Genomic DNA, 65,522 nt, shown 5'->3' with positions numbered 1-65,522 from the left:
TATTATAATAATATTGTATCGATATAATTATATTTATTATATTGATAATAATATAAAAATTAATATAATTAAATATTAATATAATTTTATAATTCTAATATTATTATCTATAGTGTATTATACACGTTATGACTAACTATATAATGTATTCAATATAGTATATTTATTTAATATAATATAATATTAATTATATATTATATTGTAATTATATATATTATAATATAATATAATATAATATAGTCGTAATTTTTAACTATCTACAACAATTCAACCTCATAATTTATCAAACGCTATTACACTGATTTTGGAACCAACACAGCTACTATAATTATAGTTTACCAAACACTCAGCTGCTTTTTGTAACAGTTGCTTCTTCCTTCAGCACAAGTAAAAGTAATTTTTTCAAAATCTACAGCACTACCAAACTAAGCCAAAGTCCAGACCACATAGTCCTAAAGTGACACCCCGAATGAAAATATTGTACCTATCTAACCTGGCCCTAAAGGAAATAGAGTGAGCCTAATTTGACTCTAAAGCCTGAAAGGCTTGAGGCTGTGATTTTATAAGATATATTTTTTAAAAAAAATTTAAAAAAAGGTATTTGGGTTAGGCCAGGCGGGCCTGAATAAGCTTTCATTCTTGAAATCTCGACTCGACCACGGCCAATAGTAGGGGTCTCAAGACGGCCCATTTAGCCTAACTGAAACTTACAGCTCTATTATATATACATATACATTTATTGTTTTTGGGAAATAAGCCTTAGAACCTTACTTTTAGAACAACGATGTAAGGCACGCCATTAATACAACAATAACAAATATAAGCCTTAATCTCAAATTAATTAGGGTTGGCTATATGGATTTCTCGTTTCCAATCTACTCTATTAAACACGAGACCCTCATGAAGCCCTAGATCTTGAAAATCGTGCCTAACTACGTCAGCCCAAGTAATTCTTGGTCTACCTCTCAGTCTCCTAGTACTAGATATTTGGATTTTCTCCCAAGCACGAACATGTGCATCTAACGATCTACATTGTACATGCATATACCACCTCAGACGGTTTTTCCACACCTTATCTTCTATTTGAGCTACACCTACTTTACTATGAATAACTTCATTCTGTATACGATCCATCCTCGTATGGCCACTCATCCATCTGAACATACGCATCTCCGCCACACTCATCTTGTAGATTTGTTGTCTCTTGATGGCCCAACATTCACTATTAAGGCACGCCATTAATATATATATATATAGTAAGTTTGTGACTTATAAGTAGGATTCACATTTTATTAGCGATGTATTTAGTATTAGTGGTGCCTCTAAGTATTTTTTAAGAGATAATTAATTTTTTTTTTTTGTTTTTATCATAAGTGGATAATCAATGACGTTACTGCATACAATGAAATGACGTATTAAGAACAAAAAGGGCCAAAAAAAAAAAGAAAAAGAGAGGGAGAAGAAAAGGTTTTCCTTGGAGTTGGAGTACTTTTTTTGTTGTTTTTTTTTTCCTTCATTACTTAAGTCTCGTTCATTTCATCAATTTTAGTTTTTAATTTTAAGTTTTTATAGTTTAAAGCTCTCAGAAAGGGTCACATATAACTTTTTTACTATAATGAAAAACTTTTAAAAAATATCACATCTCAACTTGAATTGAAAACTCAAATCCGCGAAAACGCGGCCTTAATACTTTTATGATCTTCTATTTCACGTGGTAGGGAAACAACATTAGCTAATTATATACATGCATGCATCATGCATATGTGTGCTTGTGTAAAGAAAAGGCTGCTATAGTTTTTTGTTTCTTTTTTTTTTAAGAAATAAAGAAAACAAAACTTTTGTCAATTTGTTCAATGCATGATTATGAAACGTATTTATTTTTTGAGGATATCAATTAATTTTTTAGTTAACATGCTCACTTAATTGTGAATGTAATTCAAGATAAATTGAATAATTTATAAATACAGTCTATTTTCTGAATTGCAAGTTATACAAACGAATAAAAAGTAGATAAAACAATTTTGGATCGTGATGTACATTTTATCCATTAGTTTAATTAGTACAACATTTTGACATAAGTAATATTCACTTTGCTGCTCACACACACACACACGTAAGTGTGTGTGTGTGTGTGTATTGCAAATATGTGTCAAGTTAAGTTTAGAAAATGTCGCAAGTTTTGTGACTAATATCAACAACAACAAAAAAAGGTTTTGTGCAACGGTCATGACAATATGGACGTGTCAATATCATATTGTCGGCAATAATTACAGTATAACACTATAAATGCTTGTAAATAACGTAAAGAACAAAGTAGAAAGGACACCTTTGTGTGTGATTGCAGGCTGTGGGTCTCAAGTAAAAGACACCTTTTTTTTTTCTTTTTCAGGAACTGACACTTTGATTCTGAAAATCTTTGCATTCTGGTTCCATATATAAACACAATATTCAGTGTGAACAAACTAGAAGTAGGTAAACTAAAAGATGATAGATACGAATTATTCACCATTTGAGAAGAGAGAGGGTACGCAGTACTACTGTCCACTATTTTCATGTTTTTGTTTTCTAATAAGTTGTATTACTTCGTATATGTTTCGCGTGACTCTTGTATTTTGACTTTCTTTTTATTAAGATTTGTATTACATTATATCATGCTAATTATTTATCACTGTAGTGTATTCAGTATTGAACTTTTAAAAGATAAAATTTAAACATCATCGCACGACACTAGCTTTAACCTCGACTTCACCTTAGGATTGAGAAAGGGTTCGAGATCAGGGCTGTGGATCGAGACGGGGATTGTATTCGAGTCTGGATTGTAAGACTAGGTTTGGGAATGGGGATGGGGTATGCGACTGGAACCGTGTTCCACAATTAGAGTCGGGATCTAGGACCATAATTGGAATTAGGGGTGATAATTCGTGTTAATGGATCATGTTCGTGTCAAATTTGTTTATTAAACATGTCAAAAATGTCAACCCAAACACGACTTATTTATTAATTGTGTTAATCGTGTCAACTCGCTTAACCCAATTAAAATAATATATTGAATAAATAATTTATATAATTAGAGTTTATTTAACACGATTATGGCACGTTAACAGTTTTATTGGTCTATTTATCCTTTTTTTTATTTTAAGAAAACAAGTAAAATCTATTTAAAAATTCATGTTAATTGTATTTAATACACATATAAACTCTTATATTATGTCATATATAATTAATTTACAAATAACACATATTTAATCATGTTGATTTGGGTCACTTCGTATTAGAAGGTCAACCCTAATCCAACCCATTTATTAATTGTCTTCATCATGTCAATTCGATTATGACCAAAACCTATTTATAGTAAATTTAAACCCACTAACTTTTTGCTAGTTTCGAGTCATGTTGTAGTGTCATGACCAAAAGTGTCACCCCTAGTTGGAATGCAGGACTTGGGCTAGGGGCTGTCTAGGTCTAGGATTGGGGGTGGAGAGTTTAGGATAAAGGTCGGGGTTTAGTATATCAGAACTAGGTTTGTGGTTCAGGTGTCTACAACTTGGGACAGGGTTGAGATATGCACCTGAGTGGGGTTGGGTCAGAGACGATGTTAGGGTCAATGTTCGGGTCCAGGTACCAGGGTTGGTGTTCGAGATCAGCATCATGATCAAGGTTGGGACACCCAACCTCGACCCTCTTTTTTCTATCTTTTTTTTTGTTTTTTTGTTTTTTTGTTTTTTTGCAAATTTCAATGGTCGTTAAGGTTGAAATTTCTCATGTATTGAGTATGCCTAATTACTCTGCCATATTTGGGCACGAATTTGAGAAGCTTTTTCTCACAAAAATTTTCAACTTACTTTTGTTTGATAAAATGGTGTAACAACATTTTCAAATTTGCATCCATTTGTGCCTAGTACAATGGGGGGACATCCATTGTGGGAGAAAAATTCGAACACCACTTTAAGAGCTTGACATATCTTAATTGTCATATAAGATTGAAGGGAAAGGGATGTATAGTGGATTTTCACATATTCTGTAGTTGTAGGGTGAAAATGTCAAATCTTAATATCTAGGAAACAAACAATATTGTTTGGTGGAGACTTTAAAAACTAGGCCCATTGAAATTTTGACAACTTGGACATAAAGGTAGAATTTTGACACTTTTTATAAGTTTAAGTGGGTGAGACATATTTAAAAGTTTAGGGGTCACTTCACGTTTAAGGATGGCATTATATCCCCTAATCCGGTGGTGATGAGGAATCGTTAATGAGGTTGAGACAGTGGTGTACACAACTTGTCCCAGAGTTGGGATTGGGGCAAGAACCCTGTACCACCTCGATATACTTAAGTTAGAAAGTAATTCCATGTTAATTCATTTTTCAAATGTATTTAGTACTAACCTTAATCCTAATATTGTTCTCTACATATTTTGTTAGATTTTTTGTTTCAAAAGATTACTGATTTTATATTTGATTCAAGATAAGTTTTAATTTTTTAAAATTTTCATGGTGGGAATTAGGACATGCATGGAAAAAGCTCTTCCAACGGGGATTCCCCGACTCCATCTCCGCCCTCTTCTTAGGCAGGGATGGAGATGGTTTTGGGGGCAGGAAGTTATGGAAAAGCATACCCCAACCCTATCCTGCTGCCATTGAAGGGAAATTTGTAAGAACTCGTGCTTTAAACAACCCCATGAAATATAAGCTCAAAATGGGCAGCAGAAAAGAGAACTGATAAGTTAAAATTGGTATCATTAAGCCGAAGAGGCCTTTTCTATAGTATACGGGCCGAGCTCATTGACCAGATAGTCAAATGGCAGTTTTGGAAAGCAAAAGATGTCATATAGCATAACATTGGTTACGTTACTCAAAATACCTTCAGAAAGGTGCTCCAAAAACATTTTGCAATCCACTTAATCGACAGCAAATAGTAGTTTAAGCTATACGGTTATTGTAAAGCCAAAAAACTAGAGGGTAAAAGCTCTTCACGAAGAATAAGCTTTTTGATTCTGAAATAGTATCTTGTTACTAATATGAATGAGACGTATAGAAACGAGGGAAACGAAAAGGCTAAAAGAAATACTATGAACAACAAGAACATATTACGTTAATATCGTATGTTTATCCTGAGTGGAAAAATGTCAATCTTGTAGCTCGAGCAGTAAGAGACGGACATGCGTGATACTTGCACGCTACTGAGGTGCTACGACTTGTTTCGATTACTAGAACCTCCAGATGAAACGGTGTGACTTATAATACGAATTCAGTGATGAACTCGGAAAAGCCCTGCCTAGCTAGACATCATGACTTGCTCAATAGCTTGAAGTGCTTGGTTGGCGAAAAAACGGACATCAACATCCGGGTCCTCGCTGAGCTCAACCAAACATGGACGAATTGTCTTCTCTACCACCTGGATTTAAAAAATCCCCAGTTCAGAAAAAGGAAGCAAAACATAAAAATATGAGAACGAGGAAGCAATACCAGTTATTACAAATAAAAGTATTCAAGTAAATTGTTGACAAACAAGGTGAATAAGAAACCTCAAAAAACCCCGCAAGCAAAAAAAAAAAAAAAAAAAAAAAAAAAAAAGAAGAGAAAAGAAATCAGATACTTACAGATTGATCAACTATTGGGATAAGGGACTGCAGCACCTTTGCCACATTAAACTTGATGTTGGGTACTCTGAAGGGAAACTTCAGTCAAAATCACCACACTAGATCACATCTTTACTAATTAAAGGATATAGACAAAAGAATCGCAGATACCTGTCCTTTGATGCATTGATGACAACTGGAAGTAGTTTTGAACAAGTGATTTCTGAACCCACGACTGGTGCAAGTAAGGCAATTGCACGCAAGACGGTCATACGATACAGATAATGTGGGTTGTTGATCATCTCCAGAACCTGTCCACATGACATATCAATTTCACCTGCTTAGTTTCTAAATAAACAAAAGTTGATTTAACAACTGAACTAGAATTCTAGTAACCATGAAAAACAAAGTAAGCAGAAAGATAATCCTAGACAAAACCGGCGGTACATACAATTTGATTGCCAGCAAAAATGTTAACGTGATTTCAATTTTAAGTGTCACGCTTCAATCCCAAGTTTCATTCCATGCCACACAGAATAAATATATTACTCAAATTACTAGGAGATTAACAATTGCAGAGTCAAAATAATCAATAAACCTGGGGAACAATATTCTGCATTGCCCAGTCTGGACCAAATTCTTCCGCAAGGCGCTTCAAGTTGTTAGCAGCAGCTTCACGGATTGAGTGAACCTACAATAAACACCCGGGGTAGTGAAGGGGAAAAACTCAGAGTAGTCAATTATCTCAATAATTCACATTTTTTCCCCAGGATGCTAAGACGACAGCTTTCTATACTTTGGACGGACGGACTTGCTTAGAGCAATGAGATTTATCACGCAGCAGGAACAAAATTATTTCCAATATGACTTAAAAGTTACAACTAACCAAATCTTGTAACAGAACGTAAATGAAAAAAACTAACGTACACCTAGTTAACATGAAAACTAAGACAATAAAATATCAAGGATGGAACAAATGTACAAGCAGCAAAATTGTGATGAACATTGTGGTGCATAACTCATTATTGATATGCAAACCAGTATTACACAAACCTTATCTTGCAACCACTGCATGCACAAGGCACCAAGTTTGTCATCAAAAAACCCTACACCCAATTGGCTAGCCAGTAATGGTATATACTCTATAATTGCAAGCCGGACCCTCCAATGTCTATCCTCAGCAAGCTCTACAATTGCTGGTAATAAGGATTGAGAAAGCAGATCAATTCCAATAACCTGCACATCCACCAAGCAAAAAAGAAGGGGAGGGTGAATGTTAAGCTTTAAATAACGAGGTTGAGCACCGTGCCAAAAGAATGTTAAGCAAGACTAGAAATAGGATACATATTTTTCACAAGTAGACAGATTAAATACCAGGAACCAAACTCCTGGGCTTCAACATACCTGATTCACTTGATCAAGCTTGCTGATAATGTTCAGGCGCACATCAGGAAATTCATCCTTCAGAAGAGAGAGAAAAATTGGAAGGAGCTGTTCAATTGTCGCATCCTGCAATAACCACAGAATGAGATCTTAAAGCTCAATGCAGGGTAGGAAGATCAATTGCACATTTTGGAACACTTGTCGAAATCAGGAAAGTAGAATCTTTGACCTGGTTATTCAATCAAGCTGGTCAATTAGGGATAGATTAGGAAAGTAGTTTATTTTTCAAAATAAAGAGATTCCTTGAAATAAGGATCTCCTTCAATTAAGGGATTTCTATACCTAATTCGGTGGTATGCTTTCCCTATAAAGTCTTGTAAATATTGTATAGAATTATTAGAGCAATAAACAATTTTTCTGCCCTAGAAACCTACATGGTATCAGAGCCAGGTTATCTTCCTCTCCTTGATGGCTGAAACGGCCGTTACTGAGGAAAGGAGATCCTCGGCTTCGTCTAAGGCAGAGAGCTCTACTTTTGGTGCCATACAGAACCACCATGAATCACGGGGGAGATTCCTCTCACAATTCGTTCCAGTTAACCCCACACAAACTGAATGGGAAGTACCTGGAATGGGCGCAATCTATGAAGTTGGCTATAGACAGTAGGGGAAAGCTTGGCCATTTGACTGGAGATGTGGAAAAACCTAAGGCAGGAGACTCGAAACTGAACGCATGGACGTCTGAAAATTCCTCGGTCATCACTTGGCTGATTAATTCCATGGAGCCGATATCTCTTTCTTCCTACCGTTAAAGATGTTTGGGAGGCAGTTAGGGAGACTTATTCTGATGCTGAGAATTTCTCACAAATATTGAATTAAAATTTAAGTTGTGGAAGTCTAGACAAGGTGAACGTGAGGTTACTGCCTATTATAATGAAATGGTTTCCCTGTGGCAAGAACTAGATCAATGTTACAATGATGAGTGGAATTGTCTAACAGATAGTGTGAGATTTATGAAAAATGAAGAGAATGACCGAGTGTACCTTTTCTTAGTAGGTCTGAATCAGGATTTTGATGAGGTTAGGTCTCAGATTCCTGGAAAAAAAAAAAAACCACTACCTACTCTTCGGGAAGATTTTTCTGAAATTAGGAGAGAGGAGACTAGGAGGAAGGTTAGGCTGAAAATAGATTCAGATGTGAAACCTGCTAGTGCCAACTCTGCTTTTGTTTCCATGAGGAATGATTCTGAGAATGATAGGAAGAAAAAACCCTGGTGTGATTATTGCAAGAAACATTGGCATACACGTGAGACTTGTTGGAAAATCCATGGGAAGCCTCCAAATTGGAAGAAGAAGAATGCTACAGATAACTGTGCTTTCCAAGCGTCCAGTGAAGAACAAGGGCAGCAAAGTACTCCAGAAGCGCTTCCTTTCACAAAGGACAAGCTAGAGCATTTGTACAAACTCCTTCAATCTCCACAACTTCGAGTAAATCCACCAAATCCTTCTAGGTAACCCTGCCTATATTTTTTTCAGTGTAATCCTAGCCAAAACAGCGCCTGGATTATAGAGTCAGGAGCAATTGACCACATAACAGGTTGTTCCCAATTTTTTTCCACCTATACTCCCTGTGTAGGAAATAAAAAAATTAGAATAGCTGATAGCTCTCTCTCGGCAATTGCTGGGACATGAACTGTTGAGATAACCCCTTCTATAATCTTGCATGTTGTCCTCCATGTTCCTAACCTTTCTTGTAAACTTGTGTCTATTAGTAAAATAACTAATACTCTCAATTGTCGTGCTATTTTTGATTCCTCTGTGTGAGTTTCAGGAAATGGTCTCGGGGAGGACGATTGGTAATACTAGGGAAAGTGGAGGACTCTTTTTTCTTGAAGATGGAACCAACTCTGGACAACAAGTTCAGAATACTTGCTTGAACTCTATTTCTGTTTGTAATAATGTTATGCTTCGGCATTATAGACTAGGACATCTAAGTTGTTATTATTTAAAACACTTGCTGCCTGATTTATTTAGAAATAAAAGTTCATCTTCTTTTTAATGTGAAATTTGTGAATTAGCAAAACATCACCACTCTTTTTTTTCCTTCCAGACCATATCTATTTTCAAAACCATTTATGTTAATTCATAGTGATGTTTGGGGACTATCTAGAGTTTCAACAGCGTTTGGAAAAAAGTTGGTTTGTCAGTTTTATTGATGATCATACACGGCTTAGTTGGGTTTATTTATTAAAAGATAAATCTGAGGTGAAGGAGATTTTTCAAGTGTTTTATACAATGGTTGAGACACAATTTCAAGAAAAACTCAAAGTGTTTAGAAGTGATAATGGAAAGAGAATACTCTAATGAAGTCTTAGGGGATTATTTTTAAAAAAAAAGGGGATAGTACACATGTCCGGATACTCTCCAACAAAATGGGATAGCTGAACGGAAAAACAAACATATTTTAGAAGTCACTAGGGCGTTGTTATTGACTAATAATGTTCCTAAGTATCTTTAGGGAGAAGCACTTTTAACTGCAACATACCTTATAAATCGCGTGCCTAAAAAAACCTTGAACTTTATTTTTAGAACACCTATAAGTACTTTTAAAGATGTTTTTCCCACTTCAAAGTTGACATCTGACTTACCTTTGAAAGTATTTAGGTGTAGTGCATTTATTCATATACATGACCAGAACTGTGGGAAGTTAGATCCCCGAGCTAGGAAGTGTGTATTTGTAGGCTATGCTCCAACTCAAAAGGGGTACAAGTGTTACGAACCCAGTTCAAAAAAAGTGAAAAAATGTTAAATTAGATGTCACTTTTTTTTAGAATCAACCGTTTTTTGGTACTCATCTTCAGGGGGAGAGCATAAGTGAAGATTTTTCTGATTTTTTTGACACCTTTGATATTGTTCAACCTGTAACAAAAGGTCCTAGTTTCTTCATAAATACGGAACTGAGTGATTTAACTAATGAAGATTTGAATTCTAGAACTACAGAGCCATCTCATGATATTGGTAGACATGGAAATGGAGAATAAACAGGTACAAAAGAACTACTTGTTTACTCAAGAAGGAAACAGAATCAAGGAAATGAGACTGAAACCTCCCAACACTGTCAAGAGTCTACACCTCAGGCCATTCAGAACTCCATCGATGTTCCAGGTAATTCTCACATAGTTCCCACTCACATAAGTTTACCTAATCCTAAGCCTATTCAGTCCGAACCTAACATATATGAGCTTGATCTTCCAATTGCTCAACATAAAGGTGTTAGAAGTTGTGTAAAGTATCCCATGTCCAATTTTGTTACCTATAAAAATTTGTCACCAGTGTTTTCCGCGTTTATCTCACAATTTTCTAGTGTGGAGATTCCAAAGAATGTGCATGATGCTCTAAAGGTTCCTAAATGGAAGGCAGCTATCCTTGAGGAAATGAGGGCTCTTGAAAAAAATGGGACATGGGAATTGCCTAAGGAAAAGAAGGCAGTTGGCTACAAATGGGTGTTCACAACCAAATAAAGATCAAATGGATCCTTAGAAGATACAAGGCACGCCTAGTAGCTAAAGGGTTCACTCAAACGTATGGTATTGATTATCTTGAGACTTTTGCACATGTGGCAAAACTGAATACTATTAGAGTGCTCTTAACAGTTGTAGCTTATCTAAACTGGCCACCTCAACAACTAGACATGAAGAATGCATTTCTCAATGGTGACTTAGAAGAAGAAGTTTACATGGATCCACCTCCAAGCTTTGAGGAAAAATATGGATCAAAGGTATGTAAACTAAAAAAATCCTTATACGGCTTGAAACAATCACCACGAGCTTGGTTCAGAGGTTCACTCAGTTTGTGAAGAAGCAATTATATGCTCAGGGACAGGCAGACCACACCATGTTCACAAGGCATTCAACTGATGGGAAGATAGCTGTTCTTAGAGTGTATGTTGATGATATCATTCTCACTGGGGATGACACAATTGAAATGGAGCGGTTAAAGCAGTGTCTAGCATCCGAGCTCAAAATCAAAGACTTGAGTTCACTAAAGTACTTTCTTAGTATGGAGATAGCTCAATCAAGAAAAGGAATTGCAGTGTCGCAAAGGAAATATGTGATGGATTTGCTTAAAGAAACTGGAATGAGTGGATGTCGTCCTGCCGAAACGCCAATTAATCCAAATCATAAGTTTGGAAACAAAGAAGGGAATCCAGTAGACACAGCCCGATATCAGAAGCTAGTTGGAAAACTAATTTACTTGTCACATACACGACCATACGTGGCATTTGTCGTGAGCTTAGTAAGTCAATTCATGCATTCTCTTCATGAAGAACATTCTTCAGTCTACCGCATTCTTAGATACTTGAAGAACTCTTCAGGAAAGGTTTATTTTTTGGCAAGAGTGAACAGCGAGTACTGAAGCATACACAGATGCAGACTGGGCAGGATCAATTTCAAATAGGAGGTCCACATCAAGCTATTGTACGTTTGTATGGGGAAACTTAGTAACTTGGAGAAGTAAAAAACAAAATGTAGTGGCCCGTAGTAGTGCTGAAGTAGAGTATAGATCGATGGCACATGGAATTTGTGAAATGTTATGGCTCAAATGAATCTTGAACGAACTAAGAAGACTTGTGACCATGCCTATTAAGTTGTACTGCGATAACAAGGCAGCCATTAGCATTGCCCACAACCCAGTCTAACATGACAGCACAAAACATGTTGAGATTGACAGGCATTTCATAAAAGAGAATATTGAAGCTGGAGCTATTTGTATGCCATTTGTCCTAACATCACAACAAGTGGCCGATATTCTTACCAAGAGATTATTCAGACCTAGCTTTGAGGCAGTGTTTTAAAAAGCGCCTGAGGCGCACGCCTTGAGGCGCGCCTCGTGGCGAGGCGTTGGAAAAGCGCCTCAACTCCTACGCCTCAGCCACTTGAGGCGCACGCCTTTGAGCGGCACCTCATGTAGTTAGTGAGGCGTACGCCCTGCTTGTATAGGGTTGTCAATGGGTTTTTTAACCCTAACTGAATTAGGCCCGCCGGCCCTAAAAGCCCAAATAACAGAGACTGTGAAAACATAACCTCTCCCTCTGCGAAATCTTCTCATTCTTTCGCACCTCTTTCGCCGACCACCATGCCTCCTTCGCAGCTCCTTCATCGACCGCCGTGCGCCTCCTTCTTCGCCGACCGCCGTGCGCCTCTTTCTTCTTCTTTCCCGGTGCCTTGCCTCCTTCTCCGCAAGGTTCCTTCACCTCTGCTCCAACCAGCTGCGACCGCATGAGACTTTACAAGAGGCTTCTAATCTCTTCTCGATTTTTTTTTTTTTTTCATTTTGAAGGCTCACTCTAATATGTATATTAAAAATTTTTATTCTTGTAGTTTTTAGAGAGGGAAAAAATATTTTTTCTTATTATACATTTGATAAAAGACTACTAGTATTTATAGGTAAGCATGACAACACTCTTGCCATTGAATCCCATAATTCTAGTAATAGATAAATCCTAACTTAAGAGATAAATACTAGATAATATGGAGATTTAGGATATCTCCTTATCTCCTTATTTAAAAAACAAATAAGAAGTTATCCTAATTTAAATTCTCTAATTTGACACTCCCCCTCAAGCTGCTGCATAGATATCTATCATGCCCAGCTTAGTAATAAGAAATTCATAGTTGGTTCTGAACAACCCCTTAGTAAGAATATCAGCTATTTGTTGTGATGTTGGAACAAACGGCATACAAATAGCTCCTGCTTCTTTCTCTTTTATTAAGTGCCTGTCGATCTCAACGTGTTTTGTTCTATCATGCTGCACCGGGTTATGGGCAATACTAATCGTAGCCTTGTTGTCACAGTAGTTTCATAGGCATCTCCATTGGTCGATTTAATTCTTCAAGGATCCTTTTTAACCACAACATCTCACATACTCCGTGAGCCATTGCCCGGTACTCAGCCTCTGCGCTACTTCGTGCTACCACGTTCTGTTTCTTGCTTCTCCAAGTAACTAGATTTCCTCATACATAAGTACAGTACCCTGATGTAGATCTTCTGTCTGTAACTAAGCTTGCCCAATCTGCATCTGCGTATGCTTCAATCGTCCTCTGCTCATTCTTCTTGGAGAAAAGTCCTTTCCCTGGAGTACTTTTTAAATATCTCAGAATTCGGTATACTGCCTCAAGGTGTTCTTCATATGGTGAGTGCCAAGGTTTTAAAAGGCGGAATCGGGCCTCGAGGCATTTTGCCTATACGAGGCAAGGCGTAAACCTCAAGGCGCTTTTAGGCGTAAGCCTCAAAAACTGCCTATAAAAAAATTTAGAAAAAAAAAATAATAGTAACAAAAACTAAATCCATACTTAATAATCATTAAAATCAAGAAATTTAACCAAATATCCACATAAAGACTAAATAATTATCAAATCCTAATATCATAAGGATCATAATGCACTTCTAAAAGCCTAATCTCCCAAGTCATCAATCAATAATCATCATCACTACTAAGAGAAGCATCAGCCAATTTAAATCTCTCATTGTCCACGAATTCTTGACTGTTAGTGTCAAAATCACAGTCTATCCACTCTTCTTCTTCATCCTTTTACACGATCTCCTTGCCTCTATCACCTAATAATAAAAATTAAACTTAAGTTACTATCTCTTATATGATAATTAGAAAAAATAATAGAGAAGACAACTAATAATTCATACGGCATATCTTACCACTAACCTGTCCTCTTCTTTTAGAGCTTTTTTGAGCTCTAGTAGTAGTACTAGTACTTTCTCCATCCTCAAAAAGATCAATGTCAAGATTGTCAATTGCTTCCTCTATTTGAATTTCGCCTTCATTTTTATTTCCGGCTATCCATTCATCATCACATGGCAACTCATCAATAATTAAGGGATCCTCATCTTGCTGAAGTGCCTTTTTTTTCAAATGTCGATCTTTTAGCTTCTTGTTTAACATGATGTAGACCAAGGAATTTATCTTTTGTGCAGTCAAGCGATTTCTTCTCTTGGTATGAACTTGGTTGTGGGTACTCCAATTGCGTTCACATCCCGAAGATGAACAAGTGAGACTCAAAACTCTAACTACAAAGCTAGCCAACTCTGGGGTACCATCTCCAAATTGGGACCACCAATCATCTGAATTTAAAATTGAGATGAAAATAATTGGTCAAACAATCTAAATTGTTTTATTACTCAAAATTAATAAGATAGTTTCTACTTACTAGGATTGCGTTTCATGTATGATCCTTGAGCTCGACGAAGGCCAAAAAACCCATTCTTCTGTTGAAATTCATCTAGTTGGAGGTCGGCCTTCTCTATATCATTTGGGTCCTTAAACATCCTATTCATGCAATGGTACAAACCAAGCTTGATCTCAGGATGGTTTGAAGGATTATCAGAGTATCGAATCCTTGGATTCAAGTAGTATGCCGCGGCATGTAAATGTTGATGCAACTGAAAATCCCATTTTTCGTCAATGATCTCCCAAATCTCCTTGTAGTCTTTCTCTTTACCTCCCAAGTTTTTAGCAATTTCCTCTTTTGCCTTGTCCATAGCCCCATATATAAATCCCATGGCGGGCATCTTTTCAGAGTCGATTACTCTCAACACCTTCACCATGGGTTGTGTAGACTTAAAAACATACCCAACAGCAGCCCAAAACTGATTATCCTTCATGACTATCTTTTTAAATTCTTTCCCATCCGGTTTCTTTGCATATGAACTACTGTTTCATTCCTCCGATACAAACATAGATTGTAGAGGCTACATTAGTCTATAGATGCACTCCAAAGTCAAATAGACAGTAGCAAATTTTGTTGCAGCAGGTCGAACAAGATCCCTTTTGGTAAACTTTCTCATCAATGATAACACCCAAGGGTGATTGTACACATAATTGCTAATTTTTTTTGCTTTCAACAAAGCCCTTTTATGTTGTGACAATTCTCCTAGTTTCTCAATGATCAAATCAATGCAATGAGCAGCACAAAGAGTCCAAAATAAGTGTTTTCATTTCTCCATTAGTTTTGCTCCAGCAGCCTTATAAGCACTTGCATTGTCAGTCACAACTTGAACAACAAGATCTTCCCCAACTTCTTCAACAATCTCGTCAAGCATCTCAAACAATAGATTTGTATCTTTCTTTTTATCAGAGGCATCAACAGATCTCAAGAAAATAGTTCCATGAGGATTGTTGACTAAAAAGTTGATCAAACCTCTATTTCTAGCATCTAACCAGCCATAAGATAAAATAGAAACTCATGTTTGTTTCCAAGTCATTTTAACCTCCTCTACAAATTTTTCAATGGTAAGAACTTCTTCAAAATCCATGTTCTAAGCTCATGCATACTTGGGGGTACAAGACCTCTACCATAGTCGCCAATTGATCTACACATATTAAAATAGGAGGGGCTCCTAGCAATATGGAAAGCAAGTGCATTTTCATAAAAGAACCTACCAATGTCGAGACATACTCGAGAACGGGCGTCTTTTTCTTTTGATGTCGTTCTAAGGGAAGGTCTTTCCTTTGCTTCCTTATCATCCACATTGTTCAAAAACCTGTCCATGGGACCTCTAACTCCTCTATCACTAACCACTTGTGGCGATTGACAAGAGCCGACAAATCCATCACCATAATAAGACCCAACATCCACCATTTCTTCAAATTTCTGATGCGCTAACTGTTTTTCAACAGCCCACTTTAATTTCTTTCTTCATATCATCAGGAACCTTAGGACAAGGCTTTACATATGAGTGCAAGCAAGGTGTTCTTTCATCCTCTTAACACCTACTTTAATAATTTGATTGCAAAACACACATTGCAGGTAAACATAAGTCTTTTTTTTCATTTTCCGATGTAATTTCTTTTTCATATTTCAAAGCCAAATCCCGTCTCCTACTACGACTACCGTTAGCATTTTGTGGAGGTCTCATCCTAATTCCTAACTTAAACCAAAAAAAAAAAACCATAATTACAAGAGAAAAACAAACAATATAGCATATAGTTGTTTCTCTCATAAACACAGATAAGGAACATCAATGCATAAGAGTAAAAATCTTTTAACATATAGATAATCGAGTAAGCCTTCAAAATGAAAAAAAAAAAAAAAAAAAAAAAAAAGTTGAGTAGAAGGAACCTTGCGAAGAAGGAGGTGGCACAGCACTGGGAAAGAAGAAGAAGAAAGAGGCGCACGGCAGTCAGCGATGAAAAAGGAGGCGCACGATGGTCGGCAGTCGGCCGAAGAAGAAGAAGAAGAAGAATGAGCTGCGAAGAAGAACGAGTCTCTGGTATTTGGGAAGAGGCGCGAAAGAATGAGAAGATTTCTCAGAGGGAGAGGTTATGTTTTGAGTCTCTGGTATTTGGGCTTTTGGAGCCGACGGGCCCAATTCAATTAGGGTTAAAAAACCCACTAAAAATCCTATACAAGCAAGGCGTGCGCCTCACTAACCGCCTGAGGTGCTGCTCAAAGGCGTGCACCTCAAGTGGCTGAGGCGCACGCCTCAACTCCTACCCTCTGAGGCGTAGGAATGGAGGCGCTTTTCTAGCGCCTTGCCACGAGGCGCGCCTCTAGGCGTGCACCTCAGGCGCTTTTAAAAACTTGGTGAGTGCATAAACTGACTTACCATAATAACTGCGAATGCAATATCCGGTCGGGTGTGGGATAAATAAATTAATTTTCCTACCAACTTCTGGTACCGAGTTGTATCTACAGGATTTCCATCCTTAGTATCTCCTAGCTTCTGATTAGGATCCATTAGAGTATCAGCCGGTCTACACCCACTCATTCCGGTTTCTTTGAGAAGATCAAGAATATATTTTCTCTGTGAGACAATGTTAGGCCTCCACCCCTTAAGTTTGTATATGCTAGGAGAAGGAAGAAGGGTAGTCAGGATGTGGCAAGGATTAAGCAGGGGTAGTTTCAGGATTTAACTAGGATGGACTGGTGGGAAGTTGTTACGATTGGGGATCTGAGTATGTGAGGATCCCGAGAGTCTGTTATGGGGAAAACTGAGAATAAATAGAGGAGAGGATAAGAGAGTAAGATATCGAGAATTTGGTTGAGAGTCATTGAGTCTGTAGGAGGCTTGGGGGGTCCTCGAATTCCCTTCCATCTTTCATTCTGTAGTTCTTTCCAATATCAATAATAGGAACCAGACCCTTTTTTTGGTTAATTTTCCTTCATTCGGTTGTAAAACTCCTACTGAACCACGAGGATCCTAACAATTTGATATCAGAGCCCTACGATCCATGGCGAACTAGGCAGACCGAGTGGCCTCTATGGAGAGGAGGTTGAACAGCTTTCAAGATTCGTTGCAGGAGATTGGGGATAGCGTGGAGCTGATGCCGAGTTTGCAGGGGGAGGTTGAATCCCTGGGAACGCGAACGGGTGAGATGCAGGGGAATATGGCCACGATGGGAGCCCAGATCGAAGGGATCTAGGGGACGATCACGAGGTTGGAAGAGTTTCTGGTAAGGCAGGCGCGTGCTCCACCCCCACCGCCACACCGACCCGGGGAGGACCCATCCCCTCCAAGGCAAGCACGGGATGGCCACACTCCGCCGGGTCGGGAACTGGTGCGACCAGCACGGGGGAGGCTCAGTCCCCCGCGGAGGGAACCGGTCAGAGGCAGAGTCGGGCCTCCTCGTTACGGATCTCCGGTGAGACCTCGAGCACGGGGAGAACACAGGGGAAAGAAATTGGAATTACCGCTGTTTCAAGGAGAAGATCCTCATGGCTGGGTGTCTAGGGCCGAACATTATTTCACCATAAACGACGTAGACGAGGGCGACATGGTACTGGCGGCATCGGTTTGTATGGAGGGAAAAGCTTTGGGATGGTTCCAGTGGCTGGACGCATAGGAACCGTTCGCGGATTGGCGGGATTTGTGAGAGGCCCTCCTACACCGATTTAGCGGATCACGCGAAAAAGACCCGACGGAAAAGCTGATGGCGATCCGGCAAGGAGGACGAGTGGCAGAGTACCGGGAGGAGTTTGAGACTCTGGCGGCGACTTTGCAGGAAATCCCCGAGAAAGTATTTAGGAGTGCTTTCTTGAATGGTATGAGGGATGATATAAGGGCAGAAGTAAAAATGCACCGACCCAGGAATTTGGTAGAAGCCATGGACTTGGCTCAGCAAGTGGAGGACAGGCTGGAAGCAATGGATCGGATCCGGAGGGCTCAGGCGGGTCGGGGCACCCGTTCGGACTATGGAGGTAAGTCGGGTTATATTGGCTACCCTAATTATTCTGATTCCACCGAGAGCTCACTTCGATCCCAAACACCGTGTGAGACCTACCCAGCGCCGAAGGTCCGAGATCCTCCGATGGGGCCGACCAACCCGACGGCCAGCGGTAGCCCAGCTTTCCGGCGGCTTTCCTTCAAGGAGATCCAACAGAAACGAGCGCGGGGGTTGTGTTACAGGTGCGACGAAAAATTCAATCCAGGGCACCATTGCAAACTCCGACAATTACAGGTATTGCTTGCCGCCGAGGATGACTCGGGACGAAAGGGGGGTCACCTGGAGGAAGGGGAAGCAACGGTGGAAGATGAGGAGGTGGGAGAAGAGACCGCCGCCTTGTCGCTAAACACTATTCGGGGGTTCACGACTGCGAAGACTATGAAACTGCGAGGGACGATCAGCGGACTGGAAGTCGTCGTGCTAGTGGACAGCGGGGCGTCTCACAGTTTCATTTCGACCCGCCTGGTACATAACCTTGCTATTCCCACGAGTCATCAGTCAGGCACAAGATACAGGTGGGGAATGGGATAAGTTTCCAGCATATTGGAATTTGCCGTGGTGTACGAGTACTCATCCAGGGGCAGTGGGTCATCAAGGATTTTTTTCTGTTTGAACTGGGGAGTGCGGACCTAGTGTTAGGGGTGACATGGCTCAAGACGATGGGGGAAGTACGGGCCGACTGGGCGAAGTTCACTATGAAATTTCAGAGGAATGGGGAGTGGATCAGCTGGACAGGGGACCCTTCCTTAAGCTGCTCTCCGGTGAGTCTCCGTGCTATGGCTCGTTCGTGGAGCCCAGGGGAGATAGGAGTACTATTGGAGCTTTGTTCGGTGGAGGCTGGAACACCAGACTCGGTATCACTCCCCATGGACGCCAATTGCGAGAGACTCATCCATGAGTTCTCCGAGGTCTTTGACACACCTAGAGGTCTACCCCCTCGATCGGCAAGAGAGCACGGAATCATCCTGCAGGCCGGTGCTTCCCCTCCAAACGTAAGGCCATACAGGTACCCTCACATACAGAAGGCGGAAATCGAGAGGCAAGTCTCGGACATGCTAATATCAGGTATAATTAGACCTAACTGTAGTCCTTATTCCAGCCCAGTTCTGTTGGTTAAAAAGAAGGACGGCAGTTGGAGGTTCTGCGTGGACTACCGGGTGCTAAATCAGTTGACGGTGCCCGACAAATTTCCAATTCCGGTGATCGACAAACTTTTGGATGAGCTACAGGGAGCTAAGGTATTTTCCAAGCTGGACTTAACCACAGGTTACCACCAGATCAAAGTCAGGGAGAGGGATGTCCAGAAAACAGCATTCCGAACTCACGAGGGCCACTACGAATTTCTCGTCATGCCTTTTGGTTTGACCAACGCTCCCGCCACGTTCCAGTCTTTGATGAATTCGGTATTTAGGCCTTACCTTCGTAAATTCGTTTTGGTTTTTTTTTATGATATTCTCGTTTATAGCCAATCTTGGGAGGCCCACTATGACCATTTGCGACAAGTGCTGGCAGTGTTACAACAGGAGAAGTTGGTTGCCAATTATAAAAAGTGTACTTTTGGCCGGGAACAGGTAGAATACCTAGGCCATGTGATTTCCGCAAGAGGGGTTTCTGCTGATCCTTCCAAAGTCAAGGCAATGTTGACTTGGCCATCCCCGCGGAACATTCGCAAACTTCGTGGATTCCTGGGCCTTACCGGCTACTATAGACGATTTGTGCAGGGGTACGGGTCCATAGCACGACCTCTGACCGAATTACTCAAGAAGGGAACGTTCGGTTGGTCAGACTTAGCCGAAAGGGCTTTCCTCCACTTGAAGAAAGCAATGACAGAGCTGTCAGTGCTCGCCATGCCGGATTTCACTAAGTCATTTGTCCTTGAGACAGACGCGTCAGGTGGAGGCGTAGGGGCTGTTCTTATCCAGGACGGGAGACCAATTGCTTACTTTAGTAAGGCATTGTCGGCCAATTCTCGACTGACCTCGATATATGAGCGCGAACTTCTCGCCATAGTGCTCACTGTCCAGAAATGGTGCCACTACCTCATGGGAAAGCACTTTGTAGTTCAATCGGACCAGCAAAGTTTGCGGCACTTGTTGGATCAACGAGTCCTGCCACCAGAGCACCTCCGGCTAACAGTCAAGTTACTAGGATATGACTTCGAAGTACAATATAAACAAGGGGCTTCTAACAAGGTGGCAGACGCATTATCACGGAGGGGAAACGACCCTCCTCTTACTTTTTTTGCCTTATCTATCAATCATCAGCTGAACGCCAAGGGACTCTTAAGGGAGCAACGCGCCGACGCCAACTGCAAGGATACCATAGAGCGAGCCCTCCAAGGTCAACCACTCCCGGAAGGCTATTCCCTCCACCAGGACTTACTATTCTTTCGTGGCCGTGTTGTGTTACCACCCTCATCAAGTTAGGTCTCACGCATCCTGCACGATTATCATGACTCGGTGGTAGGCGGCCCCTCAGGATTTTTGCGTACCTACAAGCGGATTTCAGCGGCTTTCTTTTGGAATGGGATGAAGAAGACTATCAAGGATTATGTCTCTTGTTGCTCCACCTGCCAGCACGCCAAAACGGAGGCCTTATCACCCGCAGGTTTGCTGCAACCGCTGCCCATTCCACAGCAGATCTGGGAGGACATATCTATGGATTTCATTGGAGGCCTTCCCAAATCCAAAGGTATGGATACCATATTTGTGGTCGTTGATAGGTTATCCAAGTACGCTCACTTTTGTCCATTGGCGCACCCTTATTCCGCTACACAGGTTGCCACCTTGTTCCTCTGGGACATAGTCCGTCTACATGGATTTCCCCATTCCATTGTAAGTGATCGAGACTCTATTTTCATGAGTCTCTTTTGGAAGGAGTTGTTTAAATTGCAGGGGGCAAAGTTGCACCCAAGCACCGCGTACCACCCACAAACGGATGGCCAAACCGAAGTGACCAACTGTTGTTTGGAAACTTATCTTCGTTGTTTTGCGTGCGACAAACCACGACAGTGGCTCGCCTTCTTACCGTGGGCAGAGTATTGGTTCAATACAACGTATAACGCTTCCATTAAACGCTCCCCCTTTCAAGTGATCTACAGTGGTGACCCTCCTGCCTTATACCGCTTCATAGATGGCTCGACAGCAGTCCAAGCGGTTAAGGTGCAGCTCCAGCAGCGCAACCAGATGTTGGACGCACTCAAGCATCACCTCCTGCTGGCTCAGAACCGCATGAAGAAGTTTGCGGACAAACACCGTAGGGAGGCCCAATTTTCACCCGGAGACATGGTGCTCTTGAAACTCCGTCCTTACTTTATGGACCTTTTCCAATCCTCGAGCGTGTGGGACAGGTGGCTTACCGCCTTGACTTACCAGCGACAGACAAGATACATCCGATTATTCCACGTGTCCCAGCTGAAGGCTTTCCACGGTCTTCCTCACCAGGGGCAACCCCTTCCTGCACAGTTGACTGAAGACTTGGAGCTCGTCGTACAACCGGCTGCGGTTTTGGATTCTCGCACTGTCAGTATTGGTGGACATCAAGTACCCGAGGTGTTAGTCTAATGGGCAGGCTTACTAGTGTGGGATGCTACGTGGGAACCCCTAGCCACGATCACGGAGCAGTTCCCGACTTTCAACCTTGAGGACAAGGTGCTGCTTCAGGAGGAGGGTAATGTTAGGCCTCCACCCCTTAAGTTTGTATATGCTAGGAGAAGGAAGGATAGTCAGGACGTGGCAAGGATTGAGCTGGGGTAGTTTCGGGATTCAACTAGGATGGACTGGTGGGAAGTTGTTACGATTGGGGATCCGAGTATGTGAGGATCCCAAGAGTCTATTATGGGGAAAACTGAGAATAAATAGAGGAGAGGATGAGAGAGTAAGATATCGAGAATTTGGTTGAGAGTCATTGAGTCTGTAGGAGGCTTGGGGGGTCCTCGAATTCCCTTCCACTTTCATTCTGTAGTTCTTTTCAATATCAATAATAGGAACCAGACCCTTTTTCTGGTTAATTTTCCTTCATTCGGTTGTAAAACTCCTACTGAACCACGAGGATCCTAACAGACAACAATACCCTTTTTTGAACGAGCCACTTCCATTCCAAAGAAGTATCTTAGAGACCCCAAGTCTTTAATCTCGAACTCTGAAGCCAGTCTTTCCTTTAGCCGATTCATTTCAGTAGCATTATCCCCAGTAAGAATAATATCATCCACATATACTATCAAAACTGCAATCTTTCCATCATTGGAGTGCTTCATGAACATAGTGTGATCACTGTGAGCTTGAACATAGCCTTGATTCTTTATAGATCGAGTGAATCGTTCGAACCAAGCTCTTGGAGATTGATTACTTGAGCCCGTAAAGTGATTTCTTTAGCTTACATACCTTGGATCCAAAGTGTTTGTCAAATCCCGGTGGTGGATCCACATACACTTCCTCCTCCAATTCTCCATTTAGAAACGCATTCTTCACATCTAACTGTTGAAGCGGCCAGTCGAGGTTTGCTGCAATTGAAATGAGTACCCTTACGGTATTTAACTTTGCTACTGGAGCGAAGGTCTCGAGATAATCGATGCCGTAGGTTTGAGTAAAACCTTTGGCCACCAACCGTGCCTTATACCTTTCGAGGGATCCATCTAAGTTATACTTGATGGTAAACACCCATTTGCACCCTACTACTATCTTCCTCTCGGCAAATCCATCACCTCTCACGTGTGATTTTTCTCAAGAGCACTCATCTCTTCAGAAATAGCCTTTCTCCACTCAGGAACCTGTAAAGCCTCCTGTACACTCTTTGGTATTTCCACAGAAGATATATGTGAAGTAAATGCAAAAAACAAAGGAGAAAGATTTTTATAAGATACATAGTTAGACATGGGATGTTTGGTACAAGACCGTACACCCTTGCGAGTAGCAATAAGGACATTAAGATCATCAAAGGACTCGGGACTAAGATTAGAGACGGACTGGACAGGTTGACACTGATCAGGTTGATTGGTACCTGGATACTCAGATGAGTTTGGTTCTTCCCTTGGTTTGGACTCATGGCCTTGTAGAGGATTGAGACCTTGTTCCTTTGATCTTTGTTTCCTCCTCGAGTAAACCAAGAGTTATGGACTCTTATTACTTGTTTTGTCTCTATTCCCTGTGCTACTGCAATCCAGGTTTTCAGTATTTAAAACATCTATTGTTTCGCTCAAAGAATCAGCATTATTTCCACTCTCATTTTCAGGTTGTAAATCCGAGTTTGTTGTAGTCTTATTATTAGGATTATTCGGATGGACAAAATGGATTGAATTGGTTGATTCTATTTCAAACAGATCATTAACTTCTCTTGCATCTTCTCTTGTGTTCTCCCCCTGAAGATGAGTAGCAAAATATGGTTTGGATTCGAAAAACGTTACATCCATGGTGACAAACATTTTTTTTGAAATTGGATCAAAGCATTTATATCCTTTTTGAGTAGAAGCATATCCTACAAAAACACATTTTTTAGCCCTAGGATCAAGTTTGCCCCAGCTATGATCATGAATATGGACAAAGACAGTGCACCCAAATATCTTTAAAGGTAACATAGATGACAGCCTAGATGTAGGATAGCAACTTAGGAACACTTGTAAAGGCGTTTTGAATTTTAATATCCTAGTGGGCATCTTGTTTATGAGATATGTAGCCGTTAGAATAGCTTCACCCCAAAGGTATTTAGGAACTTTATTTGTGAAATGTAAAGCCCTAGCTACTTCCAAAACATGTTTATTTTTGCATTCGGCTATTCTATTTTGTTGAGGGGTATCATTACAAGAGCTTTGGTGAACTATGCCTTTTTCTAAGAAAAATTTTCTTAAGACCTTATTAAAATACTCTTTTCCATTATCACTATGAAAATTTTGAATTTTAGTTTGAAATTGTGTCAACGCCATAGTATAAAAATTTTTAAAGACTTCTTCCACATCTAATTTTTCTTTTAGTAGATAAACCCAGCTTACCCTTGTGTGGTCATCTATAAAGGTGACAAACCATTTTTTCCCAGTGGGTGTTGTGATTCGTGAAGGCCCCCAGACATCACTGTGTATTAATGAGAATGGTTTTGAAACTTTATATGGCTGTGATGGGAATGAGGTACGATGATGTTTAGCTAACTCACAAAATTCACACTGAAATGAGGACATATTTTTGTTTCTAAACAAAGTAGGAAATAAATATTTTAAATATTGAAAACTTGGATGGCCTAACCTATAATGCCATAGTATTATTTCATCACTACTAGCAACCGAAATAGATTCAAGACAAGTACTATGTGCTAGCTTTCTAGACTCGGATCCGCCTTCAAAGAAATAGAGTCCATCAATCTCTCTAGCATTGCCAATCGTCCTCCCCAAGGTTAGTTCTTGAAACTCACAATAAGAAGGATAGAAATTAGCTCGAGATTCATGATCATGAGTTATTTTGCTTATGGATAGGAGGTTACAAGATAAATTGGGAACATGAAGAACATTATGAAGTGTGATGAAAGGAGAAATTATGACTGATCCTGTCCCAGCTATAGCCGAAAGGGATCCGTCTGCAATTTTGATTTTTTTGTTTCCTGTACACGGTTTATAGGTAAAGAATAATTTTGAAGAACCAGTCATATGATATGTGTCTCCTGAGTCAATGATTCATGGGCATGACATATTTGATTTTATACTAGAAAGAGCTGCAGTGAGAAAATTACCCTTTTTAGCAAAAGAACAAGAAGGGTTTGAGAATTGTGGAGATTGAAGGAGTTTGTACAGGTGATCTAGTTGTTCCTTTGTGAATTGGGGTATCTCTGAATTGGTTTGTTGTTTCTGAGAATCTTCACTCATGGTCGGGAATGCCTTGCTATCACCTGCATTCTTCTTCTTGAAATTCTGGGGGTTGCCATGGAGTTTCTAACATGTCTCTTTTGTATGCCACGGTTTTCTACAGTGATTACACCATGGTTTTTTCTTCTTTTCTCCATCCGAATCAGGTCCTCTAAAGGTCAAAGCCGAGTTTTCTGCTTCCAGGTTGGGCCTCGGTTCTTGATTAGTCAACATCACCTTTCACCTAGCCTCCTCCCTCCTAACTTCCGAGAATACCTCTCTAATGGAAAGGCTTTCTGCCCAGCACCCTTCCTCTTACCTCATCCAAGTCCTGATTAAGTCCTGCTAAGAACACAAAAACTCGATCATTCTCCTCTCTTTTTTTGTGTCGTATACTATCAGTAGGACAGTCACATTCATCTTCATAGCACAAGTCTAACTCTTGCCATAATGTCACCATCTCATTGTAGTATGCGGTACCATCCCGATCTCCTTGTCTTTATCGCCATAGCTTCGATTTTAACTCGAAGACTTGTGAGGAGTTTTCCAGATCAGAGTTACATATCACGCACTGCTTCCCATACGTCTTTGGCAGTAGGTAAGAAAAGATGCGGCTTTCCAATTGCTGGCTCCATTGAGTTGATAAGCCACGCAATTACCAGTGAATTCTACGATCACCCATTTTTCAAGTTAGGGTCGTCCGCGGCTGGTTTGCTTACTTCTCCATTCAGGTGTCCTAGTTTGCCTCTGCCATCAATTGCAAGTTTTACAGACTGAACCCACTCTAGGTAATTTTTACCATTTAATTTGTGAACGGTAATTTGAAGGAAAGAATTCGATGTGGAAAAATCCATACCACTGTTTATGACAATGGTCTTGGATTGCACGCTCTCTGCTATGACTCCCGAGGAAGACGACTTGCTTGCTCCGGTCATGGCTGTTTTAACCATTAGGGTTTAACGTAGAAGGAAACCCTAGGCTCTGATACCATGTAGTTTATAGAGAGGGAAAAAATATTTTTTCTTATTATACGTTTGATAAAAGACTACTAGTATTTATAGGTAAGCATGACAACACTCTTGTCATTGAATCCCATAATTCTAGTAAATAGATAAATCCTAACTTAAGAGATAAATACTAGCTAATATGGAGATTTAGGATATCTCTTTATCTCCTTATTTGAAAAACAAATACTCCTAACTGGATAACAATAACCAGAAGTTATCCTAATTTAAATTCTCTAATTCGACAATTCTTATGCATTGATGTTTCCTTATCTGTGTTTATGAGAGAAACATAAACCATTTGTTACAGTTTTCATTTGAAGGCTTACTCTAATATGTGGGTCGTGTTACAAGTGACAAGTGCTATCTTTAGTTTCATAAATATGTAGGTCATGGTACAAGTGACAAGTGTTATTTTACTTCAGCAATATATGGGTCGTGTGTTACAAGTGATAAGGCTTAACAATCTTCAATTATATGTTATATTGTTTGTTTTTCTCTTGTAATTCTGGTTTTTTTTTTCGTTTTTAAGTTAGGAAATAAGATGATACCTCCACAACATGCTAGCGGTTGTCGTAGTGGGAGACGGGATCCGGCTTGGAAATATGAAAAAGAAATTACATCAAAAAATGACAAAAGGACTAATGTTTACCTCCAATGTGTGTTTTGCAATCAAATTATTAAAGGAGGTGTTAAGAGAATGAAAGAACACCTTGCTTGCACTCATAAGAATGTAAAGCCTTGTCCTAGGTTCTTGATGATGTGAAGAAAGAAACTAATGACTATATGAACAAGTGGGCTGCTGAAAAACAGTTTGCGCATCAGAATTTTAAAAAAATGGTGGATGTTGGCTCTTATTATAGTGATGGATTTGTCGACTCTTGTCAACCGCCACAAGTGGTTAGTGATAGAGGAGTTAGAGGTCCCATGGACAGGTTTTTGAACAATGTGGATGATAAGAAAGCAAACGAAAGACCTTCCCTTAGAACGACATCAAGTGAGAAAGAGGCCCGTTCTCGAGTATGTCTCAACATTGGTAGGTTTTTTTATAAAAATGCACTTGCTTTCAATATTGCTCGGAGCCCCTCCTATTTTAATATGTGTAGATCAATTGGCAACTATGGTAGAGGTCTTGTACCCCCAAGTATGCATGAACTTAGAACATGGATTTTGAAGGAGGAAGTACTTACCACTGAAAAATTTGTGGAGGATGTTGAAATGACTTGGAAACAAACAGGAGTTTCTATTTTATCTGATGGTTGGTCAGATGCTAGAAATCGAGGTTTGATCAACTTTTTAGTCAATAATCCTCATGGAACTATTTTCTTGAGATCTATTGATGCCTCTGATAAAAAGAAAGATGCAAATCTATTGTTTGAGATGCTTGATGAGATTGTTGAAGAAGTTGGGGAAGATCTTGTTGTTCAAGTTGTGACTGACAATGCAAGTGCTTATAAGGCTACTGGAGCAAAACTAATGGAGAAAAGAAAAAAAAAACACTTATTTTGGACTCCTTGTGATGCTCATTGCATTGATTTGATACTTGAAAAATTAGGAGAATTGCCACAACATAAAAAGGCTTTGGTGAAAGCAAAAAAGTTAGCAAATGTGTATAATCACCATTGGGTGTTGTCATTGATGAGAAAGTTTACTAAAAGGGATCTTGTTCGACCTGCTACAACAAGATTTGCTACTGCCTATCTGACTTTGGAGTGCATCTATAGACTAATGCAGCCTCTACAATCTATGTTTGTATCGGAGGAATGGAACACTAGTTCATATGCAAAGACACCAGATGGGAAAGAAGTGAAAAAGACAGTCATGAAGGATAATCAGTTTTGGACTGTTGTTGGGTATGTTCTTAAGTCTACACAACCCATAGTGAAGGTGTTGAGATTAGTCGACTCTGAAAAGATGTCCCCCTTGGGATTTATATATGGGGCTATGCACAAGGCAAAAGAGGAAATTGCTAAAAACTTGGGAGGTGAAGAGAAAGACTACAAGGAGATTTGGGAGATCATTGACGAAAAGTAGGATTTTCAATTGCATCAACATTTGCATGCCGCAACATACTACTTGAATCTAAGGATTCGATACTCCGATAATCCTTCCAACCATCCTGAGATCAAGCTTGGTTTGTACCATTGCATGAATAGGATGTTTAAGGACCCAAATGATCTAGAGAAGGCCGACCTCCAACTAGATGAATTTCGACAGAAGAAAGGGTTTTTTGGGCTTCGTCAAGCTCAAGTATCATACATGAAATGCAATCCTAGTAAGTAGAAACTATCCTATTAATTTTGACTAATAAAACAGTTTAGATTGTTTGGCTAATTATTTTCATCTTAATTTTAAATTCAGATGATTGGTGGTCCCAATTTGGAGATGATACCCTAGAGTTGGCTAGCTTTGCAGTTAGAGTTTTGAGTCTCACTTGTTCACCTTCGGGATGTGAACGCAATTGGAGTACCCACAACAAAGTTCATACAAAGAAAAGAAATGCACAAAAGATAAATTCCTTGGTCTACATCATGTCCAACAAGGAGCTAAAAGATCGACATTTGAAAAAAAAAGGCACTTTAGCAAGATGAGGATCCCTTAATCATTGATGAGTTGCCATCTGATGATGAATGGATAGCTGGAAATGAAAATGAAGGTGAAATTCAAAGGAATGAAGCAATTGACAATCTTGACATTGATCTTTTTGAGGATGGAGAAGGTACTAGTACTAGTACTAGAGCTAAAAAAAGCTCTAAAAAGAAGAGGATAGGTTAGTGGCTTGATATGCATTAGTAGTGATGATGATTGATGAGTTGGGCAATTAGGCTTTTAGAAGTGCATTATGAACTTTATGATATTAGGATTTGATAATTATTTAGTCTTTATGTGGATGTTTGGTTAAATTTCTTGTCTTTAATAATTATTAAGTATGGATTTAGTTTTTGTTACTATTATTTTTTTTTCTAAATTTTTTACAGGCATTTTTTTAGGCTTACGCCTCAAAGCGCCTTGAGGCTTACGCCTCGCCTCGTAAAGGCAATACACCTGGCCTCGTAAGGCAAAACGCCTTGAGGCTCGATCCCGCCTTTTAAAACCTTGCTTTAAGGTTCTTGTTAACAAGTTGGGCATGATAGATATCTATGCACCAACTTGAAGGGAGTGTCAAAATCAGGAAAGTAGGATCTTTGACCTGGTTATTCAATCAAACCGGTCAATTAGGGATAGATAGAAAGTAGTTTATTTTTTCAAAATAAAGAGATTCCTTGAAATAAGGATCTCCTTCAATGAAGGTATTTCTATACCTAATTCAGTGGTATGCTTTCCCTATAAAGTCTTGTAAATATTGTATAGAATTATTAGAGCAATAAACAATTTTTCTGCCCTAGACCTACAACACTAAATCAGCAATTTCTGTAATTCTTAATGCAATTTTTTTTTTTTTTTTTACATCACACTGAAAGGATAGGGTGATTCCAAAAGGATAATAAAAGCCCAATGTTCAATGATCAAGAGACATGCACCAAGAAGTCAGCTAAAAATCTATCAATATATTTGAAGGCATGGCCCTTTCTGAACTCTCACATATTGAAGGATAAGCATGATTTCTTCATCTTTTACTCCGTATATCATAAATTTGAACAATTTACAATTTTGAGGAAAATTAGCCATCAACCTCTTGAGATAAATGAGAAGCTAGTTAGCAGACCAAAACTCTCCTAATTTTCCCCCACTAAAGACATCTTTTAGCAGCAAACCTTGTCCACTAACATGTAGCAGATAACTCTATTAAGGACAACAGTAGAGACACCTGATACACAATAATCCCCCCAACCAAATTCCTCCAACAACAAAAGCCCAGGCCCAAAAAAAGAAAAAATGCAGAGGAGAAACGACTAAAAGAAAGGTGGTGATAGCTTATATCTGAACAAAGAATAAGGCGGACACCAATCTGAACAAAGTGTAGGTAAAACTGGGCAATGGCTCTGTGACTGACAGAAGATCCACTTCTGGATATTGTACTTTTTTCTATGGGGAAATTTGGTAACATGGAGAAGCAAAAAACAGAATGTGGTAGCCAGAAGTAGTGCAGAAGCAGAATACAAGGCAATGGCTCAAGGAATTTGTGAGATACTTTGGCTGAAGAAGGTGCTGGAAGACCTCCATGAACCTGTAGAACTACCCATGAAACTATTCTGTGATAATAAGGCGGCTATCAGTATTGCTAATAACCCAGTTCAACATAATCGTACGAAGCATGTAGAAATTGACAAACACTTCATAAAGGAGAAACTTAAAGATGGAGTCATTTGTGTACCATTCTTACCAACCACTCAACAAATTGCAAACGCCTTCACCAAAGGGTTGCAGAGATAGTCATTTGATTCATGTGTAAGCAAGTTGGGCATGATCAATATCTATGCACCAACTTTAGGGGGAGTGTCGGTAAATTAGGAAACTATGAGCTGTGGAATAGTTGTATGGCTGTATGACCGGATATTAGGAGATAGAGAATCCGGATATTAGGAGAGGATATTTGACTTTGTATTGTGTCTCTGTTTTAGGGATTAGATTAGACCTCACCAAGTCTATATAATCCCTGTACAATTTTTCTGAAACTATGAAGGAATAAAAGAATTTTTATATCTTCCATTGCTTACAAATATGATTGCAGAAAAGTTCTTTCCTGGATCATGCTAAGCACGCTGCATGCTGTACCACACTCTTACCTTTCCTAAGATAGGAGCCATTCCCATTATGACTGAAGCCAAAGCAGAGCGAACATGTTGAGAAGAATCTGTTGATAGTTCCTGCATGGTTTGTCACAAGACAGTGAGAGTTGGAAGTGAAGCTCACCTAATTGGCAGGTAAGAAAATTAGCAAATTAAGAACTTCTGATTAGCATTTCACCTTAACGCAAGGAAGAATATGCTGAATTGCAATGTCTGGACTTAAAATCCGGCAAAATTTTGTCACTCTGCCAGCAGATGCTATACGCACTTCGGCCTCGTTATCGCGAAGCAATCGCACATATGCAGGGACCAAGTCAGTCCTTTGGATAAAACAATTAATCATACATTCAATATACAATCTAGGGAACAACACATAATCATTACACAAGCAGATACGGAAATCTGGCTTAGCCAAAGAAAAGATGGTTCTAATTATGTGGCAAAACATGAAAGATTATAGTTTTCTGCTCTTAATTATACTAAAAATAAGTCTGAATTTAGACAGATTTATTACCTCGTAGGTTCAGGCCCCACAGCTTCACAAAGCTCATACAATTGATTTGCAACCATGTAACGAACACGCCAAGACTTATCCTATTCAGATATAACAAATACAAGCTTACAAAATTAGCAAAACGAGTATCAGATTATCTGATTGAATGCATTGAACAAGACTCAGATTATTGAGTCACTGCAAATTCCTAATATTTGTTTCTATTGCAGTTATCCATACCCCTGCTTCTGAAAATATTTCTAACATATGTAATATAAAGCCCAATCTACATTCAAGCTACTTACGCAAAGTGTTCAAGCAAAAATACTAAATATTAAAATGAGTGAATTCATTGCCTAGTACTTACATTATACCTATTACCTGAGTTTTCACACAAGATTCCGCTGTCTAGTAAAATTCCTTAAAACAGCTACGTGATATTGTATATGACCAAGAAAGTATGTAACAGTTGGACACAACATGGACAGACCTATCTTCAACAAGGAATTTGCAAGAAGTTATGCATGGTAACCAAGAATCTACATAGATTTTTTTTTTTTTAATTAAAGGTCCAAGGAAAGAATATTTTATGAAGATTCTTGACCAACATTTATTAATATTGTAGAGTTTAACAGCAAAAATGATCTATATTGGCTCACAGACCTGCGAAAAGGTAACAATAACTGGGAGGATATGTGTGACACAATCTTGGGGTTCCAACAACTTTCCAAGAGCTGCACAATTTTCAACAGCCAGCAATCTAACAGAATCTTGCTCTGGTGATGAAAAAAATAATGAAAACATAAGAGGTCCTTGCTAATTATATTGCAGTAAGATATCAAAACACATGCACTTCCTGAATTACTATGGGCCACATAAGAATATATCAGGCAATGATAACCCAATAATTGCAAATAATCTGAAAGTATCGGTAGACATTAAACAGAATTAATTGAAAACAATAAAAAATAGATGGTCATCAACATTCATATGAACCCACGCTAAACCCTTACCATCTTGTGTAAGATCATCAAACATTGACATAATATCTGTCTTCAAATGAGCAGGCTCAACAGTCGCTGCAAATTTCCCCAAATTTGTGGCAGCAGACCTCCTAACCATAGGCATGTCATCTGTACACAATTGGGTGTATATTGATCGCAGCTCTGTTTTCAGCGCCTCCGGTGCACCGGGATATGCAATGTGAAAAAGCCCACATGCAGAAACTCGAGCAGTAAACCATTCACCAGCAGCCAATCTCTGAAAATAGGACGTTGAATCATGAGTTAATAAAGAATTAATGAGTGGATCGTGTTACTTGTGCAAGGGTACATTGCAAATAAATTGTGAACTTCAAGATACTCATATCATGCATGACCAAAGTTATTCTAGCTTTCCAATTCAACTATTCTCAAATGATATCTTCTAAATATACCCCTTCCTCAACCATGATGAAAACTAAAAAATCCTTCCATCTCTTCGAAGAAAACGATGTTAAAAAGTACACATTAAATAAATGTAAAAACGAGTTTTCTGACCTTTACAAGAGGAATAAACCAATCAACCAAGTCAGTCTCCCTCATTTGAGATCCAATTCTACACAAAGATTCTACAGCTTTATCCCTCACACAGGTTTCTTCAACAGTGCATAGGGTCTCCAAAGGCGGAAGCAAAACATGGGCATGCTCCACTCCACCAACATATGGAATAAACACTCCCAGCTCTTCTGCCATTGCAAGGAGAACCTCGTCGTCATCGTCATTGTTTTCACTCAGAAACGGGATCAATTCCTTACGAGTACGCTCCTCCCCAAGAGCCCGTGCAATTGTTGATAGCCTCCGAATCGAGTTCAAGCGCAGCTGGATGTCGTCATTTTTCAGCTCATCAATGAGAACAGCTATTGGATAGAGCGGGTCGTCAACTGAAGACATCCTCACTCAAAATGTATCCCAGATCTTCAGAAAACATTAGGGTGAAAAACGTCAGAAGAACTGTTGCGTGTTGGTTACTACATATTGTCACATGTAATTCATCAATGCCCAGAAAAAAATGTCATCTGGAAAATAAATTATAAACTGGTAAACTAAATAAACAATCACATAAGAAAAGACTAGGCCTTCATTATAATCAAAAGGGGGAAAAAGGCAATGAAATAGAAACCAAACACAAAAAACTCATAAAAATTTTAGAACCATAATGATAAGATGATCCACACTTCATTGCTGAGAATGTGTTAGAAAAGCACGAAAACAAGATTATAGAACCCCTAAACCGTAAATTCGACCACAGTCTACAATATAATTCCACCACAGTCTACAATATAATTCCACGAATTTCCCTAAACGATATTATTACTACAATTTCCCAGGAAACAACGCAAACTAACTGAGAAAAGCCCTAGATCGGACCTCAAATATCAAACTAGCCCAAAATGACAATAGAAGAAGTACCAAGAACTGTATAAATTATTCCAAAATACATATTTATATATGTGCATTTGGGAGCAGATAAATCGTGAATAAAAAAATTAGTATTTAAATTGCCGTATTTATATAGGATCTAAGAAGATTCAGAAACAATAGTAGAACACCTCATTAATTAGCTCATTTGAATTGAATTCTTCTCCAAATTCTGTGATTAGAATGCATGACGAAAACAGAAACACGCACCAAAAATGAAGTGTAATTTCGCCTTGCTTTCCTCAACTTTCTCGGCAACCAAACAGAATGCAAGAATTGAATATTGCCCAATCGATTAACCACTGTAAAGAGAGAAATTGTAAAAGAAATTTCACATTTCCTGCGACGAAATGAATTTAATTATATTATATTAATTAAGAAAAGAAAAGAAAAGTGAGAAATGGAAGCGGTCTTACCGATCTCAGTGCCTTTGTCTTCCCGCCGGCTGTCTCTGTTTACGAGAGTGTAAGTCTTGTCGTATTACACGTTTGCAAACCCAATTAGGCCCACAAGAATAATACGAATGAACAAGGCCTTCTAGCCCGTGGGCTTCTTTTGGGCTTGGAAGATGTTCGGTGGTGACGAAAAGGTAGAGAAAAGAAGGGTGAGTGTATAACCTAATCTTACGTATTAGGTTAAAATATAGAACATCATTCAGATTATTTTTCAAATAGGAAAAAAAAAAAGTAAAATCATTATAATAATCAATCATTATGTAATTTTTTAGTCCTAAAATATTTTAAAAAATCATAATATTTCAATTCCACTTTTTTATTTATGAAAAGGAAAAGAGAAAAATTAAAAAGTGTGTTTTGTTTTGTGCAGCATTATGGAAGAAATAAGTGTGAATATAAATCTTATAGTATTTAACAAAGGGCACAAATATTTTATTCTTTCTTGTTAGAGGAGCATTTTTCTACAATTTCCAGATAATGGAGAGGAGTGAAGGTGATACTTTTATCAGGAGAAATTGGAAAGGATGAGAATGAGTTGTTTTAGAAAGGTAAGCTATAGAAGTGGAGAGTATTGAGAAATAAGGTTTTTTAAAAATAAAATAAAATAAAATAAAACCTAGAAACCCATTGTTAATTCATGCAACTTGCAAGGCTGGAGGAGATGGAAGAGAGAAATGTTGTCACAAGAGAAGCAAATTGAAATTACTTTTTTTTTCCTCACTTTCAAATTAGTTAACTTTTCGTCATTGAGCAAACCACTCGTAGAAAACTAACAAGGTCAGCACCGCGTACATTACTTGGTTAACCGATCCACTTAAGCAGTGGGTAGTTCAATGTTCGCTTGGTGTTTTGAAACTTACTTTAGAATTGAATTGCAGGTTTTTATAGCCTGAAAAACTACTAGAAATCAACGTTGTTGGTAGGACTGACAATATGTGTTATAACATGATTTTTTAAGGATTAGTGTCAAAACAATTAGTCACAGATTATTTTAGTGCCAACCCAAAAGTGACCTGTAACAAAATGGTTGTATTAATGCCAATCTGCGTAACACTAAATTTACATGCTCAATTATTCTATTATTTTAAAAATATATTTATTTTCTAGTTTTGATTGATGTGTTTTGAATGTTTAGACCTTAATTGTTGTTATGGTATGGAATTGGTTTAATTTTTAGAACATGTGTTTTATGTTATTTTTATATGATTTTAGTACATAAATTGTATATTTAAAGTAAAAAATTGCAGGTCATTGACAAGTTGCAGATTAATTTCAGGTTGAGCATGTTACGGGTTGATCGTTGGTTGTATTTCATAAAGGTTACATATTTATGCGGATCGTGTTAGTGTCAACTCGTATTATGGTGGGTCATATTAGAGTCGTGATTTCTCTACTCACTTGTGTCACAAGTCGTATTAAAATTAAAGTCATTTCTATAAATATTAACTCTCAACCCAAACACAAATTACTACCCTTGGTTGCTGGTCAATAAACCAACCGATTTTTCCATTCAGTTCTTCACTCTTAAAAAGTGATGTGGCCAGTTCAGCTACCAAATTGATAAAAACCGACGTTTTGCACCAAAGTATAATCGTAGAATATAAACCTCACATTAAATCGTAATATAAAAGCATGGAGAACGCAAAATTTTATAACTGACATCCCCTATATAAGTAAATAAATAAGATAAAAATTATTAAAATACTTTTTTTTTTTCTTTTCTATCGTATCAAATTATTCGTATTACGTCCATTATTTTTCTTCCTTTCCTTCTTACAAAATACTTTTACGTGACATTTCAGTTTGGTTTATCAGTGTCTTTTCCATTCTTTTCAAGTCATTAATGCTTTAACAACCAACCTATTTGTGGCTAGTTGATTATTGCAAAAATTCTTAGCCACTAGATCGTCAAGTTTTTTTTATTGAGTTTAACTTTAGTCCATTGATACATACACAATCTTTCCACTTCAGTGGGGCATACCCTTTTTTGAGAAAATAATAACATGAAAAATATGTATCACAATCAATATTTTTCAAGAGCTATGGAAAAAAAAAAGAAACTAATAAGACATATTACAATAGGTGATAATGAGTGTTCACCTTTTGATCAAAAATTTATTTCTCAATTTATATTAGATAAAAGGTTAAAAAACTAAAAGAGTAAAGTGATATGAAGTGAGGGCATACATATAAGTAAAAAAAAAAAAAATTTGAGTAGGTGGCTTAAGAATAAAATTACGAAATTTTCAACTACTTAGAAGTAATAAATTGAGTGGGACTGATACCGGCCTACATCTTAATTCACACGTATTAATGTAATTTAAGTCAAAATAAATAAACTGTACAAAATTTGCTAGCAGAAAATATCTGTCGTGATTTTGCTGGGATCTACAAATTCTTGGTATCTAGAAAGTTCAGTTTCAATTCTTCTCGTTCGTCACACATTCCATGAATGATATTTTGAAGTCATATTAGGAGGCCACAATGTGACCATTAAATATCGGCCAATAAGAAGCAGTATAAGGGCCAGTTTCCATCCGCTGGGAATGTGTCCCCATATCATCATTTTTCCAGTTTTTGCCTTCAAAGTTCAAATTAATGGCCCACGCACACAATGTCCTTCTCTTCTCGTTCTTACTGTAATTCTAGCTGGGGAAATTGGGAAAGTGAAGCAGAAAAGGTCTTTCCAAATATTAGTACTGTGCGACTTTCTTAGCATTTTCTTAAATTATTATTTTCACACGGTTAAGACTCGTTTAGTTTCGTAGATTTACACCGGATAGTTTTATTTTCACACGGTTAAGACTCGTTTAGTTTCGTAGATTTACACCGGATGATTTGTGTTGACGGTTGGATTTCGTCAACAATAAACTCGCCGGATTACCTTGGGGTTACCCTTTAGATTATCGGCTTGTGGGTTTATTGAAAGTGTGGATTCTAGTTTGATTTAAGTATTTTTGTGTTTGAATAAACTGTATGTAAATGAACAAGAAGAATTTTATAGTGGTTCACTCTATAAAATTAGAGCTACATCTACTGTGTATATTGTATTTCTTTTGTGGAGATTATAATTTACAATAAATGATATCTCTCTCTCTTGTTCTTTCTCCTCTGGAATCTCTGGGCCATTTTCCCTATTGGGGGTCATTTTTCTTTTATACTCGGTCTTCTTTCACTGTCTTGTTCTTTCTCCTCTGGAATCTCTGGGCCATTTTCCCTATTGGGGGTCCTTTTTCTTTTATACTCGGGCTTCTTTCACTGGGTGGGTTTCATTCGTAGGTAGGAACACTCAAGTGCTCTCCCTCTCTAGGCCTAGACATAGCCCACTAATTAGTACTGTTCACTCAACCAATTAGTCTTCTATTACGGCTCTATGACTCTCCGTAATGCTTTTCTGTCCCTTGGGGAGGGCGGTTTGTAAACTTACAATTAATGTTGTCAGACTTCTCTTACTTTTGCACGTAACCCGTCGTGTCTTAAAGGGACGTTCCCCTCGTCGTCAGCGCTGTTTAGCCTTTCTCGCCCTTTCTAGCGATCTTTTCTGTAGTCGAGGGACCTTGTCGTGTCAACCCAGGCGGAGTCAACCATCGACGCCTCATGGGGTCGTCGTCCTAATCATGGACTTCATCTTCGGGCTCTACAACTAATCTTGAGGGAAACGAAGCGTCGAGGGTTGAGTACTCGGCGGAAAGCAAGTATAGCCACGTGTCGTGGTGCCGTTGGTCCAGGTGTCCATCATATTTTTCCACACAACAGTTTGTATAAAAATTTAAATTTTATGAGAGAAATATTGTTGCAGAACTTTTTAAGTTTAAATTTTTGTGAGATATGCATTATTCGAACCATGGTACAAATTCAAGTTCCAAACAAGCTCTTAGATTGTCAAACAGATAGAAATTCTGTTTAGGCTTTAACTGAATTAGACCAATTCCATGACTTGAAACATCTCAGTAAACATGAGGATTAAATAACTGAATGGTAAAGCTTTTGAAAGAGAGGCAAACATTGTAAGAAAGTCAAGGGAGGAACCAACGAAATCCTTTCATGCTCGCCCCCTTGTTTTTTTTTTTTTTCCTCTGAACCTCTTTTGCTTCTATTCTATAAATATCTTCAAAGAGAGTATGCATGTATGTAAATGATGAAATTGACTGGAAAGTTTCTTCCTCTTTGTTTTTCATTTCTATCACATTTACTCACTTATATATGTGATTTTATATTCTATAATATCGGCATTTTTTAATGTCCCTGACACTGGGGATTTCCAAGTTTGGCTTTTCTCATAATCATAAAAACAAAGGGGAAAAAAAAAAAAAAAATATATATATATATATATATATATATGAGAGGAGAGATCCTCCAGGCCCTCTTCAATGGCTGTGCTCATCTTTGGGTTGGCAGAACTGCTGCCTGTAAACATATCAGTTAAATACATTTGTATTGGTAAAAACAAATAAACAAACAAACATTAGTATGTCAACTGGTCTTACTAATTGGTGATGAATGACCAAACATAGTGTTGGTTTCTTAAATGATTTTGGTGGGGAAGTGTATATTTAACGGATCGTGTATAATAAGAATTTTTATAAAATTTTGAGATACTTTATAGATTATATTATTTATACACGAATAAATTAATCAAAATTAATCTATTTACTTAGCGTACGATTAGGTCGATAACGTAAGTTCTTTGACCATAAACATTCTTTGTTGCAAGCTAGTTTAGAACACCCTAATATTTCTTGTCAATTCTTAGAATCTACGAAGACGTATGTGAGGGCACACCTGAAATAAAACGGAATTAATAAATAAACACAAGTTTTCTACGAACACCAACACATGCATGACGTGAAATTTGAGAGAAATTTTTTCCTTTCCACACATTCTATAATTCGGCCACCTATGCTAGGAAGAACAAAAATTGTGTTACCTAATTTTCTAGAATATCTTCTTTATAGAGTAGTAATTAGACTCGTAGAAGAAGTTTAATCTTTATCTCTAAGATAAAGCTTGATAATTATCTTCCACTTCTAATTTGGTTTTGAAACAAAATCCACTCTCCCTTATCCACATGATGGTCGACCACCACTAAGCGCATACTGCAGGTAGAGAATGAGACAAAATTCTGCATTTATCCTACATTTTAATTCTAACTTCTATTAGTCAGACTTGTAGAATAAGTTTAATCTTTATCTCTACGATAAAGCTTAATTATTATCTTCCACTTCTAATTTGGTTTTGAAACAAAATCCACTCTCCCTTATCCACATGATGGTCGGCCACCACTAAGCGCATACTGCAAGTAAAGAATGAGACAAAATTCTGCATTTATCCTACAGTCCAATTTTGACTCAAATTCAAATTCCAATTAAAGTCAAACTTAAATTAATTTGAATTTCAGATTGGACAACTTATCAAATAAGTCAATTGGATAACTTGGAGAGCAAGCAACTGACTTCTATAGGGATTCACACTGTGCTAGTGTTCACACTATGTGAACACCTTCACATGTGTGTTCTAAAATTTAAATTTAAATTTAAATAATCACATTATTTAATTTATAATTAATTCTCAATTAATTATTCTTGAGTGTTTTATTTTAAAATATCATAATTCTAAAATTCTCATTTTGCTTTTAGTGTCTTGTAGGATTACAAGGACGGCGCGGGGATTCATGAACCTATAATTTCAAACTCCAATAAAATTAATAATTAATTAAACTCTTTAATTAACTAATTAATTTCAAAAGTTACTCTACTATAAAATTGAAATTACACTCTTGTAATTATAGACAAAAATTACTTTTAAATTGTGAGGTGTTCATTTGATATAGTCATTACATATAGATCAATCCTCAATAAATAATTCATAATTAAAGTTAGATGAAATCCGTTAACCCCTCTAATTACATATTTATCCTTGAGTACTATTGATTCTCTAATGGACAATGATTCATAAAATAAATTTATGAATTGGAACTCCAACTGGTTCAAGTACCAAATCAACTTTTAAGAGAATTATTTATTTACTTCTTTCTCAAGAATGAATGGATTTCATATCGTATAATAACATTCCAGGCTACTTACTTCATCATGTCTCCAAAATACAAGAAATAGGATTCATGATCTCAGAATCCATACCAAGTAAATAAAAAATATATAAATCCACAAATATGAGTCTGCTAATAAATCATGATTAAAATCATTTATATAAGACAATCAGTAGACTCAATTAGAATTTTTTTACTTAGTGGAAATTGTTAGAAATTTATATTGTATCTATCCATGTTCCACATAATTTCATTATACGTAATACACTTATTCAATATCTCTTCATATTAACAGTGCAGATAACATTGTTCCATTTTGAATTAGAATTTTTTTACTTAGTGGAAATTGTTAGAAATTTATATTGTATCTATATCCATGTTCCACATAATTTCATTATACGTAATACACTTATTCAATATCTCTTCATATTAACAGTGCGGATAACATTGTTCCATTTTGAACGAGAATAACATATATTAGTAATGTTTTAGTTAAAGATTTTGAACTTTAATTAAATTCATTACAAAAATCATTTTGATTATCTTTAAATATTATCTTCTTGCATATAACACTTATATATAATGTTTAACGCCACATAAATAATCATGAAATTTTCAGTGATATTCATAAAATATTCAATAGTATATGCACATAAAATAAGAAATAAACTCTTTTATTAAATAAATAATAAATATCCTATTACATCACATGCTTTTAGGACATCATTCCTAATATATAGAGTCGAAACTATAATGTTGAGGAAACTGGATCCCGTTTTCGACTCGTGAATGGAAGGCGCCTTAGCAGGTTTGTCCAAAACCCGGCAACCTCTTTGGCATCTGATTGTTCCACGGGATCCTTAAAGTTTGCGTTCTGACTAAGCTCTTCAAATTCATCCACAAGGTTCTGAAGCCTAGCAACGAATTCAATCAGAAGCGAAGCAAATGTTGCTAAAGACAAGGAGCTTGCACTCTCATATACTTTTGATTCTTGTTCAATATTAGGCATGGCATTTGTGGAGAAGGATAACCTTGGCCATGATACTAACTGTTTCCTCATAACATTATCTGAGGACACCTCTGACATGGAAGGATCAAGGCCCGTGACTGAATTCTGGGCATCCCACATTTCACTGAGCGATGAAATCACCAAATTTTTGTTTTCATTCTCTTTGAGATCCATTAAACTCTCGGCATCAAAGTCCTTCGGCCGTTTCTCTCCTTGCCAGCTCTCATAATTGACAAGAATGTAAGAGTTCTGGTCAATCTTCATCTGCAAGTCTTCTGCTGCCTCGTGTACTTCAAGAAGTATGTCGTTAGAACTTAGTTTTTCCATCTTTTCAACTTTGCTTCCAAGGTCACGCAACACTTTAGCTCCCTCCGTACCAACCCGTTGAAGCTTGCTTTGGAACACATTTCTCTTTTCTGGCGGTGCCTGCAAACGTCACAATTGCAAGACATACATAATAAACTCTTCTTTCCTTAGATTATGAGAATGCCATGGGAACATAGACATACTTGTTTGTAGGAATATAGTTTTGATTGCCTTCTTCATGGCATTGGCATGCTAAGAACAAATTCTCTCATAACTCCTAAACGGATTTTCCAAATAATGTTTTGCATTCCACTATTACTACACCTTTACCAAACATAATCACTTATTCATCTCACTCAACAACTTAATGAACTCTTCTTTCACTAAAAACTCACTGTGATTGCACATGAGCACACGAAATCTACATAGTGGCGCATGTTACCTGGATCTCTGAGAGTATACATCCGTGCATCGCCATAACCATGAATGCACAATGCCTCAGTGCACCGCCAACTTTGACATAGTTTCTCCACGGATAGTTGAAGCTTTTATAAGGGCCGTGGGGTGGCTCCCATATTGCAAAGTCCAACTGCAGAAACACCAAGCAAGTTCGATGAATTGTTTCAGTTCCTACTTAAGGAATAGGCCTAGACACAAAATGGTAAGATCTACACACCAAGGATTCCTCTTGGCTTGAAGATTGAACCGCCGATCTATAGCCACTATATAATGGGTCATCAGAAGCTTGGTATGTGAGAATTTTTGACGGAATCCTCTCATATTCAACACACGCCAAATACCCCTTAACACAGCCTAAATAGAACTCAAATTACTCAGATCAAGCAATTCAACATCTTACACAAACATTTTTGCCTTTGAAGCAATTAAAACACGAATACCAATACATACACGGAACTCACCTTCCAAAGAAGCAGCAACACCCCGGAAATTTTTCACCACCAACTTGTGCAGATCTTCCCCTGACCATATGGGGAATATACATATATTTACAACCAAACATATCCCAGCACCAACTGCTATAAGCATCAACCGAAAAAATGCTGTTTGGAAAAAGGCCTTGCTAGCAGACATCAAGACTATACAGTATGTCAACAAGAACACACGAAATCCATATTCATATGGCTTCATTCTTGGGTGCAGTTTCGCATAACTAGCACAAAATCCTAAACATAATAAACAAAGGGAGGAAAAAAAAAAGTCAAAATTCAAACAAGCCCTTCAGCTGAAAAATAAAAATGTAAAAATTTTATTACTTTCGATAACCTGCTATGAAAATACTGATTACAACTATAACTTCCTCAAATTTCCCTGCCAATACAGAGATTTCCGCAATTCCCAAAGCCAATCCTCCAGCAGAAAATGTCCCCAAAGCTCGATTAAATCCTTTGTTAAGAGTAGCACCTAAAAAAAACATTAAAATTATTAGTTTTCTCTAAGAACACGGCAAGATCTGAATTGAAAAAACAAAAAGAACAAAAAATATTATAGTACCTACGCTGAATTCGAAAACAACAACGACAGTGAGGATTGCCCAGATGGCGTACTGGCTGACGTTTTTGAGAGGCTCTTTGAAGAAGATGACGAGGGAGACAAGAGCCAAGGACAAGCCCATTTTAATGGCGAACACGAATTTGCGAGGATCCGATCGGCCCATTTCGTACAACTCTACGAACATGTTATGCAAGTTGTTCCAGAGATTGGTGATCCCGTCGGACATGAATCGGAAGCACCAGAACTTGGCGGCTCCGTCACGGCCATCGGAGCTCTGAAGACCGAAATCCGAATAACCTTTTCTTGAGAGCAGTCGTTCTTTGCTTTTCTCGACGAAACTGTGCCTCAATGACCCCACCTTGGCCGCCATTTTTTTTTCTCAGAAGAAAAATGAAACTTTTTCAGGAGGAGAAAAGCAGAGGAGTTTGGGATTTGGTGACAATGAAGAGGATTTAATTTGTATGTAATTATTATTTTTTTTCTTTATTTAAGTGTTTGGAGATGATCAGCACGTTTAAGTATAACAGTGATTGCTTTCTTTATTTTATTTTATTTTTTTTAGAAAGTCGCTGCCTTTTTCTTTTTCGAAGTGTTCTGATTTCTGACAATTCACAAAAACTGGTAAGAGTAGCTTTCTGCCTTTCCATAAAGGAGAAGAGGAGGGAAAAGAAAAGGTCAAAAAAAAAAAGATAAAGGAAAGAGGAAAGAAAGTTGGAGGGAGAGTTAGAGAAACGACGTCGTATGAGGTTCTGGAGTTGGAGTGGGGAAAGTTTGAATGGTCGTAACAAAGGCGGATTCAAAGGTTGTTAAAAAAAAAAGCCCCACAAATCTTTAGTCAAAAGGGGAAAGAAAAATTGATGTCTGACGGCAGAACATTCATGCCCCCAGTAACCAAGTCATCACCCTACGCAATTACCCACAATTAATACAAATAAGGATGCCTACGACAATATCCTCTATATTTTATGAATGAAAGAAAACAATTAAAAGTGTCCTATTATTTTGCAAATTACATGAAAAACCTTCTATGCGTGGCGGAGTAGTTGAATTTTTTTTTTCTTTTTTCTTTTAAAATTTTTTTTTCCTGGCAGAAAAAATGAAGAAGAGTTCTTATAAAGACTGGTTTATTTTATAAAATTTTCTTTTTCAGTTCCCTTTTGAAATTTTGGCGGTTGATAAGCATTCAAGCAAAAAAAAAAAAGAAGAAGATAAAAGTAGGGTAGGAGAAATTAAATGATCACAAGGAAAGCCTGAAAGAGTGAGGGGACCCTTTTTTTTTTTTTTTTTTTTTTTTAATCTTATGTTTGATATTGTTAAAGAGGGAACTTTTGTCAAAATACATAAGCAACTTGTGCTACTCATGTCTTTTCATTTTTTTAGTTTGACACTTAAAAAAACATGAATGTTGAGCAGGCAGAATTACTGACCATACATATCCAAGTAAATATATTTTAATTAGCAAAAACAAACAAACAAACAAATATCAGTCTTACTAATTATAGGTGATGAATGCCCAATCTTTGAATCAAAAACTATAATGTTGGGCAAACTGAATCCGGTTTCCGACTCATGAATGGCAGGCACCTTAGCAGTCTTGTCCAAAACCCGGCAACATCTTTCGCATCCGATTGTTCCACGGGATCCTTAAAGTTTGCCTTATGACTAAGCTCCTCAAATTCATCCACAAGATTCTGAAGCCTCGCAACAAACTCGATCAGAAGCGAAGCAAATGTTGCTAAAGATAGGGAGCTTGCACTCTTGTATACTTTTGATTCTTGTTCAATATTAAGCATAGCATTTGTGGTGAAGGAAAGCTTAGGCCATGATAACGGGCATTTCCTCAATACATTGTCTGCGGACAATTCCTTAATGGAAGGGTCAAGCCCCATAACTGGATTCTGGTCGTCCCACATTTGACTAAGCGATGAAATCACCAAATTCTTGTTTTCGTTCTCTTTGAGGTCCATAAGATTCTCGGGATCGTCGAATTCCTTTGGCCGATTTTCCCCTTGCCAGCTTCCGTAATTGACAAGAATGTAAGAGTTGTTGTCAATTTTCATTTGCAACTCTTCTGCTGCCTCGTGTACTTCAACTAGTATGTCCTTAGAACTTAATTTTTCCATCTTCTCTACTTTGCTTCCAAGCTCACGTAGCACTTTTGCTCCTTCAGTACCTACCCTTTGAAGCTCGCTTCGGAAAACCTGTCTTTTCTCTGGTGGTGCCTACAAATGCAACCACAGTTTAAACACCTTCTAATGAAATAGATTGATAATAGGAAAGATATTATATGGGCATAGTTGTTTATGAGAATATCCACTTTTTCATGTAATTGGCATGTCATGAACACATTTTTTATTTTATTTTATTTTATTGTAAAGGATGTCATGAACAATTCTCTAATTAATGCTAAACAAAATTTTTCAAAATCCTATTTTTAAAAACTTTTCATCGCTATAATGAGAATATAGTTCTCTTTTTGTGAAGCTTTTGACTCTACCAAACAAGTCTTTACCAATAAAAAATTCATTGGTACAACCCCTATGATGACGAAAAGATTCGTTGCTATAAATGTTCTCGCTAAAATGGTCATTTATAGGAGTGATACTGAACATGTGAAGTCTGCCTTCCCTTAGGCAAATGAGTGGAATTGTGTATTGAGTAGATGATATATGCATAATTGGGCATGTTACCTGGATTTCTGAAAGTATACATCCGTGCATAGCCATGACCGTGAATGCGCAATGCCTTAGTGCCCCGCCAACTTTGATATAGTTTTTCCATGGATAGTTGAAGCCCTTGTAAGGGCCATGAGGTGGCTCCCATAATGCGAAGTCCAACTGCGAAATCGCCAATCGCGTTTCATGAACTAATTTAGCTCCTACTTGAGGAAAAGGACTAGAAGCACAAATGGTAAGATGAACTCACTAGAGTTTCCTCTTGGGTTGAAGATTGAACAGCTGATCTATAGCCACTGTATAACTGGTCATCAGAAGCTTGATATATGAGAATTTTTGAAGGAATCCTCTCATATTCAACACACTCCAAATATCCCTTAACACAACCTAAGCAAAAATAAAGTGACTCAGATCAAGTAATTAAAAAGAATAAGCATCTTCTCCAATGTTAATGTTCATGTCAATACTATATTTAGCATAGAAAAGTGTACTCCAATGTATAATGATATTTTAATGCTACATTTACTTTTTTTGTCATAAATTTGTAACCTTAGAACTTGTAAAGGAAATTTGTTTATTGAATTATTAAGTAAACTTCTTACTAACAAACAGAATCAAATATTACAATTTGACACAAGTACAACATTACATTGGATTGGAGGGTATTTTTCTGTCCAAATACCAAATTTTGATATTGGCACGGAGATTCTGCATTGCAATGAAAATGCTAGTATACAAATATTTTTAGCCTTTTAGGCACGTAAAACACCGCTACATACATAAAACTTACCTTCCAAAGAAACAGCAACACCCCTGAAATTTTTAACCACCAACTTGTGCAGATCTTCCCCTGCCCAAATGGGGAATATACATATACTTACAACCAAACAAATCCCAGCACCAACGGCAATAAGCATCAACCGGTATAATGCCGTTTGGAGAAAGGCTTTACTCGCAGACGTCAAGACTATACAGTATGTCAACAAGAACACACGAAACCCATATTCGTATGGCTTCATTGGCGGGTACTGTTTGGCATAGCTAGCGCAAAATCCTAAACATAACGTAAAAAGAAGATATGTCAAAATTTAAAAAAGCCTTCCTTTAAAAGAAAAAAAGAGTTTTTTTTTTTTTTTTTTTTTTTTTTTTTGCGAAATCATTTTTCAAGGAAAAAAAAGTCGTTTATGAATCCTTCATTTTTTTATAAATAATTAAATGGTCCTTTTTAAGTAATGAAGTTTTATTAAAACAAAAAAAAAAAAAACGCCCTTCAAGTTTTCTTTTTTTTGTTTTTTTGTTTCGATAGAAAAGCATTCAAAAATGCCCTTCAAGTTAATGAGTGATTTAAATGAGTAAGTTACATATGTTAAGTGAGTAGTGGCTAAGTTAGGAAATGCAGGATTTTAAGAATAACTTTTCATTAGATAGAGTCATAGTTATAATCTTCAGTAATTGAGTGGGGTTACAATTGAATGTTATAAAAAAAAAAAGGAGAAAATTAGTGAACTTATTTTTATGAGTATATGGGTCTTAATTTTTATTTTTTGCTCATAATTAATACTCTTTTAACAAATATAGTTATCTGACTAAAAAAATATTAATCATGAATAAGGAATAAAAATCTAAATTCATACACTCAAAAGAAATATTTATCTATTTTTTCCTAAAAGAATTCGATAAGAAACTTGATTTCAAAACTTGAGCAGGGGCACAAGTGAAGATTATAAGAAAAATTTGGTAGCATAAAAGATCAAAATTTGAGTGGGGTACATGCCCCACTTAATTATAACTAAGTTTTTTTTTTCTTAATTTGAGTGAGATGACTTTTTTTTTTTTTTAACTTAAGGTGGTGGATTCAAACTCTACGCCTTATGGTGGAGTCTTAAAATGGAATTATCATTATGTTATGCCTGCAACCACTGAACTAGGAGATGAAGATGTAGTTAATTGTTAAATTACCATTAAATCCAAGTATGTAAAGTGAGTTACTAATATATTAATAAATTGGGAGCTTCTTTATAGAATTAGAAAAAATGAGTTATTGATAGTTCATTATTTTTTTGCATCATATATGCATTAAAAAATGTTTATGCTGACATTACTGATAGGATAGGCCTACCAAAAAACTCCCTAATAATTTAGTTATCCCTTCCAGAAAGAAAAAAGGTTAGTTACCGTCTATTTGAGGTAAATCAATGTTAACGACAAGTACTGCTCAAAAAAGGAAAGAAACAGCGTTAAATCACTATCAAAGGGATGAAATGCGATTCCTTTTTATGTGCAAAATGAGAAAAATGAACGGATTAAATCACTTATCCAGATCTTTGCCTAGATCTCGTCCAATTTGGCAAAAAAATCAGTGAGAGATCTGACCACCTTCGATTTGGCACTACAGACCACCAGATCGCGAAAAAAGAGCACACGAAGAGAGCAGATCGAAAGAGAAGGAGAGATAAATGCAAATGATAAGTCCATCCATGGCCGGATCTGAAGAAAATTATAAGATAGCTAGGTACCTGTTCCCCGGATAAGGATAAAGCCTGGTCTTCTTTTTAATTAATTTCACGTAATTAATGCAAGGTTAAATGTATTCTTGTAAGTTATATATATATATATATATATAACCTGCTATGAATATACTGATCACAATTATAACTTCCTCAAATCTCCCTGCCAATATGGAGATTTCCGCAATTCCCAAAGCCAGCCCTCCAGCAGAAAATGTCCCCAACGCACGATTTAGTCCTTTGCTAAGAGTTGCACCTGCCAGAGGAAAATGAATTAAAAAAAAGGATTAAAACAATAATTAGCCTTCTCTAAGATCACATGAAAAAAAAAAAAAAAAATTTGAAAAAACCCAAAAAAGAGTAAAGAATACATGTTATATAGTACCTACGCTGAATTCAAAAATCAGAACGACAGTGAGAGTAGCCCAGATGGCGTACTGGTTAATGTCCTTGAGAGGCTCTTTGAAGAAGATGGCAAGAGAAACGATCGCCAATGCCAAGCCCACCTTTGCGGCGAACGCGACTTTGCGAGGATCTGATCGGCCCATTTCGTATAATTGTACGAGTGTTTTGTGCAAGTTGTTCCAGAAATTTGCGATCCCGTCGGACATGGATCGGAAGCATCGGAACTCATTGGCGCTTCCGTCGCGGTCGTCGGAGCTGCCGGCGATGGGAAGACTGAAGTCCGAGAAAACCTTCCTCGGGAGGAGCAGTCTTTCCTTGCTTTTCTTGGCGAAACATGGTTCCAATTTGGCTGACATTTTCGTCACCGGATTATAATAAGAAAAGTATTCCGGAATTTGTGGAGAAGAAAGAGAGAGGAGTTGGATATTGGGTGACGAAGAGAGTATGGAATTACAATTGCTTTATAGAAGTGGTGGTGGTGATGACGACGACCTCATTCGATGAGAAGGGACTAAATTATTGTGCTTTTAGGTGTATAAACAGACAAACACAGTATGGGAATAGAAAAGAGAGAGAGATGGAGAGGGAAACGACGTTGTATGAGTTCTGCAGGACCTACCTAGAGTGAGAATGTTTATGTGGAGTGGAGGGAGAGTTAAAAGAAGTTTAAAATGGTAATAATCCCTATTCTTTGATAATAGTAAAGGGATCAATCTCATTTCCACACATTAGACATATGTATTTTCAAACCTTAGGTCATTCACTTTGACATTTCAGTTTTAAAACTTTTCCCTTTAAAGAATTCATGTTAAAAGGGTTAATTTCACAAATACACCCGTTTGGTAGAGGGATTCGTTCCCTGATTCAAATCATGATTCGTGGTTCGCTACAGTATTTTCTCTTACAAAAAATATACGTAAATCGAAAATAATTCGAATCACATGGTTTGAATCCTCCAACCAAACGTCCTTACGTCTCATCATTTCTTATCATTTTTAACACGTCTCAAATTTTACCTTGAATTATTAGTTTGTTTCAGTTTTAGTCTTTAAAAAGATGATTTTCTATTAGAAAAGTGAAAAAATTTTTTTTTTTTTTTTTTTTTTTTTTTTTTTTTTTTTTTTCAAGATAACGTGTATATTTTGTATCTCATCAGCGTAGTGTTATTTTTCATAAACATCACGTGTACATATATCCTCTTTTCAGTACTTGAGTGATAGTAAGGACTAAAGCTGCAACAAAATGATGGCTTAAGGTTATATTTGAGATGCTTTAAAAGTGAGAAGCCTTGTGTGATTAATCCTATGTTAATTAAAAAGTAAAAAGCACACGGAAAAAGATTGGGTTAAATAGTCCTCGAAAAGAAAAAAAATGCAAGAATTAAATAAGGTCACATGATATTTTCTGTTTATTTTTAACAAAAATTCTAAAATATTAAAGATCACTTGATAATATTTAATTCTCTATTTTTTTGTCTGTTTTAAATGAAAATTCTAACGGAACGAGTTAAATAGGAATACTTTACAATTAGGAGAGTAAAGTATGAGGAGTTGAAGTTGAGAGGAAATCACCTTAATATTTGAATGCACAAATATTGGGTAAAGATCAATTACACTGTCTGACTGCGGCAAAACATTCACGTCTCAATTCCCGAGTGTCACCACCTTACGCTTTCTACCATCAAGGATTATTATATATACAAATACATATATTTTATTTTATTTTTTCTATGAAAATTGATTATTATGTACACTAACACTCCTACAGCTGGATCGTTGTCGTTTAGTTATAATATATATATATATATATATATATTATCATAATACATTGTTGTGTGTATTGAACTTCTTGTCTTGTTTTATTGTTATTTGAATATTTGGACTTATTGTCTGGTTATGTATTATTGTGGTCCGATGAAATTACTCTTATTTAACTATATGAAGAAATTAGTTCATTTTCCACCAAAAAATAAACTTTTATTTAAGCTTGAAATTTCTATGAAGAAAGGGAAGAAAAAAAAACGCTCAACACATCAAATCATTACAGTTTTACAGTTCGTAATTCCCTTTGTACAGGTTTGATGAATATAAACTGTCAAAGCATTGTTTAATTCTATCCCACCATGCACGGCATGAAAATCGCAGTGTCAACCATACTCGTAAGGTTTAGGACAAAAAAAGAAAGAAAAATAAAAGAAAAACCATGCTTAGTATTGATGACAATGTGATCTCTTGTATTTTTAACATTCCATTTAAATTTTTGACAATATTAAAATCGTGATGTTGTATGGCCCCCATGTGACAAAATCAATAGTTACCCAAATCTATACAACATTACTAAAGAAAAATGGGTTTTTGAAACGTTTTGTTACACTTTTTTCTTTTTTGGTACTGTTAAGGAAACTAATTCAGTGTGCTTGGGTTCACTAAACTCGTCATGCGTCCGTCTATGATTGGAAGACATCTTCACTGGGATCCACGTGGCAGTGTGTGATTAGAGAGTTCAACTGAGTGGACACGTGTCAAAATCCATTGCTGTAGAAACGACCTCATGTAAAACACGCTGCAGCGGATCTCACGCGAACAAGGAAGTGGTCAATAGCCATGTACACGTGGCGCGCGCTCATTCATTAGTGGTGAAAGTGGCGGGGCCGCTGACGAGACGTACCTGCCCCGACAGACCTCCACGTGCCCTCGTCTGGGCGTGACATTCCGGATATAATTATTAATTTTTTGTATCTATTTTATTTATTTGTTTGTTTTTAACTTAGACCCTCGTTTATTTCACCGATGTAAGTTTAAAATTTAAATTTTGTTACAGTAAAAACTATAAGAAAAAGTCACATTTAACATTTTTATTATAGTAAAAAGCTCTCATATAAAATTATATCTTAATTTGAATCAACAAACTAAATAGACCCTTATTTGTTGTCTAATTTTGTCCATTTTAACACTGTTTTGCACTAAATTTCTAATGCTATGTATATAAAAATACTAAAAGTAATTCAAATAAAAAATAAAATTAAACAAAAATACACTCAAACAAAATAAAAGCAAGGTAAATTAAATAAAAAACAAGTGAAACAAAATAAAATATAACTAATTTAAAAAATAACAAAAAAAAAAATTTCATTGTCTTTTGCTTCTTTTTTGTCCTTTTTTCTTTCTTTTTCTTTTTTTAAATAATTTGTATAACTATTATTTTAAATGAATCACGTGAGCGCCTCTCCATCCGACAGTCATAATAATTTCTAAATTTCTTTTTTATTATTATTTATTCTATTTGTTGTTTATTTTTAGTTGATTTGTTGTCTGATTTTGTCCGTTTTTACACCATCATGCACCAAATTTTCACTTCTATTAAGATACAAATGTTATAAATAATTTGAATAAAAAATAAAATTAAACAAAAATACATTAAAATAGAATAAAATCACGCCTGATTAAATAAAAAATAAATTAAATAAAATAAAAGTAATTTAAAACACAAAAAAAAAAGTTAAAATCTTTATTTCCTATTTTTTGCTTAGGATATTTTCCTATTTGTGTCTTCACTTATTTTCTGTCTTTTTTTTTCTCTAAAAAATAATTTATATAATTGTTATTTCAAATAAATTACTCGCATAGCGCTCTAAACACTAGTATCAAATAAACATCATGAAAGGTATTCCGTTCAACAAATAAACAAATGTTTTTCCCCCTCACTTTATACGCTACATTTGAGATAATCAAAATATCACACTTTATATTTTGATTAGTATTCTATTTGTTACTTCATATTTTAAATTCATGTTAAATTATTATATTTTTCCGTTCAAAAGTGGATTTTGATGGTAAAAGACCTAAATAGCCTTCACATTTTGGAATTTTTAGTTTTTATTATTATTATTTTTCATTTTTTTCTTTAATGGTGTTTGGGCCGTTTTGCAGCCAAAATTCACGCTTGACAAGAAAAAGATTGACATTGTGCACAAATTCAAAATCTGAAGGAATTGATATAGTTTCATAAATTCAGTGTGTGGTAACCTCGAATGCAAGGTGTAAAAATGAAATAATAATAATAATAATAATAATAATAATAATAATAACTAAACAACTAGAAAAACATGAAAGAATAGGAATTTTGAATACATCGTATAAATGTAAGAGCTTGAATATCAATAAACTTTGCAAAATCAAAAATACCAAAATTAATACAACAAACAGTCTATACTAATGATAGGCAAACAAACTTGGACGAAAGGTAAAAAGACCACCGGAAAGTAAAACTAAATAGAAAATAAAATACTGACCGAAAAATAAACCTAAGTGGAAAATAAATAAAATCTGTAGATCAAGGAGACCATTTGAATAAATCTGATACCATGAAAAAATAAAAGTTATAAGAAAGATGAAAATTGAAAAAATTGTGGTCTTGTCTATTTTCAAGAGTACTAGATGGATATTTATACATGCTAAATATATTCAAATAGGGAAAATTAAATTAGAGAAATGCCTACAATAATAGAGCGCCTAAAATCATGGATTACTGAACTGTAGAACTAGGAATAGCTACAATTAAGGATGCCAATCTCTTTTAACAAACAAACGAGCTAAACCACCATTTTAATAAATTAAAGCAAGTGAAGGATTGTTTCAAAGTTGTTCTTTAGCGTAAAACCAATAGTTCCTAATAAAAGCTGCTTTTAGCTTCCTACGTCCAAACCTTGTTTTTGAAAGTGTTTAGATAATTTGTCACGAGTGTTTTGACTTTTCAGAAGAGTTTTCAATCAAAATCACAAAATAAAACTTTTAAAAAACGTATTTATGAATATATCTTAAAACTTATAGCTGAGTAATTTATTAAGATATTATAAACTTTATTCCAACACTTTTATTGTTTATTAAAAAATTTAAAAACTATTTTGACCCATTAAGCTTTTTTATTCCAAACACTCAACAAAAAATCACAATTTTTATTTCTCTTCTTTTACCGACTAAAAGTAAAAGTAAGACCTCATTGTAAAAAAGAGCTTTAATGTATATTTGGGGCTACGGCAATTAAGGTGAGTTAATTATCTAATGTAATCAGATAATGTATTGTTGCAATCTAATCCATAATTTGAGATGGATATTCAATCGTAACTTAGATTTCTTAACAAATACAACCTATTATTGAGAGTAGGTTTTGGTATTTTTAAATTTGACCGGTCAAACGTGTATAAGGGGTTATTTTGAACGCGTTTGGAACTCGTTTTAAAATGATTTTATTTTATAAATAAAAATGAAAATGAAAACGTTTTCAATCTCAGATAGAAATCATTTTTGAAAATGCGTTTGGTAGTTTTATTAAGAGATTATTTTCATTCTAAAAAAACTTATTAATGTTTCTCTCTCCGCTCGAGAGAGGAGAAAACGAAAACAAAAAATGAAAAACGACTAAAAATCATTTTTTATTTCTCTATCATTTTACACTAAACTAAAAAATCGTTTCATTTCCGTTTTTTATCTTTATTGCGCTAAACGCCGTTCTGAAAACGTCTTCATTTTTTCTTTCTTGAAAAACGTAAAAAATAAAAACGGGATCAATTTCAAACACGACATTTTCAGTTTTAACCATTCTCACGAACATGAGAGATAAAATGGTATTTTGAAGGAATATAGAGGATAGTTTAAGCATTTATTGTTAGGAAACGTGAGTTTTCTATATTGTGGGCCACATATTTATTTAATAATTATATTAAATTATTTAATTAATTAGGTTAATTAAGTGATCTAATTATAAAAAGCCCAAATAGTCTCCTAACATGGTATGAGTTGAATGAGTGGATACCCATATTGACCCAATTAGATTTAATGGGAGCGTAATGGGGCAGTATATAAAGAAATTTAGGTTATAGTTCCCAATACGTCAAATCATTTGGCAACTTTCATTCTTCTCCATCTAAAGAGAAAATACCCCATTAAGGAACTAAGGAGATTTGACTGAGGAAGGCCATAACCGTCATGCTCGTTGTCTTAGAGAATTCTACTGGAGATTAAGGCTGCAACAATGGAGACACGTATTTGTTCTAATATACTTTCTTAGTAATTTGGTGTGATGATTCCTGAAATGTGGAATAAGGATTTAAAGATCCAACTAGTGGTGTTAAAGCGGTCATCACATTAAATTATTGAGAGAATTTTCATCTCTAATATCTCCGGTTGAACATCATGTTGATTGATTCATATGATTTTTCTTTTGTCTATGGAATTTTAGATATGTTTTATTTTGTTAAGAAAAGCATGTATATAGATAATCATATGAATTCTTGGTGATTGATTTCGATAAATATTTGTTGAATAATTTTCAAATTAATTGTTATTCACAAAATTTGAGTGTCTGAAAAATTGAGGATTAAGAAAATTTGGTAAAAGAATTAATTAAAAAAAAGTTTTTTTTTCTTCTGGAATTTTTTTTTCTTTCTTCGTTGTCTTATCCTTTTAGAGAAGGATTATGGCCGGCGGCAACCTTGGCCACCAGCACTGCGGAATCAAGGGCGCGGCCATTGGGCCGCGCCGACAGGCAAGCCACCGCCTGTGGCCACGGCGGGATGAAGACCAGCGGCGGCCAAGGCCGTCGCATAAGGAAATATAAAAAAAAAAAAAATTATGGCCGTCGGCAGCATCTGTTGCCGCCGGCACTGTGGATGCCCGGTCGCAACCTTCTGGCCTCGCCGGTAACGGGACAGCCGCAGTGTACCACCGCGGCTGCACACAATGGCAGCTTGGAGGCCGCCACATCTGGTCAAGGGTCGCGACAGTATGTCGTGACCCTAGGGTTGAAGCAACTCTGGGCTTCGGCCCAGAGCTGCCAAAACAAAAAAAAAAGCACACGGGCCCATTTGGGGCACGTGACAAAATAATAGACCACAGGCCTAATTGGGCTTGTGATTTAGCATAAGGGCCGCGGGTTATACCAGCGGCTTTAAAGAAAAATAATTGCTAATTTTGGCAATTTTGGGTTTATTTTAAACCCAATTTTAGAGATTTTGGGCATTTAGGTAAATGATTACCCATTAAGAAATTAAGTGTAAATTAATTAAAGACTTAATTGAATAAAATGAAACTCTCGTTCTTTATTTTTTGTTTTATTTGATTATTATTGCACTTAATTGTCTTGTATTTTGAAATAAATTAATTGAAATAATATTGTTGCCAAAGTAACCTCTGTTGTGGATGTTGATTTATTATAAAATATAAAGATGAGTATACCTATTATTTATATGAATAATGATCGGCCCAAAGGAAGGTTATTATTTGGCCAAATGATGGGTATACCTGTGGTAATAAATATGTGACAATTATAAAGCTCTCCATGTGAGCAATAGTCAGCCTAAAGGAAGGCTACTGTTTGAGAGGATTTATTGTCAATATTTGATTACTGTGCGGAGAGTACCACTTACAAGCTGATATTTCTGGTCCAAAGACTAAATATCAGTGTTGTGCTAGGTATCTTGAAATGGGCCCACCTTGCTTCGAGTTATTTGTTTATGTCATATGCATTATATGGTTTGATTATGCTTATGTATGACATGAATGTTGATTGTGAGTATATTTTATTTTTGTTCTTTATTCAGTTTCTGCTACTGCTATGAATGTTTATGCTCAAGTTAACGCGATCCCAATGTTGAATGGGACAAATTTTAAAGTTTGGAAAGAGACGTGGAAATCGTTCTTAGATGTATGGACTTAGACCTTACACTCAGGACAGAGCATCCCACTGCTACTATAGAAAATCCAAACACGGATAAAATTGAGAAGTGAGACCGCTCTAATCGTATGAGTCTAATGATCATGAATCGATCCATTCCGGAGCCGTTTCGAGGCTCTATTACTGAAAGCACTAATGCCAAGAAGTTCCTCAAAGAACTTGAGCAATATTTTTCCAAGAATGAAAAGTCAGAAACGAGTAACCTTCTGAATAAACTCATTTTCATGAGGTATAAAGCAAAGGGGAGCATAAGGGAGTACATTATGGATATGTCTAACATCACTGGGAAACTAAAGGCGCTAAAGTTAGAGTTGTCTGAGGATTTGCTCGTGCATTTAGTTCTCATATCTTTTCTTGCACAATATAGTCAATTTAAGGTGGGCTATAACATCCAAAAGGAAAAATGGACTGTTACTGAGCTCATATCATATTGTGTGCAAGAAGAGGAAAGGCTTCAGCGAGATAAGACTGAAAGTGCTCACTTGGCATCAACCTCTCAGAATAAGAACAAAAAGAGAGCTATGGATACTGCAGATGGAACACCTCAGCAGAAGAAGAAACTAAAAAAGCAGGATAAGGCATTCACCTACTACTTCTGTAAGAAGGACTACTTCTGCAAGAAGGAAGGACACATGAAGAAAGAGTGTTCTAAATACGCCGCTTGGCGTGTAAAGAATGGTAAGCTTCTCGCTTTAGTTTGTTCTGAAGTTAATTTAGCTTATATACCTAAGGATACTTGGTGGGTAGATTCTGGTGCTACTACTTACATAAGTATGTCTATGCAGGGTTGCCTGTGGAGCCGACCGCCAAATGATACTGAAAGATTCATCTTCGTGGGTGATGGCAAGAAAGTTCCAGTTGAAGCTATCGGAACATTTGGATTATTATTAAAGACTGGTGTCTATTTGGATTTGATTGATACTTTTGTTGCACCATCATTTAGACATAATTTAATTTCTATTTCTAGTTTTGACAAATCCGGTTATTCTCGTTCCTTCAGAAATAATAAAGTTAGTCTTTCTCATAATTCAAATGTTGTTGGTATTGGTTCCTTAATTGATAATCTTTATATGCTTGATACTGTTACTTCTGATAATGCAATTTTGCACACTAGTGCACGAGGTACAAAGCGAAAATTAAATGAGAATTCTGTCACCCTATGACACAAGCGTTTAGGTCATATCTCTAAACAGAAAATTCAGAGGCTTGTGAGTGATGGAATTCTTGGTTCCCTAGATATGACAGACTTCCAAGTCTGTGTTGAGTGCATCAAGGGGAAACAGACAAACACAAGGAAATTAGGTGCCGACAGGGCTACAGACGTCTTAGAACTTATTCATACAAATATATATGGACCATTCCCTACGGCGTCATGGAATGGTCAATAACACATCATTACGTTCATAGACGATTATTCAAGATACGGTTACCTATACTTAATACATGAGAAGTCACAGTCAGTGGACATTTTTAAGGAATTTAAAGCCGAAGTTAAACTTCAACTAGGCAAGAAAATTAAGGCTGTCAAATTATATCGTGGTGGCGAATACTATGACAGATATGACGGATCACGTGAACAACGTCCAGGACCATTCGTTATCTTCTTAAAAGAATGTGGAATCGTCCCACAATACACAATGCTAGGCAAACCTAGCATGAATGGTATTACTTAGAAATGAAACAGAACTCTTAAAGACACTGTGAGAAGCATGATTAGTAATTCTTCCTTGCCTGAATCACTTCGGGGAGCAGCACTAAAGACTGTAGTTTATATCCTTAACAGGAGTCCAACCAAAGCAGTGGCCAAAACCCCCTATGAACTATGGACTGGAAAGAAGCCCAGCATTAGGCATTTACATGTTTGGGGTTGTCCAGCTAAGGTAAGGTCTTATAGGCCAAATGAACAAAAACTTGACTCAAGAACGGTCAGCTACTACTTTGTTGGATACGCCGAACGCTCTCGGGGCTTCAAGTTTGACAATTCCACTACTAGGTCCATCTTTGAGATGGAAAATGTGAGATTCCTTGAGGATGTCGAGTTTGTGGAAAAAGATAAAGTAAGGAGTGTTGTCTTTGAGGAAGAAGATTTCGTTTCTCTTCCTAATATTGCTATTGTCAATGACCAGGCTGTAATACCTGCCATTGTTCAAGACGCAACTCCAGAACAAGACAACAATGAGGTTTCCCATACAGCACCTATAGAGTAAACTCAACAACCTCAAGAAGTGCCATTAAGGAGATCCACTAAAGAATGGAGAAGTGCGATTCCAGATGATTATATCGTCTTTCTCCAAGAACATGAAGATTGTGTAGGCTTAGGGGAAGATGATCTTATCAACTTCCAACAAGCCTTACAGAGTTCTAATGTTCAAAAGCGGATTGATGCCATGAAGGATGAGATGAAATTTATGAAAGACAATGACGTTTGGGCTCTTGTCCAGTTGCCTAAAGGAACGAAACTCACAGGTTGTAAATGGATATTTAAGACCAAAAGGGATTCGAAAGGTAACATCGAAAGATATAAGGCTCGTCTAGTCGCCAAAGGATTCACTCAGAAGGAAGGCACAGACTACAAAGAGACTTTCTCTCCGGTTTCTTCGAAAGACTCTTTTAGGACAGTTATGGCACTTGTGGCTCATTTAGACTTAGAGCTACATCAGATGGATGTTAAGACAACATTTCTCAATGGCGACATTGATGAGACAATTTATATGGTACAGCCAGAAAACTTTGTATCTGGAGATTCAAAGTCTATGGTTTGCAAGTTAAAGAAGTCCATCTATGGTCTCAAACAGGCTTCCCGTCAATGGTATCACAAGTTTCATCAAGTTATCACCTCTTATGGTTTTGAGGTGAATGTGGTTGATGATTGTGTATATCATAAGATCAGTGGGAGTAAATTCATCTTCTTAATTTTATATGTCGATGACATATTACTTGCCAGCAGCGATATAGGCTTATTGCATGAAACTAAGAAACTTCTCACTAAGAATTTTGAGATGAAGGATCTTAGTGACGCCTCTTTTGTATTAGGAATTCAGATACTATGAGATCGCTCTCAAGGTATCCTTGGGTTATCACAAAAGGGCTATATCGAAAAGGTTATGGATAAATTTGGCATGAAGAATTGTTCATCATGAGATACACCCGTAGCTAAGGGAGACAAGTTTAGTCTCAGTCAGTGCCCCAAGAATGAACTTGAGATAAAAGAGATGGAAAAGATTCCTTATGTGATAAGTGCACGAAAATGCACCCTAAATACTGCTTTTGATTTATATAATATAAAAATATTTAAGCTTTAATTAAACAATTCAATTATTTTTTTTCAGAATATTTTTAATTGGAATTTGTCTAGTTTTTGCTCAATTATTTGCATATGAAAAGTAGTGTAAAAAGTTACATAATAAGAAGCTATATTCAGCCAATTCAAGCCTTTTAGCCGAGCCACACAAGCCAATCACAGAGTGAGAGTCGAGCCAATTGAGCTGAGTAGCTGAGCCGGCCAAGTCACATCAGCAAGCGGGCCCCAATGCACCAACCGCTTCAACTCGCGCAAGCGCGCGTCTCCAACACAGTCCCATTTAAGCGGGTGCATCCTTGGCACGCAGCAGCTAAGCGTGTCCCTGTTTTCTCCCGTGTGGGTCCGCGTGTCAACGTGCAGCCTGCTCTTCTTCTCCGTGCATGACAGTTGGCTTCCGCGGACCCCGTGCCTACTCATGCCAGACCTGCCGCTCATTCCGTGCATGCCACCTGTCCAACACGGGTCCCAGCTGTCTCAACCGCCATCACACTTCTTCCACTCCGAGCGTGACATGTGGCGAGTTAACTTCTCTCTTCCAATTGTAATGCAACACGTGTCTTCTATGGTGCTGAATCCGAATTTCTTCCCCAAAAATCAGAGCAAATGACTGGATTTCCTCCTCAAATCATATATATGATTTCTCCTAATTTATGTGTAATTTTATTTTGTTTCCTTTTCTTTTGTAATTTTCTATTTTTATTATTTATTTCCTTATTTGACAGGCAACCTCTGAACACTATAAATAGAAGGGCTAGCCTAAGATTTTTGTAAGTTTTTAATATTCAGTTTTCTGTCGTCTTGCCATCAGTTTCATATTTTCTCTTTAGAACTTGTGAGAATGTTTTGCAAGCTAGGCTAGAGTTCTTTTGGTGAGGTTAGAGATGAACATTTGTTAGTGACCCAATTCGGGTTTTTGATTCCTTGTGTTGTAAACTTCAACATCGGAATGAATTAAATCTCATCTATTTTTCTTTTACTTTTCAAAATATTGTGTGCCAATTTTTATATAAGTTCAGTCACGCTTTTCTTATGTAATTCTGTCACGCATTGTTTTGTTATTCAAATTATTTTGCAAATTGTCTTTTACTGCAATATTGTAAAATTGATATATTGTCGATTTTAGATAACTTGTAATGATAATATTTACGGAGTCAACATAGAGATTTAATTTAATCGACCATTTTATTTTGTGAATCAAAACTTGAATTGGAGAACGAAACATTAGGGATTCTCGACACCTTACCGTTTTTATTACTGAATTTCTTCCACACAAATCTTCTCTCTTTTTTATTTGCAACAAAGTCTTCAAAAACTCTTCTTTTTCATTAATTTATTTGTTATTTATTTTTATCTAACGCTCTTATTATGTTAATCTTTCTTGTTTAGTTTGTTACCTCTATGTGGATACGACCGCCCTTTTGTGCTACAATTGACCGCTTGTGAACATCACTTTTGGGCGTTAATCAAATTTTGGTGCCATTGCCGGGGAGGTGCTATTAGCAAGACTGATCAGTAGATTTTGAGCGAAAGATGTAAGTACATTTTATTTTTATTTTTATTTTACTAGTTTCCTTTTCTTTGGTTTTCATTTTTTTTATTTCTGTTGTTTTCGCTATAAAAAAAATCAAACACTTTTAGGATTCATCTTTGTCTGGCATTCCTAGAAAAATATAAGGATTGTGATTATAAAATTTCATTATTTTTTTACGTTGTTTTTATTTTATTATATATTTTAAAGACGAAAAATAAAGAAAAACATAAAAAATAGAATATTCATCAAAAAATGGTGTCGCTTGTTGCATTAATTCCTAAAAATCATAAATTAATTTTAGAATACAAAACATTAATAAAAATGTAAATTTTTTACCCATCTCGGCCCCTGAGCTAGCCCCTCCGCACCCCACAACGTAGGCCGGGGGCTTTTTGATAGCGTTTTACTTTTTTTTGTCATTTTTGAGGTCATTTTTTTCTGGCATTCCTAGAAAAATATAAGGATTGTGTCTGCAAAATTTCATTATTTTATGACGTCGTTTTTATTTTATTATATTTTTTTAAAGACGAAAAATAAAGAAAATCATAAAAAATAGAATATTCATCAAAAAATGGTGCCGCTTGTTGCATTAATTTCTAAAAATCATATATTAATTTTAGAATACAAAATATAAATAAAAATATAAATAAAAATGTAAATTTTGGACCCATTCCGGCCCCTGAGCTGACCCCTTAGCGCCCAACTACGCGAGCCGGGGGCTTTTTGACAGCGTTTTACTTTTTTTTTGTCAATTTTTTAGGCCACTTTTTTCATACAAGCCTAGAAAAATGTATGCATCTTGTCTGCAAAAGTTCATTATTTTTTGACGTCGTTTTTATTTTCTTATAGTTTTAAAGACAAAAAAAATAAAGAAACTCATAAAAATAGAATATTCATAAAAAAAAATAGTGCCGCTTGTTACATTAATTCCTAAAAATCATATATTAATTTTAGAATGCAAAACATAAGTAAAAATATAAATTTTTGACCAATCCCGACCCCTGTGAGCTGACACCTCGGCGCCCAACTACGCGGACCGGGGGGTTTTTTGACAGCGTTTTATTATTTTTTGTCAATTTTTTAGGCCATTTTATTCAGGCGAGCCTAGAAAAATCTAAGGATCGTGTCTGTAAAATTTCATTATTTTTTGACGTCGTTTTAATTTTATTATATCACGCTTCATAGCTTTACCCAAGCAAACCCCATAATATCTTTTGGTATTGAGTAATTAGACCATGTAAATGCTAATCCTAATTGTATATTTAGTATTAAAAAGTATAATATGATATGTTATTTTTATTTTTACTCAAATGTATGATGCAATTTGAAAGACTAAATTTACTTTTTTCATAATAATTAAGTTTTCCTATAATCATTAAGTTTTGAAGTTGTAGAAGTAAATTTTTATTTTTAAAATAATTAAAAAATGTGAAAGTTATCATGATTACATTAAAAAAGTAAATATTTTAACTAACAGCAATTAAACATCATATTTCTTACTTGGTAAAAAATTTACTAAAAATATAACATATGAAAAATTTAACACAATAAATAATATTATATTAAAGAATATTTTTTATACTCAAATATTAAATTTATAATTAAAATTAATTATAACATTATATTGTAGACGTAAAGAAGCCCCATTTCCTTTTGGAACCCACCCACAGAGAGGTGATTCATCAAAGACCAATGGATCAAAACACAAGCAGAAGTTGACAGGCCATCTCCTCGCTTGATGGTGAAAAGGAAATAATAATAATAATAATCAGAGCATAAATCCCATGAGATGAAGACTTGGGTCATGAAAATCAATGCACCTTTCCGGATCACATGTTGGAAAAGAGACGGGCCAACATCCAAAATTTATGTGCAACTTTCTAAGGTCAAATTGAAAATATATATTAATCACGGGTTGGAACTTCGGAAAATGAATCAAAGCCTGCCCTCTTGTTTTGTTCCCATAATGAATGTACTAGTATATAAAGGAAAAAAAGAATGAAAATGCTAAATAAAAGAGCTTGAAAAAGCTCTTTCTTTCATTTTGTGTTGCCTGAAAAAGCACCCTCAAAAAAAAAAAAAAAAAAACGGGGACACCTTATATGGTCAAGAACTTTCGTAGTATTTTTCTTTTCTACTTTGCTGGAAAGTTAAGCATGCCGTTTACCTCGAGATGAACAACAAGGTTTGACCAGGAAATACAAAACTTTTGGAGTTGTTATTACTCGTGACTGACCTAATTCACTTTTCGATTTAGTTCTCATGAATAATAGTGAAATAAAAATCGAAGATAACAATTTTACAAATCCAAATAAGAATACACTTATACAAAGAAAAATTATTTAGAGCTTTTAAATCAATTAGCCCTACAGAAAGCCTAGATCACAATCGACACTAAAATTATTGAATGATTAAACTCAAAAATAGTGATTGAAAAGAAAATCACAAAGAGAAGGAAATCAGAAACCCTAGATTACCTTAAAAGAGAAGATCGCGAAGGAGTCGTCGCCAAGGCCTTTCCTTTGCTGAGCGGAAGATTTTTTGCTTCTGAAACTGCTTTTTTCCAGAGTCGGAGAAAAAAACCTCTACGGCTTGTCTCTACTGTGAAACGAAGACGTCCTGATTTGCTGCGTCCTTTTTATTTTATTTTATTTTATTATTATTTTTTTGGTGTAATTCCATAAAGCATTAATTATAAAAATTCCCTGAAACAATAATTCTTGTAACAATGTGCCCTCAATTTATAGAAATTCCCTGCAACAATAATTCTTGTAACAATGTGCCCTTAATTTTCAAAATATAACATCTGCTTCCGGATTCTATGAAATGTGAACAACAAACTCCTTCCATCACGAATTTTAACAGAAATCATGTTAAAAAAAATGAGGGTCAACAATTTAGTGTAAAATTGCTCAGCTAGTTTATCCCATGCAATACAAAGAAGTGAAAGGAGAGGATTTTTTTTATTATTTTTTAAGATCTTTTAGTCTATTTAATGTTCATTAGGATTTAGATTCTTAAATTAAATAAACTTTTAGGTATTGTTCTTTTCAAAGCTCAAGTTCTATTACTACAGTATTTTCTCTCAATAGGCCGGGGGATTTTTGACAGCTTTTTACCTTTTGTGTCATTTTTTTAGGTCATTTTATTTCTGACATGCCTAGAAAAATGTAAGGATGTCTGCAAAATTTCATTATTTTTTGGCGTCGTTTTTATTGTATTTTTTAAAGACGAAAAATAAAGAAAAACATAAAAAATAGATTATTCATCAAAAAAATGGTGCTGCTTGTGCATTAATTCCTAAAAATCATGAAAATTATTCCCATGCACTTTATAAGGATCAAGTGCAAAACATCATCAACAGCTCCCTGAGATATCTTGTTTCATTTGAATACACATATATGTATGCATACACACACACACACACACATATATATTGAAACTCAGCTCAAGACTCAAAAGTTTGTTGAACGTAACGTGGAAAAACATCAGTGATCTCCACGAGTTTTGACGATCTAGATTATTCTGCTACCATGAACCACAGATTGCAGTCTTAACTTTCCAACCTGAATTAGCAGCAAAGCAATCCCCCACAAAGACCAAACCTCTTTTTCTTACCGGCGGCCATGGTTACGGTCATATCAACAGGATCTCTAAAGTCTGCTTTTTCACTAAGCTCTTCAAAAGAATCAACCACATTCTGAAGCCTCGCAACAAATTCAATCAAAAGCGAAGCGAACGTGAAAAGAGACAAAGCGCTCGCACTTTCGTACGTTTTGTAATTCTTCTCTTCTTTTCCCACATTGCCAATAAACAACATCCGCGAGGGCCAAGGCGCATTGTTATGCTCATGATCACTCGGTGGTGCAGAAGGCGTGCGAGCCATAGGAACAGTGCCTATGTTAAGCACCGTCTCGCTCAATGACTTAGATCCCAGTCGATAATCACCATTTTGATGATCGTTAATATTCTCCACTTGCACTAGTTCATCATTAATATGTCGTCTTCCGATTTCCCAGCTTTCAGAATTGACTAGTAAGTAAGATCTATGGTCGATCTTCTTCTGCACCTTCTCAGCTGCTTCACGAACCTCTTTGAGTATGTCTTTGGAACCAAGTTTTTCCATGTTCTCCACTTTGTTTCCAAGCAAGCGAAGGACTATTGCGCCTTCTGAGCCGACCCTCTGAAGTTCACTGCGAAAGACTTGTCTCCTCTCAGCTGGAGCCTACGCGGTACAGAAGTCACATGAGTTGTTAGTGGTTGCTCTGGCATGTCTAATATTATCTATTTCGACAACAATAATGAAAAATCTTGTAACGAGTTAAGTTATTGATTGA

General features: G+C 36.7%; 4 protein-coding genes across 8 annotated transcripts in view; all 4 read right to left on the bottom strand.

Annotated features, from left to right (window-relative positions):
* Positions 1 to 4,984: 4,984 nt before the first annotated feature.
* LOC21391250 (serine/threonine-protein phosphatase 2A 65 kDa regulatory subunit A beta isoform) lies at positions 4,985 to 34,148 on the bottom strand. Of its 3 annotated transcripts, XM_024169743.1 has the most exons (14): positions 34,124 to 34,148; positions 33,918 to 34,009; positions 32,787 to 33,256; positions 32,262 to 32,508; positions 31,912 to 32,024; positions 31,270 to 31,349; positions 30,934 to 31,075; positions 30,753 to 30,833; positions 6,983 to 7,087; positions 6,632 to 6,814; positions 6,177 to 6,269; positions 5,750 to 5,889; positions 5,600 to 5,666; positions 4,985 to 5,394 (listed from the first exon to the last, which is right to left on the bottom strand). In XM_024169743.1, the coding sequence occupies exons 3-14, from the start codon at positions 33,177 to 33,179 to the stop codon at positions 5,275 to 5,277; spliced, it is 1,764 nt and encodes a 587-aa protein (XP_024025511.1). In that variant the 5' UTR covers positions 33,180 to 33,256; positions 33,918 to 34,009; positions 34,124 to 34,148; the 3' UTR covers positions 4,985 to 5,274. The 3 variants fall into 3 exon arrangements, with proteins under 3 accessions (XP_024025511.1, XP_010102836.2, XP_024025512.1); XM_010104534.2 differs by lacking the exon at positions 34,124 to 34,148 and having other exon boundaries at positions 32,787 to 33,203; positions 33,918 to 34,088; XM_024169744.1 differs by lacking the exons at positions 33,918 to 34,009; positions 34,124 to 34,148 and adding an exon at positions 33,839 to 33,880 and having other exon boundaries at positions 32,787 to 33,203.
* Positions 34,149 to 40,886: 6,738 nt separating this feature from the next.
* Positions 40,887 to 43,421, bottom strand: LOC21391249 (aluminum-activated malate transporter 4). 2 transcript variants are annotated; one of them, XM_010104533.2, is made up of 6 exons: positions 43,036 to 43,421; positions 42,808 to 42,945; positions 42,444 to 42,707; positions 42,200 to 42,336; positions 41,966 to 42,112; positions 40,887 to 41,643 (listed from the first exon to the last, which is right to left on the bottom strand). In XM_010104533.2, exons 1-6 carry the CDS (start codon positions 43,403 to 43,405, stop codon positions 40,957 to 40,959), a joined length of 1,743 nt encoding a protein of 580 aa, XP_010102835.1. In that variant the 5' UTR covers positions 43,406 to 43,421; the 3' UTR covers positions 40,887 to 40,956. The 2 variants fall into 2 exon arrangements, with proteins under 2 accessions (XP_010102835.1, XP_024025517.1); XM_024169749.1 differs by having other exon boundaries at positions 40,890 to 41,643; positions 43,040 to 43,104.
* A 445-nt stretch (positions 43,422 to 43,866) lies between these two features.
* On the bottom strand, positions 43,867 to 49,059 carry LOC21391248 (aluminum-activated malate transporter 4). Of its 2 annotated transcripts, XM_024169748.1 has the most exons (7): positions 48,603 to 49,059; positions 48,336 to 48,473; positions 46,501 to 46,764; positions 45,961 to 46,097; positions 45,726 to 45,872; positions 44,529 to 45,257; positions 43,867 to 43,939 (listed from the first exon to the last, which is right to left on the bottom strand). In XM_024169748.1, exons 1-6 carry the CDS (start codon positions 48,976 to 48,978, stop codon positions 44,568 to 44,570), a joined length of 1,752 nt encoding a protein of 583 aa, XP_024025516.1. In that variant the 5' UTR covers positions 48,979 to 49,059; the 3' UTR covers positions 43,867 to 43,939; positions 44,529 to 44,567. The 2 variants fall into 2 exon arrangements, with proteins under 2 accessions (XP_024025516.1, XP_010102834.1); XM_010104532.2 differs by lacking the exon at positions 43,867 to 43,939 and having other exon boundaries at positions 44,471 to 45,257.
* Positions 49,060 to 64,468: 15,409 nt separating this feature from the next.
* The window catches only part of LOC21391246 (aluminum-activated malate transporter 9), a 4,536-nt gene continuing 3,482 nt past the window's right edge, over positions 64,469 to 65,522 (bottom strand). Inside the window, exon 6 of the mRNA XM_024169747.1 lies at positions 64,469 to 65,410. Within this exon, the coding sequence (XP_024025515.1) occupies positions 64,757 to 65,410 (654 nt within the window). The 3' untranslated portion in view covers positions 64,469 to 64,756. The remainder of the gene's footprint in view (positions 65,411 to 65,522) is intronic.

This window comes from Morus notabilis, unplaced genomic scaffold, assembly GCF_000414095.1.
Source record: "Morus notabilis unplaced genomic scaffold, ASM41409v2 Scaffold349, whole genome shotgun sequence".
Lineage (NCBI taxonomy): Eukaryota > Viridiplantae > Streptophyta > Magnoliopsida > Rosales > Moraceae > Morus > Morus notabilis.
The sequence above is the reverse complement of the archived record's forward strand: the minus strand, read 5'-3'. Positions and strand labels throughout refer to the sequence as shown.

Excerpts from the sequence above, each read along its gene's own strand:
- LOC21391250 (XM_024169743.1), bottom strand. The coding sequence starts at position 33,179 with ATGTCTTCAGTTGACGACCCGCTCTATCCAATAGCTGTTCTCATTGAT. Across the intron at positions 31,076-31,269 it reads GTGGGGCCTGAACCTACGAG|GACTGACTTGGTCCCTGCAT; the intron begins GTAATAAATCTG and ends TTTTATCCAAAG. Across the intron at positions 30,834-30,933 it reads ATATTCTTCCTTGCGTTAAG|GAACTATCAACAGATTCTTC; the intron begins GTGAAATGCTAA and ends CAAACCATGCAG.
- LOC21391249 (XM_010104533.2), bottom strand. The coding sequence starts at position 43,405 with ATGGCGGCCAAGGTGGGGTCATTGAGGCACAGTTTCGTCGAGAAAAGC. Across the intron at positions 42,113-42,199 it reads CAAGCCAAGAGGAATCCTTG|TTGGACTTTGCAATATGGGA; the intron begins GTGTGTAGATCT and ends GTGTTTCTGCAG. Across the intron at positions 41,644-41,965 it reads GTATACTCTCAGAGATCCAG|GCACCGCCAGAAAAGAGAAA; the intron begins GTAACATGCGCC and ends TGACGTTTGCAG.
- LOC21391248 (XM_024169748.1), bottom strand. The coding sequence starts at position 48,978 with ATGTCAGCCAAATTGGAACCATGTTTCGCCAAGAAAAGCAAGGAAAGA. Across the intron at positions 45,873-45,960 it reads CAACCCAAGAGGAAACTCTA|TTGGACTTCGCATTATGGGA; the intron begins GTGAGTTCATCT and ends GCGATTTCGCAG. Across the intron at positions 45,258-45,725 it reads GTATACTTTCAGAAATCCAG|GCACCACCAGAGAAAAGACA; the intron begins GTAACATGCCCA and ends TTGCATTTGTAG.